The sequence below is a fragment of the Elephas maximus genome, chromosome 4 (genome assembly GCF_024166365.1).
Source record: "Elephas maximus indicus isolate mEleMax1 chromosome 4, mEleMax1 primary haplotype, whole genome shotgun sequence".
NCBI classification, from domain to species: Eukaryota; Metazoa; Chordata; class Mammalia; order Proboscidea; family Elephantidae; genus Elephas; species Elephas maximus.
The window spans coordinates 71426265-71498353 of NC_064822.1; the positions used below are offsets into that span (position 1 = coordinate 71426265).

At 42.1% G+C, this 72089-nt stretch overlaps 2 protein-coding genes across 2 annotated transcripts; one reads left to right on the forward strand and one right to left on the reverse strand.

Annotated features, from left to right (window-relative positions):
• Nucleotides 1-18027: 18027 nt before the first annotated feature.
• Nucleotides 18028-43093, forward strand: GPRC5A (G protein-coupled receptor class C group 5 member A). Its single transcript, XM_049882518.1, has 4 exons — nt 18028-18189; nt 35402-36330; nt 38603-38661; nt 38924-43093. Exons 2-4 carry the CDS (start codon nt 35409-35411, stop codon nt 39014-39016), a joined length of 1074 nt encoding a protein of 357 aa, XP_049738475.1. The 5' UTR covers nt 18028-18189; nt 35402-35408; the 3' UTR covers nt 39017-43093.
• A 17098-nt stretch (nt 43094-60191) lies between these two features.
• On the reverse strand, nt 60192-67017 carry GPRC5D (G protein-coupled receptor class C group 5 member D). Its single transcript, XM_049884839.1, has 3 exons — nt 66123-67017; nt 61355-61422; nt 60192-60263 (listed from the first exon to the last, which is right to left on the reverse strand). Exons 1-3 carry the CDS (start codon nt 67015-67017, stop codon nt 60192-60194), a joined length of 1035 nt encoding a protein of 344 aa, XP_049740796.1.
• Between the last annotated feature and the right edge of the window lie 5072 nt (nt 67018-72089).

Genomic DNA, 72089 nt, shown 5'->3' on the forward strand with positions numbered 1-72089 from the left:
AGTAAGCAGCTGCACTGTGAAGTGGAGGGAATGTCTTTGGACCTACTGGGCTGGGACCTCCCTCTGACCTTCCTCTGTGGCATGGAGATCTAGTCGAATCCACGGAAAGCCCTTAGAGAGACTGACCATCAACTTCAACCTACAGCAATGATGAAAAGCCCAGTTTCGACCCATAGAGACTTGGAGTTGGGTCCTGGCTCTGTCTTGGACCAGGTTTGTGACCTTGGATCATTTATCTAATTTTATGAAACTTCAGTTTCTTCTGTGTAAAGTGTCCACCTCATTGGGTTGTTGAGAGGGTTAAGTGAGAAAATATGTGCACGGCCCTTATCACAGTACTGTTTGGAAACAGAGTCTTCGAAGATGTTACTAAGTTGTCATGAGGTCATACTGAAGTAAGGCGGGTCCTAACCCAATCTGAGAGGCATCAGTGGTTCAGTGGTAGAATTCTTGCCTTCCATGTGGGAGGCCTGGGCTCCATTCCCAGTCAACGCACCTCAGTGTGGCTACCACCCATCTGTCAGAGAACACTTGTGTGTTGCTTTAATACTGAACAGATTTCAGTGGATCTTCCAGACTAGGATGGACTAGGAAGAAAGGCCTGGTGATCTACTTCCAAAAATCAGCCAGTGAAAACTCTGTGGGTTTTCCTATGGATCATAATGATCTGATCTGTCTAATCTGCAACTGATCATGGGAATGGTGCAGGACCAGGCAGTGTTTCGTTCCATTGCGCATGGGGTCTCCAATGAGTTGGAGGACTGGATGGCAGCTAACAACAATCCGATCTGAGTGGTGTCCTTATAAAAGTAAAGAGATACTGAGACAGACAGACGAAGAATGGTCATGTGATGATGCATCTAAAGCCAAGGAATGCCTGGGGCTACCAGAAGCTGGCAGAGATATGGAAGGATCTTCCCCTAGAGACTTTGAAGGGATTATGAACTGGCTGACTCATTGATTTAATTTATGCTGTTTAAAATTACCCACTTTGTGGTAGTTTGTTATGGCACCCTAGGTATACAATACAAACACCAAATGACAAGGCTCAACAAGAGAGTGATCATTTCCTGGGCCTTCCTGTTTAGCCAAATGTTTTAGAGGTGACTTAGGCAACCATTCTCTTCATTTGAGCCCAGGTGGATGCTACATGACCAGAGGAGAAAGTGAAAGTGAGCAGAGGGTCTTTTTGTTCAACACGCTCACAGCATGCCTCTGTGACAGAGAGAGGGGACTTCATTTTTTTGCATAAGTTTATGTATTAGGTCTATTTGTACATTTCATTCTTTTTACAGGTGTTATAATATCCGGAGGCCTGTCTTACAACTTCAACCTATAAAGCTGTTGCTCTTCAGCTTTAGTGAGTTGAAGAAGCCCTTGAAGATCTAAGAAAGATATGAAAAGTCTCCCCTGAAAAATGTCCAGGGACATTAACTTCTCACACATGTCCAGGGGCTCAGGAGCCTATTATATGTGACAGACGCACAGCATGTGGAGCACGGTTTCCCTTTCAGTTGGTGCTGATGAAAGCTTTCCCCTGCACATTCCCTCCTCCATGTGTTTGCTTTACTGTTCTTTCTGCACATTTCTGTCTGGACTGCCCCTCCACCCCTGATCTGCTCCAAACAGAATCCAACCCATCTTTTAAGTCCTAGACAAAATCTCACCCTCTCAAATCTCCCTTTTCTTGTTGGAAGGCAGCATTCCCCACTTCTGCTCCCCATAGTGGATTATCATCCAGTTAGAGTGTGAATTATAATCGGCCTGGTATGATTGAGTTAGCTTTGCTTCTGGATTGCAAAACATTTGATGCAAGGACCCAGATCTTTGTATTACAATATTAGTATTTTTTTTATGATGCCCTGCCCTGCACATAGTGGGTGCTTAATACATACCATTGCATTGAACTGTGCTGAGCAACAATACCTGCCAACAGTCTTGCAGAAAAATGGAACACGTGAACACCTGATAATATGATTCAAGATCTTAGGAAGAAGCCTCCAGTCAACCAAACAACCCATTTCCTTCCTTACCTGGCTTACTAATACTTTTATATTTACGGTCATAGACTCATACTTTGACTTCGGTGTTGAGTTTCCACTAAAGTGCTCCAGGGATAACCCGTTAAACCTTATCTCTTGTATATACCTTGCAATGAATATATTTATCAGCTTCCTCCTGGGAGAGGAAAATTGATTGAGATAATGAATACAAAGCAAGTAACACCATGCCTAGAATAAAGAAAGTGCTCAGCAGTTGTTAGTTTAAAAAATAAAAAGACAAAGAAGCAGAATAGAAGTGGGAAGATTTTCAGATGGAAGGGAAGAGAGGGTTAGAAACTGGCACAACGGTCATGAAAGGAGAGACTGGAAGGAGGGAGCGGGCTGACTCATTAGGGGGAGAGTAAATGGGAGTATGTAGTAAGGTGTGTATAAGCTTATACGTGACAGACTGACTTGATTTGTAAACTTTCATCTAAAGCACAATAAAAAGTATTTAAAAAAAAAAAGAAGTGGAAAGATTTTCAGAAGACAAATGAGATGTGGAGAAGAAGATGGAATTAATGGGTTGAGTAGGGAGAGGGGCAGGATACCTAGGGCTGAGAGCATCTCCTTTCTGGCTTGTTCTAGACTAGGGTGGTCTTGTGAGCTGGAACTCAAGAAATGAGGTAAAGTCTCTATTAACAAATAAATATACAGCCATCTGATAGTTCTGTTATATATCTTAGAATGTGTAGAAATATAATAATAGCACCAAAGATAAATTATGGAAAACAAACTGAATGGAAACATTTGCTAAGAGATGCCAGCCTGGCCCTATGAAGTCAAGTTGTTAGCTATTTTTTACTTGGGAAACTGAATTAAGGGAGGAGATGCAGCCCTGCCAAACCTAAATGTCTAAAACCAGACTGTTTAACTTAGTAAGGCCACAGGATAACACCAGCTGCAAATGAGTTCAGCAGGGTGAGGCCCACAGAGAGGCATGGCAGAGCTCTCTGGGGAAAACATGGGAGAGGGCACAGCAAATATCCCTGCAAAGTCAGCCATATGCAGGGCCTGTTGTGGGCAGGGCAGAGGGACGCAAGGAAAGAAAGGCTTGGCTCTGGAGTTAGGGACTGGGCTGTATGAGTGCTGTGCCACCTTCTAAAGTTTGAACCAAGTGTAAGTCACTTACCTCTCTGATGCTCAGTTTTCTCATCTGGAAAATGAGGATAATAACATCAACTTTGAAGATTTTTTTGTAAAGATAAAAAACGAGAGAGAGTCCAGAAACAAACCCATATGTCTGTGGTCACTTGATTTTTGACAAGAATGCCAAGACAATTCAATGAGAAAAGAATAGTCTTTTCAATAAATGGCGCTAGGACAACTGGATATCCACATATGAAAAGATTCAGTTGGGTCCCTACCTCACACCATATACAAAAATTAATTCAAAAGTGAATCAGAGACCTAAATGCAAAAGCTAAAACTATAAAACTATTAGAAGAAAATAGGGCAAATCTATATGAACTTGGATTTGGCAATGGATTCTTAAGATACAACACTGTTATGGATTGAATTATGTCCCCCCAAAATAAGTGTTGTAAATCCTACACTTGGTGGCACAGTGGTTAAGCACTTGGATACTAACAAAAAGATTGATGATTCGAACCCACTAGCTGTTCTGCAGCATAAAGATGTGGCAGTCTGCTTCCGTAAAGATTTACAGTCCTGGAAATCCTATGGGGCAGTTCTATTCTGTCCTATAGGGTCACTGAGAGTCAGAATCTGATGGGTTAGTAGTTTATACCTGTGATTATAATTGTATCTCTGATAAGGATCTGGTATCCAGAATATATAAAGAACTCTTACAACTCAACTGCAAAGAAGACAAACAACCCAATTAAAAAATGGGCAAGTGACTTGAGTAGACATTTCTTCAAGGAAGACATACAAATGGCCAACCAGAAAAGATGCTCAATACCATTAGGCATTAGGCATTAGGGAAGTGCAAATCAAAACCACAATGAGATACCACTTCCCCCCGCCCCCCCCACCCCCCCACTAAGATGACTATGATCAGAAAAACAGAAAACAACCATGTTGATGAGGATGTGGAAAAATTGGAACCCTTATCCACTGCTGGTGGAATTGTAAAATGGTACAGCTACTGTGGAAGTCGGTTTGGTAGTTCCTCAAAAAGGTAAACATAGAATTACCACATGACCCAGACATTCTACTGCCTAGTTATATACCCCAAAAGAGCTGAAAATAGGTACTAAAACAAATAGGAGTCCTGGTGATGCAGTGGTTAAGTGCTTGGTTGTTATCTGAAAGGTCGGTGGTTCAAACCCATCAGCCGCTCTCAGGAGAAAGGTGTGGCAGTCTGCTTCCATAAAGATTTACAGCCTTGAAAACCCTATGGAGCAGTTCTATTCTGTCCTGTAGGGTTGCTAGGAGTCCTAATCAACTTGATGGCAATGGGTTTGGGTTTTTTTGGTTTTATTCAAACAAATAGGAGCCCTGGTAACTCAATGGTTAAGCATTCAGCTGCTAACTGAAAGGTCAGTAGTTCAAATCCACCAAATGGCTCTGCAGACAAAAAGACCTGGCAATCTGCTCCCATAAAGATTATAGCCTAGAAAACCCTATGCGGCAGCTCTACTCTGTTATATAGGGTCACTATGAGTTGGAATCAACTCAACGGCACACAACAACAACTTTCAAATAAATACTTGTACATGAATGTTCATAGCAGCACTATTCTCAATAGCCAAAAAGTAGAAACAAACCGAATGTCCATCAGTGGATTAATGGATGAACAAAATGTCCATACAATGGTATATTATTCAGTCATAAAAAGAAATGAACTATTGATATATGCTACAATGTGGGTGAACCTCGAAAACATTATGCCAGACACAAAAGGTCACATATCATATGGTTCCATTTACATGAAATATCTGTTGTTAGCTGCTGTCAAGTCCTTTCTTACTCATGGTGACCCAATGTGTGCAGAGTAGAACTGCTCCACAGGGTTTTTAAAGCTGTGATCTCTTGGAAATAGATCACCAGGCCTGTCTCCCAAGGTGCCTCTGGGTAGGTTTGAACTGCCAACGTTTTGGCTAATAGTTGAATGCTTACCCATTTGTGCTACCCAGGGCCTCCTATGAAATACCTAGAATATGTAACTACATAGAGACAGAAAGCAGATTAGTGAGTACCAGGGGTTGGCAGGGCAGGGAGGAGCGGGGATGGGGGTGCAACTGCTGAATGGGTATGGGGCTTCATTTGGGGCTGATGGAAATATTTTGAAACCAGATGAAGGTGATGGTTGCACAACATTATGAATGTACTAAATGCCACTGAATTGCACACTTTAAAATGGTTAATTTTATGCTATGTGAATTTCACTGCAATTAAAAAAAATAAAATGAGGCAAAGGAAGTACAAGTGCTTTGGAAACTATAAAAACCCTGGGTGTCAGTTGTCATTACCATGACACAAAAACTAAAGTGGTTAAAAAGAAAGTGTTCCTTCTGGTGACAATTCCATGGTGTATGTTAAGGAGAGAAAAACCCTACCATCTGTAGATACAGATTTGCTTTCGGTAGTAGGCGAGCAGGCAGTAGGTACACTGCCAAGTGCAAATGTGAAGGGAGGTGGGCTAACTGTGGTTCTAACCTTTTTCCCTCCATGGATTCCTTTGAGAATGTGATAAAAAGCTACAGATATTTTTCCAAGGAGAATGCCCACACATTTCTGACAACAATGTAGAGGGGTTCTCACTTGAAGCTCATCTCTGGATCCTTAGTGTGTACGTGTATATGGTGCATGGGCCACCAGGTGATGAACCCCCGCACTACAGAAAATAGGGAATATTAAGTAAGTTTCTTCCATTTTTTTGTGGGTGGGTTTTTTTTTTTTTTAGAGACAAGTGAGCCACTGACTTTCGTTTAGCAGCCAAGTACTCAACCATTGTGTCACCAGGGCTCCTTTTCCAAGGTTATATATAGCTGGGAAAAGAACGAGCTGCAATTGGCATTCAGGCCTAGCCAGCTCTGGGCTTTCACTGTATGTGATTCTATTGACATGATAGTTATGCTGTGAGAATTGCACATGACAAAATGTAGGAAAGTCCTTTGAAAACTATGAAATGTTCTCACACATGCAGAATATTGTTATTATTTGTGGAAAAGAGAGCCATAATTCTCTGCAATAGGAAAATAAAATTCTCATAGGTCTCAATTCAGAAGTTCTTTCTCAGGGGATCTAGGACACACCTTGGTTCTGTGAAAGCAAGTAACCGTACCTGAAATATCTGAGGCCTTCATCTTAAGAAGAAGGTGTCTTGATCTTACCCCACTTTCCCTTAAAATAGTCCTTTCAATACGGGGCCCTGGTGGCACAGTGGTTAAGTGCTACAGTGCTAACCAAAAGATTGGCAGTTGAAATCCACCAGCTGCTCGTTGGAAACCCTGTGGGGGGCAGTTCTATTCTGTCCTATAGTGTTGTTATGAGTCAGAATCGGAATCTACTCCACGGTAGTGGGCTGGGTTCTTCTCGGTACTCACCTTTGTCTGTACCTGTTTACCCAGTTCCCTCCCAAGGCCACACTCATCAGTTTCTTGAAAGGATGTTTCCAGCAGTCATGGTTTGGGGTAGTACGAGAGAAACGAGGAAATGACTGGCATGCAAGTAGCAAGCCCAATAGCACCCTTGTTCTCTGCCCACTTGCCTTAGGCTAGGGTGGTTTAGGAGCTACCAGGGTGGTGTGTCCCCGGTGGTAGAGAGCCCCGGGGTGTTTCCCAAGCACTCACCCAGAGTCTTTCACAGTGGTTTCACCCAGGGTTTGAGTTTGTGTTGTTCTTGAAATTAGCCAGTTAATCAGACAATACCCTGTGTCCACTGGTCCCACTGGCCCAGATGTCCATCTCTGGGATTAGGCCAGAACAAGGCTCAGAGGTGGCCTAGGGACTGGAAGGCAAACTGGAGACCCCTTTCATTTATCCTCCGTGGGATGCTACCTCTCATTCCTTTGGCTGTGTTACTGGGATGCCCCACAAACACGCAGAGTAAACATAGCCACCAAAGGAACAGGCAACACAAGGTTATTATCTGCTGATTTTCTAATCTGAGACAGGAGACTAAGGACACTTTGATGCAAAAGCGATTTGGTGATTTGGATGAGACCCTTTATTCATTACTTTACTTTCACCCGGAACACTACACATGTCTGACACATAACTTACTCATTGCTGTTGAGTCAATTCTGACTCATAGCCTGACACATAGTTGGTGTTTTATACAAGTTTGCAGAAAGAATGCACAAATAGTTCTACTTAGTCCTTCTGCATTAAAAAGGGAGCTGGCACATAATAGGTCTTCAATCAATATTTGGTTCTTACCGCTTTCTTCCCCTGGTGCTTCATTCTGACATCTACCAATAGCTCAGGAAATCATGACTGAAGCTGTATAAAAGAACATTTAAAAACCTCAGGCCAGTCTGTATTGGAAATCAAATGTTTCCACTGCCTTCAGGGGAGAATTGGCTTCATTTTCTGACCTTTTCTTTGCAGGAGTATTTCTGGGTTCCACTGTCTCATCAAGCCAATTTTGGACAGGCCACTTTCCTTCTATGGGTCTTAGCCCAGCAGACCCCTTTGGGGACATAGGGAGACTTGAGGATTTGGGAAGTATGTTTATTTGAAAGCAGTTTCAGAAGCGAAGGTCTTCCATGCCTCCCTAAGTTGAAACTCTGGTGTCTACCAGTCAATGAGAATAGAAAGGTTTTCACTCCTCTTGCCTGATTCTTTTTGCTGGGGAGATAAATGTTGTGGTTTGAAGGGAGAGGATGAAATTTGTGGCTCTATATTGGAAACGTAAATGAATCATCAGCTGTGAACAATTGTGAAAAAAACTTATGATTTTGAACTTGTGGAAGATGGCAGCACAGGGGAGGAAAAAGATGGAAAAGAGTTATCATTTATGCTCCTGTGATATTTTCCCTTCAGGATAAATGATGATCAATTTATTCTAAATCACTGTAGGGATTGACAAACTTTATACTAATTTCTAGATCTTAATAACTGATTGTGTCATCAAACTCCTGCTTCACCATGAAAGCATTCCAACCCATCCAAATCAGCCATATAGTGGAAGTGACTAGGCCAGAAAATAAGAAAGAAAATCAATAAGAAAGCATTTCTATAACTCTGTTGGGAAAGTAGGGGGTTATAGGATATTCTTGGATCATTCCAGTTTCAAGTATTTATCTCACAACTGACCCCATAACCCTTTCAAATGTCCCAGTAGTTTAAATATTTAAGCCTCTAGGCACTGGGTTTTTTTTTTTTTTTTATATATGTATCTTGGAAAAGGAGCCCTGGTGGCACAATGGTTAAGTGCTTGGCTGCTAACCAAATGGTTGGTGGTTCCAACCAGCCAGCAGTTCCGTAGCAGAAATACCTGGCAATCTGCTTCTGTAAAGGTTACAGCCAAAAAAATCTTATGAGGCACTTCTACTCTGTAGAATGGGGTTGGAATTGACTCAAGAGCGCCAAACAACATTATCTTTGAAACTGTCTCTTGCACTTTGTCTGTGTCATCAAAACTCTTTGATAGTCCATATTGTTTCATTTTTCACTTTTAAAATATGGTCAGTTAACTTAAAGGAGAATTTGGTACTAAGGGCCCTGGTTGTTTCTTGATAACAAATACAACAATTTTTTTCAATTTTATCTAAAATTCCAAATCTTATCCTTGACACATTTTCTTTCTTTCATATGCCACATTCAATCCATTAACAAATTCTGTTGGCTTTATCTTCAAAATGTATCTTGAGATGACCAGAAGTATTTGTATACTTCTTACTATCTCCAGTACTACCATCTGCTTCAAATGGCCTTCAACCTTAGCAATGGGCTCCCAACTGGTTGCCTCGCTTTCAGAATTCACCAGTCCTGTGTCACTATGAGTCGGAATCGACTTGTCGGCAGTGGGTTTGGTCCTCCCCGTAACCTCAGGTCTATTCTCAAGACAGGAAGTGTGAGCTTTGTAAAATATAAGTCAGATCATGTCACTCCTCGCCCTCCAGTGGAAGCACAGCCCTCAATGATTTACAAGGCCCCAATTGATCTGTGGAGTTCCTGGTAGTTCAAAGAGTCAATGCATTCAGCTGCTAATTGAAAGGTTGGAGGTTCAAGCCCACCCAGAGGCACTTTGGAAGAAACACCTGGTGATCTACTTTTGAAGAATCAGCCATTGAAAAACCTATGGAGCACGGTTCTACTTTGACACACACGGGGTTGCCATGAGTTGAAGTTACCTAAGTGGCAACTGCTAACTTGATCTGCACCCCTTCCCTTGCCCCCTTCCTCTCTGGCCTCATCTTCCTCCACTCTCTCTCTTCACATCCCTCCCCGGTCACATGGGTTTTGTTGCTGTTTCACGAATATGCCAAGCACAGGACCCTGAACTACTGCTTCCTTTGCCTGGGATGCCTTTCCCTAGATGTCCATAAGCTTCACTCCCTTACTGCTTCCACATCTCTGCCTAAATGTCAGTTTGTCACAAAGGGCTTCCCGGCCACCCTGTGTGAGATAGCAGCCTTTCCTCCCAACACCAGCACTCTCTATCTCCCCTTACTCTGCATAATGTATTTACCTGATTATTGTTTTCCTCTCACCACTGAAACATGAGCTCCATGAGGACAGAGATGTGGTCTTGTTCATTGTGGAATCCCTCCTCCTGCAAGGGTGCCTGGCATGTAGAGATATTTAATACATGTTTGTTGAATGAATAAATATCCTAGTCTCACACCAGGAAGTAAAAAACAAACAGGCAGGAGTGTGGACAATCACAGACTCCTAAATATTAAGGAGTCTAAACTACATTCCCCAAATAGCTTCTTATGCCTGAAAAGGACACCAAATCATTTTGTCAGACCCGAGTGGATGGTTTTGCTCTGCTCTCTTGATCATCCTTCAGCTTTCTTCGAATTCTACTTTTAGAGATTCATTTCTTAGTACCAAGCATAACCCAAAAAAACCAAACCCATTGCTGTAGAGTCAGTTCCAACTCAGAGCGACCCTATAGGACAGAGTAGAACTTCCCTGTAGGGTTCCTAAGGCTGTAGTCTTTATGGAAACAGATGGCCACATCGTTCTCCCTCGGAGTGGCTGGTGGGTTTGAACCGCCGACATTTCAGTTAACAGCTGAGTGCTTGACTACGGTGCCTCCAGGGCTCCTTGTACTAAGCATAAACCTCTTTAATTGTTGTTGTTAGTTGCCGTGAAGTCAGTGCCAACTCATAGTGACCCCATGCACAACAAGAATGAAGTGTTGCCTGGTCTTTCACCATCGTTGGTATGCTTGTGTCCACGTTGAGGCCACTGTGTATTTGGAGTGACTTCCGGTGTAGGGGACTCATTTTCCAGCACTACACCAGACAATGTTCTGTTCTGATGCATAAGGTTTTCATTGGCTAAATTGTCTTAGTCTGGAGGCTTCACCAAAACCTATCCACTGTGGTTGACCCTGCTGGCATTTGGAATACTGGTGACATAGCTTCCAACATCACAGCAACATGCAAGCCACCACAGTACAACAAACTGATGGATGGGTGATAAAAATTAATAGGCCCCCTTTTTAAAATCACCTTTATCGATATATAATATATAAAAAATATACATACTATAAAATGCACTCATTTTAAGGGTACCTTTTGTGGAGCTTTGATAAATGCATACAGCTGTGTAACAACCACCACAATGAAGATACAGAACATTTTCATCATTCTGAAAATGATCCCCTGTGCCTGTTTGCAGGAAATCCTCAGCCCCTACCTCTGGACAACCACTGATTGCTCTTTGTCTTTCATAGATTAATTTCGCCTGTTGTAGAATTTTGTAAGTGGAATCATACAGTATGTTCTCTTTTATGCTCTTGATTGGCGTAATGTTTTCGAAATTCATCCATGTTGTTGTGTATCAATAGTTTCTTTTTATGGCTAAATAGGATTAATAGACCCTTCTTTTAATAGAAAATTCTCCTGGGAGGGGCAAAAGGCAATTCTTCCAATCTTTTAACACTTTAGTAGAAATAAATTTTCCTGTTTGAGCAACATATGAAAATATAGGTGTGTTTGGGTAACTGGGAAAAGCTTGGTGATCTGCTTCCATAAACGTTATAGACAAGAAAATCCCATCGGTTGAGGATTTCTACTCTGTACACACATGGGGTAGAAATTCACTCGACAGCAATGGGTTTGGTTTTGGTCGGGTAATTGAAAGTGAGAAAGAATCTTGTTAAAGTTTAGATGTTGAAAGCTAATTTTCCAGCTTTAGGGTTTTGCCTGTCTGTCACATATAGACTCAAGAAGCTGCCTTCCTGTCTTCAGTGCCAGCAATCTAAGAGTGAGTGGATGAACATGACTGCATATTTCCTTCGTGCTTGATGTAATTGTATTTCATGCTTGCCACAACCCTGTGAATAAAGCGTTATGAATGCCCTTGTGTCAGATAAGGAAATAGACCATGTAGCTGTTAAGTAGGGTTCAGGCCAGGTCTCCTAACTCAAGGTTCAAATCTAGCTCAGGCAAAGGCTGGTAAGCAACATGAATCAGGAGAACTGGTCCGTGGGGCCTGAACAAGAGTGGGGCTGAGATGAGAGATGGGCATACCAAGGCCTTCTGGGCCACTGACTTCCCATGAGAATGGCTTTACAGAGAGAAGTCAGGGCAGATCCTTGGACGCCTTGTTTTGTCCTGAAGAGCGGAAAGAGGAGAATCCACAGCTGCATTGGGTTTCATGTCACAGAACCAGTCTGGGCACTTAATGGGAGCCTATAACCCAGCCTTGGGGTTACTGGCAGCACCTATCTGGTTTCAGCATGGAGGTTTCAGTTCATAACTCTCCTCAGAGTCAAGACCCTGGGAGTGAGCACAATCTTGAAGTCAATCCCAGAAAAGGCAGGGGACGTCTGAGCTGTAACCATAGCATTTTGAAAATAGCCTGATAACGAGAGACATAAGACAGGCTGAGTTGGTTGTTGGCCAGCGTGTTGACCACAAGCACTGGTTCCCTACTGACTGCATTCTGGGGCTTCAAGTGTCATCTCTCCTGCTCCACATGTTTACCCTTCTGCACACTCCACTCCTCTTTCAACCTAGTAAGGTGGGAAGACGAAACCAAGGCCACTTGGAGATTAAACCCTTGAGATGCCTCCTGTGTTAGGCAGGCTCTAACATTTCAGGTAACCTGCTGGCATACACAAAATGGTCTGTTTCAGAGGTGTATTGGTTTCCTACGGCTGCTGTGACAAGGAACCACAAACTGGGTGGCTAAACACAGCAGAAATTTTTTTTCTCACAGTTCTGGAGGCTAGAAGTCAAGGTGTCGGAGGACTGGTTCCTTCTGGAGGCTTTTAGGGAGAAACTGTACCATGGCTGTCTCCTAGCTCTGGTGATTCCTGGCAATCCTTGTGTTCCTTGGTTTGTGGCAGCAGAACTCCAATCTCTGTTTCTGTCTTCACATGGCCTTCTTCTCTGAGTGTCTGTGTCTCTCTGCGATCTCTCCTCTTCTAATAAGGACACCAACCACAGGATTTAGGGCCCACCTAATTCCAGGATGATTTCACCCTGAGACCCTTAACCTATTACATCTGCAAAGATCCTGTTCCCAAATAAGGTCACATTCTGAGGTTCTGGGTAGACATGAACTTTTAGGGAACACCATTCAACACATTACAAGAGAGTTAAAGCCTGACTCACAGACAAGTCTATAAGCTAATCAACAAGAATACACAAGCACTTGTGGGTCCAGAATTTTGTATGGTTCTGTGGAAAATGTGAGAGGAGAAAGAGAAATCCATAAAACGATATACCAGGAGCTATCAAACTGACCGCTCTTCCTTACTCAGCCTCTGGGCCGATCTCTCTACCCTTGGCTTTGGTTCTCCATCTCACACATCACATCATTGTGGTCACCTACTTCATGCCTTCAGTGCTCTTTTGTCTCCAAGAGGAAGTCTGGAGACAAAAATCTGGCACTGCCTACTTGTCCAGTTTCGTCTCCCTCTGTCCACACTTTATGCTCACACTTCATTAATGGGTAGAACTGTTACATGTCTCCGTGCCTTTGCAGTTTCTGTCCCCTCTACCTGGAATGCTTTTCCACACCTCTCCCCTTGTCTTAGTCTCCTAGTGCTGCTGTAACAGAAATGCCTCAAGTTGGTGGCTTTAAAGAACAGAAATTTGTTTTCTGGGGGCTAAAAGTACAAATTAGAGTCATGGCTGTGTCAATTCTTTCCTTACTGGTAGCTCTGGGCATTCCTTGGTTCCCTGGTGATTCTCACGTGGCATCTGTCTTCTCCTGTGTATGCTCATGTGTCTCCGTGTCTTTGCTGCTGCTTACGTAACTCAGAAGTGATTAGGTTTAGGATCCATCCTACAGTGGTATAACCTCAATGGATAGATTGACAACACTATATTAGATTGCGTTACGGGAGGTGATTATATTACTTTAGATTACACAGGTATAGGGGTTAGGATAGGATTCCAACACATATTTTGGAAGGACACAATTCATTCCATAACACCTCTCTTCCCTTCTCCATCTGAAAAAACTCTTACTCATCCTTTAGCTTTCTCTCCTCTGTGAGGTCTATCTAGAACTCTGTGGGGAGTGTTGACTATGACCATTTGTGCCCAGCTATGGTCCTGTACGTTCCCCTGGTATAATATATAAAACAGTGTATTGCTTCTGTTTAATTACCATCCATCCCTCCACCAGACTGAGCTCTTTAAAGGCAATCTTCTTTTGATTTCCCAGCACAATTACATAGATGATAACCATAGCTGCTAATTGACTGAATAAGGATAGAGGATAGAGGCTGTAGGATCTTCCTTAATAATTTTATTGCATTTGCTACAATGCTTGGTTTATAGTTGGTTCTAAAAATCTCCCTGTATTGTTTAGTCCTTGAATGGGAAAGTCGCTGTCATGGATTCAATTGTGTCCACCAAAAATATGTGTCAACTTAGTTAGGCCATGATTCCCATTATTGTGTGGCTGTCCTCCATTTTGTCATTTGATGAGATTTTTCTATGTATTGTAAACCCTATCACTATGATGTTAATAGGATGGATTAGGGGCAGTTATACTGATGAGATCTATAAGATTAGTGTCTTAACCAATCCCTTTTGAGATATAAAAAAGAAGCGAGCAGAGAGACGTGGGGACCTGATACCACCAAGAAAACAGTGCCAGGAGCAAAGCTCCTGAGGTTCCTGCACTGAGATGCTCCCAGGCCAAGGGAAGACTGATGACAGAGACATTCCTTCAGAACTGACAGAGAAAGAAAGCCTTCCGCTGGAGCCAGCGCCCTGAATTCAGACTTCTAGCCTACTGGTCTGTGAGAGAATAAACTTCTCTTTGCTAAAGCCGTCTACTTATGGTATTTCTATTATAGCAGCACTAGATGACCAAGACAGACACTATCAGCAGAAAACTGGCTGGAGCTGTGGTTCACTGAAACAATTACCCAAGGAAATAAACTTCACCTGTGCTTTTCTCCTATGGTCTCAGGTGCTTCTTAAATGTGATTTAACTGAGGTCAGAGAGGTGGACAGGTAGTATCTTCCTCCATCTTGCTAGGGAGAGAAAGGGGGAGGCCCTAGTATGAAGTTCTACGGCCCTGAATTCCAAGGTAGCATTGGTGAAGTGATCAGGACCAGGACACTGGTAGAGCTGTCTGGGTTCTTGGTTCATTGCTGCAATCAAGAGTAGAGACCACGTATTGAGGATAGTTATATAACATGATCCATGTAATTGGTGTCACTAAATTGTATACTTGAAAAACATTGAATTGGCAAATATTGTGTTCTACATATTTTTACAAAAAAAAAAAAAGAGTAGAGGTCATGGTGGCGATGGTTGGGAAAGGTGTCTGCGTGGACTAGTTTCTGAGACTCCCAGATTGAGACTGTCAGGTCTGTCCTCATGGAAAACAGACCTCTTGCTGACTTTGCAGCTGAATGAAGGTCCTGTCCAGCCTCGGACCAGCCTCTCTTTGTTGGGGGATGAAGGCACCATTATTGTGGGGCTCTCTCCTCTTCTTCTCCTCATTTCTAGTCAAGTAAGCTTCCCTTCAGTGTCACTCTACAATGCCATCTGTCACTTTAAACCAGCTAGCACTCAAAGGAGGGCAACTAGAGTTGGGAGTTAAACCCAGGTTTCTAGACCCCCTTCATATTATTTTGGAAACCTTAGTGGCGTAGTTGTTAAGAGCTATGGCTGCTAACCAAAATTTGGGCAGTTCAGATCCACCAGGCACTCCTTGGAAACTCTATGGGGCAGTTCTACTCTGTCCTATAAGGTCTCCATGAGTTGGAATCGATCCGACGATAACGAGTTTAACAAGTTTTCATATTATTTCTTTTATTTATTTCCAAGGGCCCTCAACCTTGTTTAGTCTTCAGACTATTTTAGCAGAGAGAGAGAGACCCAGGAAATTATTCCACCTTCTAGTCCCCTCCCTTTCCCCCTCAGGAACAGTTCACAATCACTCAGTTACTCCACCCTCTCAGTCTTCCCCCACCCCCCAGACAACCAGACCCCACAGGGACTCTGGTGCAGAGCTAGGAGTAGGATGAGGCAAGCAAGGTGCCCAGGGCACAAACTTTGAGGTTCTCACTCTTAGGTGCCTACTTAAAGTCCTGACTTGGTGCTGGGCTGGTGAATCAAAGGGTGGAAGAACAAGAAGATAAAAGGAGGGTAAAAGAGAGGGTGCTAAGAGGACAAAGGAAGAAATCCAAAGTCAATGGCAAAGGGAAGAATAGCAGGCTCAGATGACCAAGGACAGCGCTTCAGAAAAAGCATCCCCACATACGTTCTCTCACACACCCTAAGACCTGCACAGACATTCACCACTTTCTCATTAGGCTTTCCTAAGTTCGTGGTTCTGCCTGTGGGATGGGGGCATGGGGGTCATGGCCTATTTGTTGTTACTTCCTCCTCAGACTTGACGTCTTTTGCTCGGTGTCATGAACCTCACCGTAGTCACAGTGATTCAGAGTTATATAATGCTGGAATTGGAAGAGCTCTTAGAGACAATAGTCCAAGACAGTAGCTACTCTTCAGGTGGCTTTTGAGCACTTGAAATGTGGCTAGTTCAAACTGAGATGTGCTATGTGTTAAAATGCACACCAGATTTTTTAGGACATAGTTTGAAAAAGAGCATGTACATTAACTCATCGATATTTTTAAATATTGATTACATGTTGAAGTGATATTTGGGATAAAAAAATTGGGTTAAATAAAATGTATTATTAAAATTAATTTCCTTGTTACTTTTAATGTGGCTATTAGAAAATTTAACATTATGTTTGGGGCTTGAATTACATTTCTTTTGAACAACAGTGGTCTGGTCCAGCCTCCTCCTTTTACAGATGAGGAAACTGAGGTCCAGAGAGAAGACCTGACTTAGTGGTCTTTCCAGTCCCCACCAGCCCCTTTTCTCTATCTCCCTCTCTCTCTCACACTCACACACAAAGCACCTAGGAGCCCTGCAAATGGAGGAGGAGGCTTGCAGACCCTTGGCCTGGAGGCCTTGAGGGAGGTGTTCCAACACTCAAAGCATTGACTGTGGTTTCTTGGAAGTGAAATAAAAACCTAAAATGTGGGGCATCATCTCCAGAACATCGCAGCACACCAGACTTGGGAAACTCGGGGTGTGGGGAGAAGTAAGGAGAAAGCTGAGGAGCCCTAGGCCTCCCACATTAATTCATATGCACAATAACACCTGTTACTTTACCAGACATGCTAATCCTCACCTTAAAAACACAGAGCCCCTCCCCCCCAGGAGGTGAGGTAGAGCCTTGCCTGAGGCCTGACACGGAAGGGTCAGCCACTCAAGGGCTATTTGACAAGTAAACAGAGGCAAGTTTCAGTAGAACTGGCTTGATAATGGAAGAGGAGTGGGCAGCTAAGGGAGAGGGAAGCAGACATCAAAGGTGAGTTCCATTATTTCATAATTTTATCTGGAGTCCCCTTTTCTATCAGTCTGCATTGTCAAGGCTTCAGGAGAGGTAGTTAAGAAAGCAGAGAGAGAATGATCTCCCAGGCCCTGGGCACACTAATAGTGCTTATCTGACCCACAGTACTGACGAGTGCAGTGGCTGAGCTAACTGTGAACTGGGGAGGAAGTTTTCCCTGGCCATTACCTTGCTTTGGCTGGGGATCCCTGAGAGGGTGGCCACCTCCTTCTCAAGCCAGACTTCCCATCCTGCACTGGTGGGGTGAGAGGGAGGAAGAGAAAGGCTAAGAGGAGAAGTGCTGGCTTTTCCACTGCTGGGGAGGAAGGGTAGCTTGGGGTCAGCTCTCCATCATATTTACTGGAATATCGTTGTTAGTTGCACTCTAGTCAATTCTGACTCATGGTGACCCCATGTGTTACTGGAGTAGAATTGCTCCATAAGGTTTTCTTGACTGTAATTTTAAGGGAAGCACATTGCCAGGCCTTTTGTTGGAGGTATGTCTAGGTGGGTTCAAACTGCCAACTTTTAAGTTAGCAGACCAGTGCAAATCAAACACAGTAAACACCCCTTTCTCTCTCACACACAAGCTGTGGGGCCCAGTGATCAACACAGAAGGGGCTACACCCAACCTCTAGACGCCTTTCCTTGGGCGGACAGGAGTGCTCCGCTGCGGGGAGGGCGGGTGTGGCTCCCTCTCCAGGTGACAGTCTTCAGGGCTAATAGGAGCGGGTCCACTCTCTTTTACCTTGTGCCCTGGGACCAGCCTTGTGCACTGTCTCGGAGGAGCCGGATGTGCAGGGCCGGGCCGGGCCGGGCCAAGGTGGGTCTTCCCGCCCCCCCACCACCACCTCCTTCAAGGGTGACTGTGCCGCTGACGTCATAGGGCTTTTGGTTCATTCCCTGGCACGGGGAATTTATTTTCATAACAGCATAAAGTGTCGTGGAACTGGAATAGGCGTGTCCTCTCCCCCTGGTCCTCCCCCGCCCCGTGTCCCTCTGCTCACCCCCTTTCTCGTTCCCTCCCTCCGGCGACAGAGCCTTTATAACTAACTGCTCGGTGAGGAGAGGGCGGAATCGCTGCCCGAGGGCTCTCCCAGCACCAAGGGTTTCACCTGTGTCCTCTTGCGCGGGAAGCGGGACAAGTCATCTGCCAGAGACCAGGCGTTAAGGGTAAGTGAGACTTCAGGACCCAAGAGCGCGCCCGGGCCTTCAGATTGAGATTATGTGGGGGGAGTGGGGCTTTGTGAGTGGTGGGGTAGAAGAGGAGAGAAATCTCGCTAATGGAATACAGCTGGTTAGGAGGAAAAAAACAAAAAACAAAAAACAACTATCCCAAGGAAGGAATTCCTCTAGTTTAACTCAACTCAGAATTTTTCTTTCTTTCTGGATTTCCCAGGCTAAGATGCAATGAGCAAAAAGGTAATGAGGGTAATAGTTTCCACCAAACTCTGAGCAGGAGGGATCCTGGCCAGGCAGTAGGTGGGCAGTTCTGAGATCACTTTAAAGCCCCAAACCAAACCCGTAGCCGTCGAATTCGAATTCATGGTGACCCTGTAGGACAAGGTAGAATTGCCCCATTGGATTTTGAAGGAACAGCTGGTGGATTTGAACTACCGACCTTTGGTTTGCAGCTAAATGCTTAACCACTGCACCACAGTCACTCTGGGGGAAGAGAAAAGAGGGAGGAAGATCTTAGAGTAAGGGAAGGGAAGATTTTAGGGTAAGAAGTAGTGGGAAGCAAAGGTGGTGGTGGGAGGGAGGGTTGTGAAGGAAGATATAGATGGTGACAACTGCTGCTTTATCCAGGTACTGAAAATTTCCCATTTATTTTGTCCTTTCACAACAAGAGCGACCTTCTGAGTTTTGGGAAATACTTTTTAGAAGCCACCCTTTCTTTTGAAGTGCGTATAGGATGGTGAGCCCCACAGCATCCCCTCTGGTGGAAGTTGAACGCCCAGTAACAGCTCACATTCCAGCAACAAGTATATGTTGCCGTCCTCTTCGGGTAACTTACTGTAGATTTTTGACTCGTTTTGACCCTAGGTGACAGAGTAGAATTGCCCCATGGGGTTTTTTAGGCTGTAATCTTTAGAGGAGCGGCAGGGTGAGTTCTAACCTCCAACCTTTTGTTTAGCAGCCAAGCACTTAACTCTTGAGACACCAGGAGAAAATCAGCTTAGTAAAGCCAGGAATGGAAATTCCTTCAAATTTCTTGATCATCGCCTGTTTGCTAGTCTTTCCTTTCCCCCATATCTCAATGGATGTTTAAGGCATCATCTTGAATAGTTTTGGCCTGAAAGCTGTTCAAGATAATTGCTTAAACATGCATTGAGGGTTGAGGGGAGAGGAAGGGCCAGCAAATACGTGACGCCTGGTCAGGATCAAGGAATTTGAGGGAGTGTCCACTCCTGACTTCTTATCAGGCTGATTTTCTTCTTAGAGGATTTTGTAAACACCACACCTATTGAAGGGTCCAGCTGAATTAGCCATACCTGTGGTCTCATTTCTGCAGGGGAATACTTTAGCCACTTCAGGTACAATGGGTTGAGGACCAGGGAAAGGGGTGAGGATGGAGATCAGCACTCCATCCTCCTGGTCTGTGTACTGGCTACTACTAGGAGAGGGAAGGAATGAAGGCAGACAGGCAAGAGTGAGGAGAGGTGCTGCCTGGGAAACAGAAATGGCTTCTCCAAGGGTATGAAGAGGTGTGCTCCAAGGGGAGAATGGAAAGAGCAGGATGGTGTTGTTTCTAGGGAAGTGCTCTCAACCTTGAATCAGGAAGCCTGGTTTCTTGTCCTGGCTCTGTAGGATCCTGTAACTGTGATGAGGAAAGGGTCTGGCTTGGATTTCTTATGAGGGGGATCAGGAGACCTCTGAGACTGCCTTCCCAATGTTAAGATTCTAGGCCCTTTGTATCTGAACATCTCCCCTTGGATGCTTTATTTAGAGTCTCGTTAGTGGTAATTGGAAAAACAGTGTGTAAAGAAGCATTTTGCCTGTGATTTTATTCTTCTTGTTCTGGAAATTTGGCCTTAGGTGCACTACTATTTAAGAATTCACAAATTGAGCTATGAAAATAGGCAGGGAATGATATGGTGGCATAGTGAAACCCAAAAAACCAAACTCATTGCTGTTCAGTCAATTCCAACTCATGACCCTATAGGACAGAGTAGAACTGCCCCATAGAGTTTCCAAAGAGCACCTGGTGGATTTGAACTGCCAACCTTTTGGTTAGCGCTGTAGCACTTAACCACTACACCACCAGAGTTTCTGGTGGAATAGTAGGGCTTTTAAAAATAATGACTTGAATAGTACTCTTGCTAGAAGGGTCTTTGATTTTCTGAGTTTTTTTTTTTAAACTTTTATTTTTATGGCATTGTGATCAGTGTATGTGATCTGTACGTTTCTTATTTTAGAATTTGAGATTTTTCTCTGCAGTCTAAAACATGCTCAATTTTTGTAAATGTTCTATAACCACTTAAACAGAAGTACGCATAGTCCCTGATTTAGGACAAGGTTCTGTTCCAACAACTCTGTTGTAAATTGGTTCTGACCTAACTCGAATATGTCATTTTCTTTCTTTTTCTGAGTTTTCATTATTATCTTTATAAATCCGATCTTGATTTGTCTTTGGGGGTTGGCATGAGAATAACATCAGCAAACTACATGCTGCAACACTGTATGTCGTACGTATTACTAACAATAAGATGTCAAAAAAAAGAAAACACCAAAAATGGACAGTCATAAGTGTGGTTTGTTGTAACTCAAAAATGTCGTAAATTGGGGACTACCTGTAATCATATAGAACAGGGATTAGCAAACTACGGTCCATGGGTCAAATTAAGCTCATAGCCCCTTTTTGTAAATAAATTTTTTATGGGAACACAGTGGCATTCCTTTGTTTATGTATTGCTATGGCTGCTTTCACACTGCAGACGTATGGCCTGCAAAATCTAAAATATTTATTATTTTATGGAAATTTTTTGGTAATCCCCAATATAGAAGATATGAATTATATGATTAATAACAAAGATCTAATAAGACATTAACAGTAGAGAATATTTCCTTTCAAAGTATCCATAGAATACTTGTAAAAATTTATCATATTATTATTCATTTTGTCTAGTTCATCTGCCAAGAACTGATAAATATTAAAATCTCCTAAGGTCAGCAGTTTGAATCCACTAGCTGCTCCTTAGATACCCTAATGGGGCAGTTCTACTCTGTCCTATAGGGTTGCTATGAGTCAGAATCGACTTGATGGCAACGGGTTTATAGGGATAGTGTGTCTTTTATTTCTCCTTATGTAGTTTTTGTTTTAGATGTAATTTTGTTTTATGTATTTGGGTGCTATATTGTTTGGTGGAGGAGCCCTGTTGGCTCAGTTGTTTAATGCTTGGCTGCTAGCCATAAGGTCAGCGGTTTGAACCCACAAGCCACTCCACGGAAGAAAGATGTCTGCTCTGTAAAGACTACAGCCTTGGAAACCCTACAGGGCAGTTCTACTCTGTCTTACAGGGCCGTTATGAATCTGAGTTGACTCCACAACAATGGGTATATTATTTGATACATAAAAGTTTATGATGCTTGTATCTTCATTTTTGCTTTGAGTACAACTTTGTGTGATGTTGATCCATTAATTCTTGCTTAATTTTCTTACCTTGAGAAAGCTACTTAACTTTGTGCCTAACACACAATACTTGTTAAATAAATAGCTATTATTATTTTTTTATTATTGTTTCTTTTTAAATTTATTTTCGCTTTTTCTCCCTTTTATTTTTAACCTTTCTGAGTCCCTTTGTTTTAGGTGAGGTTCTTATAGGCATAATTGTTTAATTTAGTCTTTTTCAAAATTAAGAAAAAAATTACCACTTATATTTATTGTAATAATAGTTGCTTGTTGTGGTCATCTTATTTTAGGTCATATGGTCTGCTTCTCCTAATCTCCTCTTATTAGACAACATATATAATCCATTTTTAGATCTACTTGTGTTTACTTTTATATATTGAGATTAAATGCTTAAAAGAAGGGGTCTTTGAAAGCTTTGAGTTGGTATACCACAGTAAGTTAGTATACCAGTATAGAACTTCACTTTACCCACTGATTCTTGGCAATTTGATCTCTTGGAAATATTGGGCCATTTAAGGTGATTTGAAAGCGTCACCCCAAATTTAAGTTATTTTTAAAGACGGTTTCCAGTATTCTATTTTATATTCACATTAACCTGAAATCCACATGCTTTGTTTAGAATAAGAGAAAGATGATAATAACTCCAGGAGAGTACCTGAAAGTAAAGAAATTGGGATGAATACTGTTGTTACACTTGTTTAGCTCTGCGTATGGTACTGTTTTTATTTCCTCAAAGTTGCTAGATAGAAACTCAATTTAGTGGTGCCATTCAGATGTTATTCATAAGTTGTTGCCATTATGCATCACTGTTATGTCATCAGAATAAGGATGGCTACCCAGAACAGTACATTCTGGGGATTTCTCTATAGACACTTTCCATTTATAACTAATGCTTCATCAAGGGCAGAGGAATTTCTGTGGGACTCCTCCCTTGTCTTAGAACTCAGCCTGGATAAAAATGTGAGGATTGGCATCAGCGCATATTCATCTTCTAAAATTCTTCCTCCCCATTACTCACATTTGCTAATAAATAGCTTGCTTTGACTAAATATTCAATGGTAGGTCAGCCTTAGTCCAAAGCATTTGCTTCAACCACTGCGTAAAGCAATATGTCTCACTTAGTGAGGGGGATACCAACAAATAGAGTATTTGCTCTGTTTCCTTAAGAAGCTTGTTATCTAATGATACTGATAATATATTAATGTATAATATATAGCACATATATAGAAATACTTGAGTGCCAAGAAGTACTTAATTGTAAAAACTATGAACTTGACAAACCCATTGCCTTTGAGTCAATTTTGACTCATAGTGACTCTGGAGGACAGAGCAGAACTGCCCCATAGGGTTTCTAAGGAGTTGCTGGCGGATTTGAACTATCAGTCTTTTGATTACAAGCTGAGCTCTTAACCACTGTGCTACCAGGGCTCTAAAAATTAAAAAGGGATCTATAAGTTTAGAATGAAATGGGATTAATAGGGGGAGGGGAGGACACCAAAAACAAACAAACAAAAATATCCAGCCTCACAATGGAGGTAAGTTTTGAGCCAAGTTTTAAAGAAAAATGGTAAATGGATCATGAACAGGAGAAGGGTCTTTCTGGCAAGGAGAATAATGCATGTGTTGAGAAGCATGTATTAGAAGACCTTTGATGGCTCCAAATTTCCTTCTAGATAGAAAATACTATACGAAGATTTGCTTATCTTGCGTAGAAGTAGAAAGGAGTGACAGGAAGGAAGGTGGGACAGATAGGAGGACCAACAGGAGAAAATCCTTGAAGCTGAAATTGAACCTGAATCTATTGGAAAGGACAAGATTTTAACAGCTAAATCCAAAGAGCCCTTCCCTGGCCTTCTCTCTCTCTTTTTAAAAAATTTTGTCGTTGTTGAGAATATACACAATAAAACGTACACCAGTTTAACCATTCCTATAGGTACAATTCAGTGACATTGATTACGTTCTTTGAGTTGTGGAACCCTCCTTTTCTGAGTTGTTCCTTCCCCATTAATATAAACTCATTGTCCTCTAAGATTTCTATCTAATCTTTTGAGTTGCTGTTGCCAATTTGATCTCATATAGGTAGTTCTTGAAAGAGTGTAATGCTTAAGGCAGACAATTTTTACTAGTTAAACTGTTGTTTGTTTTTCAGAAGACTTCAGGGGATATTTTTGGTTTAAGGATTATCACAGGGCAATAGTTTCAGGGGCTCACCCAGCCTCCATGGCTCCAGCAAGTCTGGAGTCCGTGAGAATTTGAATTCTGTTCTGCATTTTCCTGCTCTCGATTGGGATTCTGAATCTTTGGTCTTTGATTCGGTAATGGTAGCTGAGCACCATCCAATTCTTCTGGTCTCATGGCAAAGGAGGCAGTTGTTCAGGGAGGCAATTAGCTACACATTCCATATGCTTACATTCCTGACTCTCCTTCTGTTGCTCCAGGCAAATGGAGACCAACTGTCCTGACTTGGCTGGCCACTAGCAAGCTTTTAAGAGCCCAGGTACCGTGCAAGGAACTAGGACATAGAACAGAAGCACTAAACATATTATTAGGACAATCAACGGGTTGTTCCATGAAGCCATAATTCCTAAACCTCCAAAGCAAGGAACCAAATCTCATGAGGTTCTTGGTATCTTGGTAGTACATAAGCAGCCTCAGCAGCTACTCTGAGGTCATAAGATATTTGTCCTTTTGTGATTGACTTATTTCGCTCAGCATAACATCTTCAGGCTCCATCCATATTGTAGCATGTATCAATGCTTCATTTCTCCTACTGGCTGAGCAGTATTTCATTATATGTATGTATCACATTTTGTTTATCCATTCATCTGCTGAGGGACATTTAGGTTGTTTCCACCTTTTGGCCATTGTGAATAGTGCTGCAATGAACATTGGTATATAAGTCTCTGCTTTCAAGTTTTTTTGGGTATATACTTAGGAGTAGAATTATTGGATCATATAATAGTAGTTCTATTTTTAGTTTTTTGAGGAACTGCCACACTGTTTTCCACAATAGCTGTACCATTTTGCCTTCCCACCAGCAATGGGTAAGGGTTCCAATTGCCCTACATCCTTGTCAACATTTGTGATTTTTTTTTTTCTTCAAATCTTAGCCATCCCAGTGGGAGTGAAACGGTATCTCATTGTGGTTTTGATTTGCATTTCTCTGATGGCTAATGATGCTGAGCATCTTTTCATGTGTTTGGTGGCCATTTGAATGTCCTCTTTGGCGAAATGGAAGCCCTGGTAGTGTAGTGGTTAAGTGCTATGGCTGCTAACCAAAAGGTTTGAATCCACCACGTGCTCCTTGGAAACTCTATTGGGCAGTTCCACTCTGTCCTATAGGGTCGCTATGAGTCAGAATTGACTCGACAGCAACGGGTTTGGTTCTTTTTTTTGTTCGGCAAAATGTCTATTCAAGTCCTTGCCCATTTTATGATTGGGTTATTAGTCTATTTGTTGTTAAGTTGTCAAAGTTTTATATATATTTTGGTTATTAGATTCTTATCAGATATGTGGTTTCTGAAGATATTCTCCCAGTCAATAGCTTGTCTTTTTACTTTTTTTTTTGGAAAGTCTTTTGATGAACAAAAGTTTTAATTTTTATGAGGTCCCATTTATTTATTTTGTTTTTTGCTGTTTGTACTTTTGTTATTATTTTAGATAATCCATTGTTAAGAGCTAGGCCTGACTGTATTGCCCCTACATTTTCTTCTAAGAATTTTATGGTTTTAGTTTATACCCCAGGTCGTTTCTTTTTACTCCTCCTGTAGTGTATGACTCCATTGACCAGTCTCTTCATGAAACTGCTCCTTAGCTTTTGGGAAACCACATGACTTATTTCTTTTACTATCCCCTTGACAGTTTTTGTTTGTTTATTTGTTTGTTTCAGCGTCCTTTGCTGATTCCTACTTGGGTGAGATGATGGTTCTGTCCTTGGCCTTCTTGCTCATTGTACATGCTCCCTGCGTGATCTTGTCTCCTCTTAAGGCTTCAGATACCATCTAAAGGTTGCTGACTCTCAATCTATGTCTATAGCCGCAACCTCTCCTCAGCGCCAGACCCATAAGGCCAACTGCAGAGAGTCAGCACAGCCTGGTGTCTAGAGCTTGGCCTATGAGCCATGTGATCTTGGGCAAGTTATTTAATTTCTCTGTGCCTTGGTTTCCTCAACTGTTAAAAAGAGGAATAATAACAATATGGTTGTTGTGAGGATTAAGTGAAACAGTGTATGGCTTAGAGTAAACTCAGGAGGATTTAGTTCTTATTTTTTCTGGATGCCTCCGATGTCATATCCCATATTCATGTTAGATCCAACAAAGCTAAGCTTATCTCTCCTCATAAGCCTGTATTTCTGAATTCTGAGAATGGCACTACTATCTGTTCAGTTGCCCAAGCCAGATGTCTGAGGATTAGCCTGGACTCCTTCATTTCCCAAGCTCTCTCTCTTCTGCCTTTGTAATAATCTCCCACCATTCTCTGTTCATTTTTCATACCTCATCTCTTGGGCCTCCTTTCTAAACTCTTTTTCACCCCATTAGGTAGAATGGGTCACTATTTTCCATGTGCCCTCAGCATTCCTAGCTCATGCTGTAACTCCTTGTTCGTATGTCAGCGTGCCTCTGTTGGTCCTCCCAAGGGTGGTGGCCTTTCTGTCTGTGTAACTTGTACACTTAGCACAATGCTGGACATTAAGTTGGCACTGAGCATTTGTTGATTGACAGGAAGATTGACTGAATGCAGGATTATTTGTTTCAGAGACTTCTTGGCAAGTCAGTGCTTGACTGTATGGGGATTTAAATGAAGAGAGGCTGGAGTCAGGGAGAACAGTGTCAGAGATCAGTACAGTAATTCAGAGATGAAATGAAGAAGAACAGTTATAATTAAGACTACTTATAAAGAGATATTCCTTCTAGCTCTGTGACCGTGGACAAATAACTTCATCCCTCTATGAGTTAGTCTTCTTACCTATAACATGGAGATATTCGTATTTACTCCATGGGTTATATGAACATTAAATGAGATAATAGATGTAAAAACATGAAATAATACATGTAGAACCAGAGTAAACACTTAGCAGTATACCTGGCTCATAATAGGATTCTGTATTTGTCAGTAGTTGTCATTATTTTTATTCATAATTATATTGTGACCATTGTCATTGCTATGGATTGAATTTAACAATTCAAAAATAGAAGACTAAAATGCCGGAAAATCACAAATTTGTAGGGCTGGGATAGTGTGAAGGCTCAGCTTCAACAAACACATGTTATTTGATATCATCCCCAGGGCAGGACTAAGAGGTAGGTATTGTCATCTCATTTTTAGATGACAGATGAGATGAATCTCATAAGGAAGAAGATCACATCAGCTTTTGGCAAGGTTTAGGGCCCTGGGTAGTTCATGCTCAGATACTCTGGGGAAGGCTGCATGGTGCCAGCTTGGGCAACCTTCTAGACTTGCCTGCCCTCCCTCCCTCTTTCTCTCTTTTATTTCCTTCTTTTAACTTTTATTTCCTGCCCTGAATCATTCCAAAAGGATTTAAGACAGCACTGAGTGATTTCAGGGTCTCAGTAGTAGGTATCATTGTATTGGACAGTGGTCGGTTAGCTCAGTTAGCAGCAGTAATAAGTAAAGGAGATCTCCTCCTTATGACTCAAAGTTATTTCTCATGTCCAAGGCCAGAGGCTACACACCGTAAAAGCTCATCATGTTTCTCCAAAGTGCAGGGCTTAGTCATCAGGGTATTGGGTGGGAGTGCATGAGTGGATTCCAGTAAATTCCTTTCTGATTACTAGGAAAATCTCAGGAGACACCCAAGGTACTTAGACAGGAACAGGTTTCCAGACACGGCCCAGAGCTTCTATCCTCAGACATAAGGGATTTTAGACAGACCACATGAGAAGGAGGAAGGGAGGTTAGAACTAAGGACAGCAGTCAAAGAGCTTGAGAGGAAACCAGGTACAACCCACCTCACCCCAACTCATGAGCACCCCTGACCCCCCACCTGCCTCCACTTCTACCCATCAAACACTGTTTGCTTGCTCATTTACCCATTCAACATTTTGTTATTAGGCACCAACCATGTACCAGATGCTTGGCTAGAGGCGGGAAAGAAAATGTTTAACAACTCAGTCCCCACCTTCACAGAGCCTTTGAGTCTAGAGGGAGATAGAGACACACCAACAGGCATTTCCAGTGCTGCTTGACAAGTGCTATGATGGGAAGAGCGGAGGTTCTGGGAATTCACGGGATGTGTGTCTCACTAGACTTGGGTATTAAGGAAACATTCTGGAAGAAGGACCTCGAAGTCAAGTGCAGCGGGTAGGTAATGGGGAAGTAGGAGAGAATGTGCCATGCAGATGGGATAGCAGGTTTGAAGTGAGATGTTGGGGTAGGTTTGGAGGAGTAACAAGAAGTTCACATTGTTTAGGTGGAGGAGAAGGCAGGGGCTGATGATGCAGAGCCTTATACTTTGGGTGCACGTTTATGGCTGCAAGTAGAGAGTAGCTCAGAGAAGACAAGACTGGAGGCAGAGAAGCTGTTTCTGAAATGGTCCAGGTAGAGATAAGGTGGCCCGACCCAGGGCTGGGTTGAAGTGGACATATTCAAGAGCTATTGCAGAGACAGAATTGATAGGACTTGGATGTTGGGTTTGTTAACATAGGGTAGAGATTTTTCTTTGGCCATTTCCCAACTCAATGCAAGTTTTTTTTTTTTTTTTTTGGTGGTGAAAATACATGTAACAAAGCATTTGCCAATTCAACATTTTCACATGTACAATTCACTGACATTGACTATATTCATTACGTTGTGCAACCGTAACCACTGTCCATTTCCAAATTATTCCACCACCATTTCCAGAAACTCAATGCTCCCTAAGCTAAGACCCCCTCTTTCCCCCTTCCTCCCATGCCTGGTATCACTAATAAACTTTGGTCTCTGTGAATTTTGCTGATTTCATTTAAGTGAGATCATACAGTATTTGTCCTTTTGTGACTGATTTATTTCACTCAGCATACTGTTTTCAAGATTCATCCATGTTGGAGCATGTATCAGGACTTCATTTCTCTTTATGGCAGAGTAGTAGTTCATCGTATGTATATACCACATTTTGTTATATCCATTCATCTGTTGTTGGGCATTTAGGATGCTTCCATCTTTTGGCCATTGTGAACAGTGTTACAATGAATGTTGGTGTACAAGTCCATGCAAGATCTTAAGTTAGTTTTTAACGCCACTGTCTTAGGTTCACAAATGGGTGGACCATTGGGATACTACTTGCTTGCACTTCCTTATCTTCTCTTGCAGAGTCTCTTTTCTCACTCTGTCTACGGTAGTAATACACACACAGTTAATCGGAGCCTACAACCATTTCTTTACCGGGTGTGTAGAAATTTGAGGGTATAACCCACAAAGGCAGGCTTGCGTGCCTCGGCAGATTTAACCCATGCTCAAAGCCTTAAAGCACCACCTGTGTGCTGATATAGTTGCCACATCTCTAACTGGCAGCCTCTCCTGGCTTTAAAGTTCTCACCATATTAAGAAGCCATCTAGAGTTTGTGTTAAAACCTGTGATTTTGAAGTTAGAATCCTGGCCCCTCCACTTCTTAGCTGTGTTACTGTGGGTACATTAATTAACGTGTGCCTCAGTTGCTGCGATTGTAGAATAGGGATAATAATGATGTTTATTATCTCATAATGTTGTTGTGAGGGTTAAGTGAGGAAACATAGTAAAGTGGTTAAAACTGGGCCTGACCCAGGGTGCAAATTAGTTATGAGACCATCCCACCCTTTCAGTGCAGTCCAAAGGTAAGCTGTTTCTATTAGCCCCGCTCGGTCTTTGTACAAGCAAATCCGTTCTTGGTCCCACCCTAGTCTCTCCTTGACTTTGGGTACAAATGATGTCCAAATAACCACTGCTGTTGTTGGGTGCGATCGAGTCAATTCTGACTCATAGTGACCCCATTTAACAGTGTAGAATTGCCCCATAGGGTTTTCCAGGCTGTAATCTTTACGGGAGCAGATAGCCTCGTCTTTTCTCCTGTGGAGCCTCTGGGTGGGTTTTAACTGCCAACCTTTTGGTTAGCAGCTGAGTGCTTAACTGTTGTACCACGAGGGTTCCAGCTCCCCTTAACCACTATCCTGACTCTATTTTTCTTTTCTGCTGTAGCCCTTAGTTTCTTCTAGGCCGTTTCTCTAGCTCCTTATAGTTTATAGTCCCAAAATGCCTATTGTTTTTCTTTTCCTCTTTAAATCCCGCTTTCTGGAAATTCTTTCAGCTGCTCAGATCCCTGTCCTTCTCCCCCAGCCACCTTCCTGGTGTCTTTCCCTCATCTGGGCCATTTCCCCGGCAACACAACACCTTTTCAGTACAGATTTGCTTGTTTATGACACTGGTACCTTTTATTGTCTGTTGACGGAATTCAAGGTATTTATGATATTTTAGATCTGTTGAGCAATCCCTATTACACTGGTGAAGGGCTGGAGGAAGATCAGTAGAGGTGAACTAAGAATGATAATTCCAAAAATATTAGTCACCCAGGGAAGAATACTAGGAAGTTTTTTTTTTTTTCTTTTTCTCCTAAAGATTTGTGAGAGGATAAGGAAATATGAATCTTGTCTGTATTTGATATTAAAGGATTATTTTTAATTTTTAAAGTGTGGTTAAATCAAAAAGGAGTTTTTATCTTTTAGATATACATACAGAAGTATTTATGGATAAAATTATATGATGTCTGGGATATGCTTAAAAGTAATCTAGTGCGGAGTTATTGCTTAATGGGTACAGAGTTTCTGTTTTAGGTGATGAGAAAGTTCTGGGAATAATGGTGAATTTTGTACAACATTGTGACTGTAACTAATGCCACTGAATTGTACACTTAAAAGTGTTTAAAATGGAAAATTTTGTTTTATATATATTTTACCATGATAATAATAAAGAAAAAAAGAAGCCAGACATTGAAGAGTACGAAAAAAAAAAAAAAAAGTAATGTAGTAATAGATACGTGGGCCTTAGTTATACTGTTCTCTTTTTTATTTTTGAGTATGTTTGAAAATTTCTACACTAAAAACTTAAATTTTTAGTATAGAAATTAAAAACAATGTTTTAAAGGCACTTCAGGGACTTTCTTCACCCCTCTTGCATGATTGGGGTGAGAGGTGGAGGTAAAATTGAGGGACATTGGTTTTCTCCCCTATTTGCTCCTACTGCCCCTTGCTGTTATCAGGCCCTGGTCTGTTTGTGGGTACAGGAGGCTCCAGACAAAGCACCCTCCTGCACAGCTCCACAAGAAAGGAGGGTCCTGTAGGTCCAAATTTGAGCAGAAGCTCTCTGTCCAGGACTCGAACTGTCCCTTAGGCAAAACCTCATCAATCTTGGTCTGGATTCAGAGTCCTTAGGTTCAGAGTCCTTCATAACTAGCAGGTGATTATGATGACAACTATCATCAACAAAGAAAAATACCTTGAGGGGTGGGGAAGAAGCAATTGGCAGGAAGGGGTAGGGAGGGTGAGAACAGAAAAGAGAAAAGGGAAATACTTTCCTGCAGGACACCACCCTTATGATTAATCTGAGAGGGACAGAAGTGGAGAGGTGAAGAAGGTTCAAGTGAAGATGAAATGCCCAGGGCCCAGGCCCTTTCACTTGTGTACTCTGCCGTTGAATGAGACAGGGCTTTTCCTCTTCCTTGCTGATGGTGTAGATCCATTTTCCCATTCCCACCCTCACCAAAGAGTACGCATTTGTAGGCAAGGCATCTCAGACTTTGGGTACTTATATTTCAGGTGTTAAGGAGCCCTGGTGGTGCAATGGTTAAGCGCTCAGCTGCTAGCCAAAAGGTCAGCGGTTTGGACCCACCATTGGCTCCTTGGGAGAAAAGACCTGGAGATCTGCTCCAGTAAAGTTTACAGCCTAGGAAACCCTATGTGGCAGTTCTACTCTCATTTGCCTTTCTCTTTCCTCCTGTTTCTCATCCTACACCACCCTGGAGAGGTAGAACATAACCTATTCATTTTTCTGTGTTTTTCATGCAGCAAGGATGTGTTAATCACGGACTGTGGCGTAATTTCCAGTGGGGTAAAGATTGTGCTTGCTTCCCTAGGTGGTGCAAATTGTTAAGGAGCTGGGCTGCTAACTGAAAGGTTAGAGGTTCGAGTCCACTCAGGGGTGTCTCTGGCAATCTAGTTCTGAAAACTCAGCCACTGAAAGCCCGATGGAGCTCAGTTCTACTCTGACACACATTGGGCCACCATGAGTCAGAGTCGACTCTACAGAATCTGATTTAAAGAGTTTTCAGGGGACAGACCCACAGTGAGGGAAGATCGTGAAAAACTTTTGGGGAATTAGCAGATTGTCTCTCTGTCTTTTCTACCGTGGCAGGGCACATGTCTGTTTTCCCCTTTCACCACTGAATTCCCAATACCTAGAAGAGTGATTGGTACACAGTGGTGTTAAATTTACTAATATTTGCTGAGTGAAAGACTATATAATACAAAGTTAAACTTGGAGAGTCAAAATTTCATTAAAAAGTCAGGAAGATAGATTTCAACTATTTGGGATTATTATATTCTAATACACATAGATATATGCATATATAATATTCTAACACATACTAATATTCATTCATATATATGAAAACCTGCTGCTGTCAAGTCAATTCCGACTCATAGAGACCCTATAGGACAGAGCAGAGCTGCTTCAAAGGGTTTCCAAGGAGCGCCTGATGGGTTTGAACTGCCGGCCTTTTGATTAGCAGCCGCAGTTCTTAACCACTACACCACCAGGGTTTCCTCATATATATATATATATATATATATATATATATATATATATATATATATATATATATATATATATATATATATATATATACACATATATATATATACATATATGTATGTATATATATATATGTATATATACCTACATATATATAATATGTAGGTATACTTAGACAGTGTCCCTAGATGGCACAAACAGTTAAGCACTTGACTACTAGCTGAAAGGTTGGCAGTTTGAACCCACCTAGAGGTGCCTCAGAAGGTAGGCACCGGTGGTCTGCTTTAGAAAGGTCACGGCCTTGAAAATCCTGTGGAGCAGCTCTACTCTGCACACATGGGGTTGCCATGAGTCAGAATTGACTGAATGGTAACTAGTAACAACAATACATATATATGCACAAATATTTATCATTTTTTTTCTAATTGCTTTGTCAATAAAATATTTCTGGCACAACTATTTCATCTAATTGAAAAGACAATTTGCATCTTTAAGGGAGGTGAGTGGTTGAATTCCCTGTCTACATTAAGGAGGACACTCCTTTGCCTTCTGTAGTGAATGATGGCTCATTTCTATCCTCCTGCACCATTCTCTGCCTTGTGATTGCTCTTGAAGAGACAGAATGGAAGGCGAAGAGTTCACTTTCTTGGCTCAATCACAGGACCCCACAGTGGCTGGTATAACTTCTTAGGAAGTGCCAGTGAAATGCTTTATAAGCGCTTATGGGTGTGTGGTGCAGAAACTATTTCTGAGTTGCTTTTATCTGCTATCAGGAAAGAAGAAGGATGCAGTTGACGCTTCTTAATCCCAGCCCTTCCCTTTCTTTCTGCACATCGTCTGCTTCTATTTGGGCACTGGCGAAGGCTGGATTGTTCACTGCTGTGTTTCTATGGAGGTGGCCTCAATAACCCTTTCCTTCCTCTATTAAAAAAAAAGAAAAAACCCAGTGCCATTGAGTCGATTCCAACTCATAGCGACCCTATAGAACAGAGTAGAACTCCCCCCATAGAGTTTCCAAAAAGTGCCTGACGGAGTGCTAACCCTTTGGTTAGCAGCCGTAGCACTTGACTACTATCTGGTCCATACATTCAGTCAGTTTCTGATTATTCCTGAGCAGGTGAGTGCTTTGTGGATCACCTAGCACCTGGGAGCTCCTATCCCCAGGTGCCATATGGAACCGGGACCATAAACAGAGCTGGACTTTATAGGCATCTGATGAGAAAGCATGTGTGTGTATTTCAGATTGCAGTTAAAGCCAATTAGATCTCATCTGAAAGGTAGCAGCTGTAGTAGTTAAGAGTGTGGATCCTGGAGCCAGGAAATCTGGATTCAGACCTTGGTACTGCCATTTCCTGGCTGTATGACGTTGGGCAACTGACTTAACTTCTCCCTGCTTCAGTTTCATCATCTATAAAACACAGATAATTTTACCTCATAGAGTTGTTATGAAATTAAATAGAGTTTATCTCATAGAGTTGTTATGAAATTAAATTAATACATATGAAGGAGCCCTGGTGGTAGAGTGGTTAAGAGCTCGGCTGCTAACCAAAAGTTGGTGGTACAAACCCACCAGAGAAAGATGTGGCAGTCTGCTTCTGTAAAGTTTTACAGCCTTGGAAACCCTATGGGGGCAATTCTACTCTGTCCTACAGGGTCTCTAGGCTTTGAAATCAACTGGATGGCAATGGGTTTGGGTTTTTTCGGAATACATATGAAAGGTGATTAGAAGAGCAAAAAAAAATTTTTTTTTTTTGTTGTTTGATTTTCCATGGTTTTCGTTTTATCCAGGACTTCCCTCTTGACAGGTACCTAATTTAGAGCTAGTTATAAAAAAAAAAAAAAAATTTTTTTTTTTTTTTTTATAGGGCAGTTATGGTTCTGTAGGAGAATTCTTGCCTTCAATGCCAGTGACCCAGGTTCGATTCCTGGCCCAGGTACCTCAAGTGCAGTGACCACTTGTCTGGCAGTGGAGCCTTGTGTGTTGCCATGATGCTGAACAGTTTTAGCAGAGTTTGCAGACTACGATAAACTAGGAAGAAAGGTCTGGCAATCTACTTTGAAAAATCAGCATAGCTCTACTCTGACACACATGGGTTGCCATGAATTGGAGTTGACTCGATGGCATATATACTCAGTGGTATATAATATTTAATGTACAATTAAATATTAATAATTATGTTAAATATTTACCTGCCTGTCTCCTCTATAATCAGACTATTATCTTTTCTAAAGGTAAGGGACTCATGGCAACTGGTATACATTTCAAAAAGAGGTAGCTCCCAGGTCATTGAAGAAACACCTTAGATTTACAATTGTAAATTATATGAAGTGAATTCTAAAGGAACAGAGGAGGAGGGAGCCTCTTCCCTTATTTTCAACTAAGAGAATTAAAGCCTCTTATTTTCAGTTTGCATTTATCCTTCCAAGGCTCAAAAGTGAATGTTTGGCTCTCTATAGAAAAACCTACAGTTCAGATAAGGAAAACACCTCTCTCAGCCACGAAAGAATGGGATGCTTACAAAATATGTGAAACGGCCAAACGTGGAAAAAACACTTGAGACTGATAAATTGTGATTAAAGCATTGACTTCAACCTTGGCTATTTCCATGTTCACTAATTCCCAAGAAAACACTAAAAATATCAGAAATCCTGATACGGTATTTATGAGATTATATGTATATATACATATATAATTTAAGTGAGGGTCTGAAACCATTTCATAAGAGTATTGGGTCCTTTGGCTTCAGGGTAAACATTAATATAGTTAAATTGGAGGGGAGGGAGTATGAGATTTGTTCCTTTGCTTCATCGGCCCTTAGAATTTGTCATAAGAGGTAAGGAAACATTAGTAGCTTTATCTAATGTAATAAATCCAGGGGCAAAACTCCAGCTAAACATACAAATTTTGTTCTTAATCCTTTCGCCAGTCCTTTGTTAAGACATTACTCCCATGCCTCTACTTTGCTTTTATACAGGACCAGAATGGCTACACCTCCTCCTGGCTGCTTCTTCAGGGACCTGGGATCCAAATACTATAGACTTTGTGATAAAAAGGAAGCCTGGGGCATTGTCCTAGAAACATTGGCAGCGTTTGGAGCCGTGGTCTCCGTCATCTTCATGATCACTCTCCTGATCCTCATTTCCAGGGTGCAGGACTCCAACAAGCGAAAAGTTCTCCCGACCCAGTTTCTCTTCCTCTTGGGGGTGTTGGGGGTCTTCGGCCTCACCTTTGCCTTCATCATCAAACTGGACAAGGAGACGGGGCCCACACGCTTCTTCCTCTTTGGCATCCTCTTTGCCCTCTGCTTCTCCTGCCTCCTGGTGCATGCCTTCAACTTGACGAAGCTGGTCCGTGGGAGGAAGCCCCTCTCCTTGCTGATGATGCTGGGCCTGGCCGTGGGCTTCAGCCTGGTACAGGATGTCATCGCTGTTGAATACCTTGTCCTCACCATGAACAGGACCAATACCAATATCTTTTTCGAGCTTTCTCCTTTTCGTCGCAACGAGGACTTTGTCATGCTGCTCATCTACGTCCTCATCTTGATGGTGCTGACCCTTCTCACGTCCTCCTTCACCTTCTGCGGACCCTTCAGTGGCTGGAAGAGACATGGGATGCACATCTACCTCACCACACTCCTCTCTATCGTCATCTGGGTGGCATGGATTACCCTGCTTTTGATTCCTGAACCTGGCTCCCAGTGGGATGATACCATCCTGAGCTCAGCCTTGGTTGCCAATGGCTGGGTTTTCCTGTTGGTTTATATTGTGCCTGAGTTCCTGCTGCTCGGCAAACAACAGGACCCCAGGAATTACCCTGTGGAGGGTGATTTTTGTAAGCCTCGACACATGAAGCAGAGCACTGGTGTGGAGAACAGAGCCTACTCTCAAGAGCAAATCACTCAAGGTACAGAGCCTGACTGGGTGGAGAATTCCTCGTAGGAAGATGGGGAGAGTCATAGGATATTATAACAGTAAGAAACATGTGAGATTTTCTAGATCATTTATCTCTTATAGAATAAATAAGGTGCTCAAGGCTCAGATATTGCCTAAAACCCATCCAGTCAGAGACAAGCAGAACCAGGAGCCGGTCTCTGGAGTCTTATTCTAGTACTTGCTGTACAATACCATGTAATTTTTTCTGAGTCATGTTAAGATGGAGCGAAGGAATGGAAAAGAAATGACTAGAAAAATTCCAAGAGGCAAGTAGACGAGATTGGGTATAAAAGATAATTAGGCATTCTTTTCAGAATTGTAAAAGGAAAGGTAAATAGCTTGCATTTATAGATATAAACACGTAAAAACCCATGATATCCTGCAACAGAGCAGAGGAGAAAGCAAGCACTTTTATCATAAGCCAGCAGAAATCTCCATAAAGTTGCAGAGGATCTCCATTTAGCCTGGAGATCCACATTTTATTGCATGTTTCTAGACTTACGGAAGGGACAAGATCTTATCTGACATAAAAGAATCAAATGATTTTTTTCTTGCTTGGAGTTGCGAGAGTCAGGTGTTCTGTTGCTCATAAGAAAAAGAGGCTAAACTGATAGCCAGAAACCGTCCTTATCAATAGGAGATCTCTTCACTGATCTCCAGTGTCTACTTTGATCTTTGGGTGAGGGGCCTCTGAGGCCAGGCTCTTGGTTGCAGCTAACAGTAGGTCTTCTCCCTGCTCTTGAAGCCATAGGTACAAAGCTTCCTGGTGCCTTCACACTGCAGCTGTGGCCCCACTCCTGGATACTTGGGAGCCTGAAGAGAGGGGGGAGGGCAGGAGGGGACGTTTTTCCCACCCAAACCCTCCCATTCTTTCCCATGGCTTCACTCTGTCACTTTACTCCTGGGCTCCCTACAATCCTTAACTGCTTGTCCTTCCTTTAATTCTTTCAACTCTGCAGGGGCACCATTGGGTTCTCAACCTAAAATGCTTCTCTGACCCCCACACTTTCCTGCTCACATATTTCACTGACTCCCCATTATCCACAACGTCATATCAAATCCTTAGCGAGGTACTTCAGCAGCCACTGAAGCTTTGCTCTCAGTCCAAACAAACCAAGTAGCTGCACTTTCCTGCCTCAGGGTCTGGGCTCAGGGTGCTTCTGTCCTGAGCCTGACTTGTCCTTCTCTCCTATTCTTGCTCTTTTCCAGAGCCAAGCATTCCCCAGTCTCCCTCTGTAATCACCCCGCCCCTGCTTTGAGTGTCTGAGGAACTTTGAAATGCTCTTATCAGAGCCTCTTTCAAGTTATTTGTGTACCTGTCTTATGTTCCTTACTCTGTAGTATCAGCTTCAGGGCAGCAAGATCATTTCTGGTTAATCCTTATAATTCTTGTACATCTTACATATCAACTCAAAAAACCCATTGCCATTGAGTTGATTCCGACTCCTAGCAACCCTAAACGACAGAGTAGAGCTGCCTTATAGGGTTTCCAAGGCTGTAAGAAGCAGACTGCCACATCTTTCTCCCAAAGAGTGGCTGGTGGATTTGAACCACCGACCTTTTAGTTAGCAGCCGAGTGCTTTAACCACTCTGTCACCACGGTTCCTTATCTTACATATAGAAGATATTTAAGTGTTTTTTGAGTCAATTAAGCAAAAAGTTTGGTGGGAAATAAATGAATGGTTTTAAATTGTATTTATGATAATTGCACGTGCTAACCCTTCTGTTTCCAAGTTTAAAGCCCTTTGGTTTTCCCAAAATATATAGAAAACAATTGCTCATAAATTCTGTGTCCTCACCAAAGAAAATTAATAAAACTTTTTTTTTTCCTTGTCAGGCAGTCAAGGTAGTGGGTAAAGCCCCAGCGAGACTCTCTCTAGATTCCCATTTGGCCAGATTCTTATCTGAAAAGACTAGTTTTTATGACTTTTCAAATGTGCTTTTGAAGTGGTCCTTGGGTGAGGTGGATCTTAGGACAGGCTTTGGAAGTGGAATGGCTTAGTGACCACATACCGATATTCATTTATTTAATCAGTATTGTGCCTATTCTGTGTCTGGTCCTGGGCTTGGCATTGGGTGAACATGACATGGTTCTGCTCCTCAAAAACCTTGCAGTCTACTGGGGAGACAGACAATTGAATGACCAATATGTCACGTTGTCACCTGATACAATTGTGTGGGTCTAGGTGGGAGCACAAAGTGGGGCACCTGATGCTTTAATTTCTCCTCTCCATCTGTTCCAGGCCTTGAAGAGGGAGGCGACACACTCTATGTCCCTTATTCCACCCATTTTCAGCTGCAGGTAAATGATCTCTTTCTCCTTCTTCCTCTGGGGGGTCAGCACCCCAGGGACCCCATTCTGGTGGCTTTCTAGGCTGCTACCTTGAAAGGATAATGTGGCTATTGTCATGTAATCTGCCTCAAGAGGTTGGGATAGCAAGAACTGCATGCTGGGCACAGGGAGGGCTTCGGGGGAGGGTTTGGGAAAAGGAGGAGGAAATTAGATTTCTGTTGAAATGGCCAGGAACTGGGGTGTCTTAACAATATGATTGCTTCCTTTTCAGAATCGGATGCCCCAAAAGGATTTCTCCATTCCAAGGGCCCAGGCTTGGGCTAGCCCTTACAACGATTATGAAGGAAGGAAAGAGGGCAGCTAACCCTGTTCTGAAGAGTTGGACAACCACAGCAAACAGCAGAACCAGTGGGGAGTCCAAAGGGACGGGGGCTAAATCCAGAGTCTTCTAAGGAAACTGTATGGAACATTATAGGAAGAGCTTGCCTCCCTCCCAGCCTCACCCACTCCTATTCCGCACTGAGGCGGTGGGGGTTGATAAGACTCCAGTTCTTAGTAGCATTGTAGTAGGTTTCCTTTGACACATACTTAGGATACTTCTTTTAAGTGGGAGTCTGGCAACTCAGGATTGTAATCTTGCTATTCCCTGTCATTTTACATGACTAACGGCCTGGTCATCTGATCCACACATTGACTCATTCAGCTTCAGGCACCAATTCATCTAACTCAAGGCAGGTTTGGGGAGGATTGCTTGGCCCAGAGCAGGACTGCAAATCTGAGCACAAACAGCAAAGGCCTGTCTCAGCCCCATCCCACCTAAATCTACACTGGAAGCCAATTTCCTGGCACCCTCCCTTCTTGCTAAGGCAGGAGAGGCTAAAGGTCACCCTAATTTTGCTCATCTCTATGGCACTGCCTAGCACAGGGCCTTTGTGGCTTCCCAGCGGCAGTTCACAGGCCACCATTCTCTAGTACCTTTCCTAAATTTGCTGTTAATCCCCAGACCTAGTCTTCCCCATATGCTTTACCAAGAGTTCTCCCGGACCTCATTATCGTTTTGCAAACCCACTTTAGCTTTGCCAGAATTTGTGCCCTGTTCTTGCTGTAAATTCCTGGCACTGGATCCTTCTCCCATCCCTTGATCCTCAGCCTCTGTAAATAGATTTACACTGTATTCCCCTCTGCAGTCTGTAAGTGGGCATTGTCCACTAATGGGGTATTGTTCATTGTGTAATAAGTTATTTGCTGTTCCTCACCTGGAATACCCAATAAAGATGTGGTGACAACTCTCCCACTGTGGCAACAGCTGTGCAGGTGGTGGGCATTAGGCACTGAGGTGAGAAACAGCTGGTTCCCCTGGTGGGCTTCCTGTTAGAGCTGAAGTTCTAAGTTCAATTCCACTGGGCTTGTCCCTTCTCCACGTGTCTCTCCTTCTCCTTGTTACATCTAACACAAATGTGTTTTCCCCAACTTTAGAGGCTGGCAAGGGTGAGAAGGGCAGCCAGGCAGGGCTATGGATCCTGGGGTTTTGCCCTAGGAAGGCAGAGGAGTGGCAACCTTGGAATGGGGTTTGGCAGCCCAGGAAAGACAGGAAGGAGACCTCAAAACCAGTTTCATATTTCACCCAAGGTTTAATTGTAGGAGGGGACAAATCCAGATCCCTTATTTGACAGAATTGGTTCACAATTTCTCTCAGCAAAAACCTGACACCTCACAATTATTAATAATTCAAGAAGCAGCTCTGTGGGGGTAGGACAATAGCAAATCTCTCTTTGCAGAAGGAGCAACAGCAATACACAAGATCCCCATACAAATTGAATGACATTTAAAAATTTGTAAGCTGAGTCAGGGAGTCACCTCCATACAGCCTGACACTCTGCTTTCCATCAAAAGGAAAAACCAGTGTGGGACAGAGGCGAGGTGAGGTGAGGTTGGAGGTGAATTAATAACGTGCTGAGTTAGGACCACTTTCATTCCACAAATGTTAGGTTGATTGTTTCTCCACATGGCTTTACACTAACATTAGCCTACTATTGAAAAGCGGAATTAACAAGTAATGATTTGGATCCTTCTCACTATTCTAGTGAGGTTTGTGGTGAGGAGGAAACCATGTGGTTTCACACGTTACCCATCATAGTGTAGGTACTCAAGAAATACTTGTTCCCTCCCCTGCTCTTTCCTTTTCCAGTCTCTACCTTATCAACCAAGCAACAGTGAATGAAAACCACTTGCCGTCAAGTGCACTCCAACTCATGGTGACCCCATGTGTGTCAGAGTTGAACTGTGCTCCACACGGTTTTCAGTGGCTAATTTTCAAAATAGATCTCCAGGCCTTTCTTTAGAGGTGCCTCCGGGTGGACTTGAACTGCCAATCTTTTGGTAGCAGCTGAGCTCGTTAACCATTTACACCACCCACGGACTCCAAAGGGGGTATGGGGAGTGAGTGGAACATAAAGCCGCAAAATGGTCTGGGTTCACACTCTCACTTGGGAAGAAAATGGCTGCCCCTCTCACATTAATCTCTTCAAAACCTGCAGAGGACCTGGAAATATTACACACCTGCAGCAATTTGTTTCTCTTCTAAGAAATAAAGTGGTCCCCACAGTCTTTGGACAAGTAGGTCATCACCTCACTGAATTCTTGTCCTTGCCAGGCTATAGAAGAATGCCCCCCACTTGACCAGCACTTGTCACCCCCCATGGCTGTGAACCCTTCTTCAAGTCTCATGTCTTTTATGCACATAAATAAGCTCTTCTGTTAAAATAGGAAAATCTCAGGGGCTGGAGGTTTTGGCACCTGAGAATCCTTATGATATTGGAGAAGAGGGTTTCAAATCCCTCCCTATAGATCTTCATCTCTAAAAAAAATACCTAGGCTGAAATACAATGTATGAACTTAGCCCAGCCTGGTCCTTGGGTGATGTCAATTGATTGATGGCTGGGAACCAACATGGCATCTCCTTTGAACTAAATAGGTGATAATGCAGTAAAGCTCAACAGCCTCTCTCCCATCTATTATTGTCAGATGAGAAATAGACTGTTTTATCTCTGCATCTCACTTTAGGCTGAGGGCTGTCCAAAGCTGCTATACCCAATGGTACCACTTGATGGTGGTGAAAGCTCGAGCATCTACCCTCAGGGACTCAGCATCTCTCTAAAAAAAAAAGCAGTCATTTTTTAAAGCCCTTTTCTTATGAAGGGCATGAGGCTGAACTGCAGATATTCAGTAGGCTCCAGGCAAATACATCCCATTTTAAAAGACTTGTATCTATGAGCTGTTTGCTTCCTCCTTCCCGCCATCTTTGAAGAATTTGCTCTTGATATCCTTCGGCAGAATTTCATTGTCTTTGTCTTATTTTTGTGATACTTTCCAAGGTATTTCCAGTCCATTTGCTTGCAATCTGGCATCTTTACAGGTAGGGCCGGATATGCTGGTTGTTATTAGTCTCGACTAGTATGGACTTGACAGCACTGGGTACTGGGAGTATTTATGTGGTGAGAATACTGGCTTTTTATCAGGAACAAATATGCCAAAACAAAGAGTACAGCCTGGCCCTGGAAATGCAGCAGCAGGAAACCCACTTTGCCCATGCATTCTGGGTTTCCTTCATTTTCAGACTTGACTACTGAGAACTGAACTAGGCCCAAGTGACCTTTTCCTTCCTTACCCATTTTCTTTTGCTTCTACCAGAGATTTCAGGTTTGCCATTGTCCAACTCTAGTGGGGTAGTGGTTAAGTGCTGTGGCTGATAACCAAAAGGCTGGCGGTTCAAATCCACCAGGTGCTCCTTGGAAACCCAATGGGGCAGTTCTACTCTGTCCTATAGGGTTACTATGAGTCAGAATTGACTCGACAGCAATGGGTTTATCATCCAGCTCCAATCTAAAACATGGGATTATTTCAGAATTGGAAGTGGCAGCTTCAGAAAAATCTAGCTTTCTCAAGTGTTGACTGCTGTGATCCAGGACCTGGGAAATTAGCCTCCAGTTTGTCAATGGTTCTCTTTAGAAATTTCTGCCTTGCGGTCATTTCCTGGAATTTCTTCTGTCCAGAGCAGCCAGTGCTTTGGCCTCCTGGCTACAGGATGTTCCAGATGTACAGATAGGTCTGAGGGGTCACAGTAATGGTACCTAACCATGGTTTCTGCAACCTCCAGAGTCCTACAATCTTCTTGACCCTTCAGAGTGGAATATTCCAGAGCTGTGAATTTCAGAGTTTGAAGAGGTCACAGAGATCCTCTAATTGGTGCCTCCACAGCCCTTATTTTATAGAGGAGGAAACTTGGGCCTAATGGAGCTCATACAAACAGGACCAGAACTCTGTTCTGTCTCTTTCTGCTATCAACACTAGTGTGGCCGATTATAGACACTTTGTTTCGCCAGTGGGGTGTCTGAGTAAAGAATCAAATAAAATTATCATGTTTACCATATATTTTGAGCATTCCTCTCATTTTCCTGCCTCCCTGATTGCCTTTCCTTCTATTGATTTCTCTTCCCCTCATCTCTCCCCTTTGTGGGGAGAGGGGTTGGGTGAAGATCAAGCTAGAACATTCTCTGGTTAATGACAGGTCACTCTTCTGCAACCCCCAAGCCAAATGAACATTTCCGTCTTGGGAAAATTGGCTGTTAAAGAAGCGATTGCAAAGCAAGGCAAACAATTCTTTATTTTCCCAGCCAGCATGATAATCCTTCAATTTCCCTGAGCCCTGTATTGTGTCAAAAACCCATACCCAGCACCTCTTCTCTCCTTTTGCTATGGAGTCATAGCTCCCCTCAGGGATCATGTGTGGTAGCCTTCAGCATTCACTTTCTCCCTGTGCAGTCTATAGTAGTGGGTTTCAGAGGCAGTCCTTGGAAAATCATTGCAAGTAACTGTTGTGTGTGTGATGACATAGCCTGAGGTGTCTGCCCTGAGCCACATGTCTCGGGCACCAAATCTAAGCACAGCTTCAACAGAAAAGAAGACATTTCGATGGAATTTGGTTGTCATACGTGAAATACCAAACTGCCTGGCCCAAGTTGCTTCTAGTTCAGGTTCTTTCTCATATTACGGTTTATCGATCCCTCTGCATTTTTTTTTTTTTTTTATTAACTTAATTCAAACAACTCCCCTTGACTTTTGGAAGCAAAGGGCTGACATCACTTCACATTGGGTCAGGGATCTTCTTGGCAGCTCCAGTAAATATCTGACACAAGCCCATGTACTTACGCCCTGAGCTCTGCAGCAGGGTGGGAGGCTCTAGCACCATACCCTGTGATTACGTGAAGCTACTACCTTTCTAGCTCTAAGAAGAAATAATTCCAGATCAACTAATTTTCCCCCACAAGGAATTTCAATAGAAAAATTGTATATTGATTTCAGCATGATGTCTTTATGAACAAGACAGGGAAATGCAGGGATGATGACAGTGGCATTAGGTGAAGTCGTAAGTCAAACATTCAAGAAGAGATCATTTATTAGAAGGAGGTCTCTAGGGGTACCCCCTAGGGCTGTCTTAGGATCTGTTTGGATAATTTTTTTTTATTAATCACTTGAATGAAAGAAAAGCATATTTATCAAGTGCTGCACATGACACAATATTAGGGAAGACCGAATACAAATGTATTGCCATAGGCTGGAATGAAGTTCCCCAACCAAGAATTTTATTTAATAGACGTAAATGTATTCATGTCCCCCCAAATATATTACCTAAGTACAGGTTGGAAAGACTTGGCTTGACAGAGGTTTGTATGAAAAAGACCTGGTAGTTGCAGATGTTTACAAAACTGATAAGGCCTAGTGATGTTTGGTTCAGCTGCCAAAAGCAATTGTAGGCAGCACTGACACAATTATGAAGTCTAGGTCAAGGTATATGCTGTTCCCACTGAATTGGGGGCAAGTTACACCACACCAGGATATTAAATCCATTTCTTTGTATCTAACTTGAATGGAGGTGCTTCTATCAGAGGAGCTATTTTTAGAACTACATGATACACAGAATGGTTGGTGAAAGTGGAGATATTTAATCTAGAAAGAAGATGACTTTGGAGGGTACGTATTATCATCATAGCTAACATTTGTCATGTGCTTGTTCTGTACCAGGCTTTTTCTACTTGTATTTAGTACTCATAAATACCTTATGAGTTATTATTATTATCATTCTCCTTTTATTTAACACCTACAGAAACTGAAGCAGAAAGAGGTTAAGTAACGCCCGATGTGACATAGCTGGCAAGTGATAGTGCTGGAGTCAAAGCCAGGTGGCCTGCCTCTGGGTCTCTCATCCATAACTCCATGCTGCCTCTCAAACTTATTTAATAACGACAGCACAACAGGTGGGTCAGTGGATACAGATTTCAGGGAGGCAGATTCCAGAAGAACTTCCTGCAGAATACTGAGTTATCTGTTGCTGCGGTTGTCCAAGGCTGTGGCACTGCTGGGGATGATATGGGAATGCAGTGTTAGGAGTGAGGCTGGACTGTTAGCTGTGGTCGGTTGATGCATGGCAAACCCATGAGCAATGGTTTTGGACTGTTGTGATCCACAGGGTTTTCACTGACTGATTTTTGAAAGAAAATTTCCAGGCCTTTCTTTCTAGTCTGTCTTAACCTGGAAGCTCTGCTGAAACCTGTTTAGCATCTCAGCAACACACAAGCGTCCACTGATAGATGGGTGGTGACCATGTTTGGGGAGGAACCTAACCCAGGGCTCCCACATGGAAAGCCAAAAATTCTACCACTGGCCCACCACGCCCTGTGGTGAACAACATAACTCTTCCCTTTTGGACTTTCAGTTGTTGGGTTGTCATTCTTAGTGTTTGAATCTAATAACTATGGAAGAGTTATCAGTTTTACTGCAAAGTTTTCTGCCTCTATCCTTCCAACCCGAACACTTCTTTGCCGCTCAGGTGAAAATGAAAATTCTCTTCATTGTTTGGATGTGTCCTCACCTTTTATAAGAGTTGTTAATGGACATCATAATCCAGCCCTGGGCTGGTAGTTGTATTCTACACGACAATTCTTTTCTTCATACCCTTGCTTTAGAATGGAAAATACCATGTGAATAGAGTATATTCTATGACTTTATTGTGGGCACGGTGGTAACGTAGAATCCTTCTTTGCAAGGATACTTGAACTTTATGTAAACCGGTAGGTCCCACCTCTCAGACACATGTGGTTGATGACCAAGATATTGGCCTATTTAGTTCTTTAGTCAAAAACTACCATATTCTTTAAGGACAAAAAAACTAGTCCATGTTGTTCTTTGAGGTGATTAATTACAAAAAGAAGAATCCTATAATTTGTATTACTCAGCAAAATCAAAAAGCTTTGTGGGTTGAACTGGCATAGCACAAGTTTAGTCATCTGAGTCATAAGCCCATGAGCTCTGCGAATACTTGGGAACCAGGACGAGGATCAGAGGAAGCATCTGGCTGCACTTAGCTAGCAGGGAGAGTCAGAGAGAGGAGGGAAACAAGGCTGAATGCAGAAAAAGGTGGGAGTGGGGGTGGGAGGATGCGGGGAGAAGACGGACAACTAGATCTCTGTGAAAGCAGAGAACTGGAAAAAAAAAAAACAACAAAAAAGAGCATGTTAAGGTAAAATTTAAGTTAAGCACTTAAGGACAAGGAATTCTAGAAAACATTAAGTTACAATTTCCAGAGTGTCGTGAACTGCCTGCAAAATTGGGCAGATGAGTTCGACATTGTCATAGACCCTCCTTCCAGGAAGAGTGCCTACACTTTCCTCTCAGTTCCCGGAAGGGTGTCCTGAGAGGAGCTTCTAGAAAGAGGGGGCCGAGGTGAGGAGGAGCAGCCTATTTAAGGCACAGAACTGGGATGCCCAGAAGATGATTCTTTGATTACCTTGGCTGTTCCACACTTCAGGCCCCTTGAAAGGCACTGCTGGGTTCTCTCTTTTTTCCTTTTTCTAACACATAGAATTGGCATCTTTATATTTTTCACAGGTCACTGGGATTAATGTGTGTGTTTTATATTTATTTTTAAAATTTTATTTAGTTTGTTGTTGAGAATATACACAGCAAGACATACAGCAATTCAACAGTTTCTATGTGTAAAATTCGGTGACATTGATTACATTCTTCCAGTTGTGCAATCATTCTCACCCTCCTTTTCTGAGTTGTTTCTCCCCCATTAACATAAACTCACTGCCCCCTAAGGTATTCCTATCTTATCTTTTGAGTTGCTGTTAATTTGATCCCAGATAGTCAGTTCTTAAAGAGCATAATGCTCAAGGCAGACTTTTTTTTTTACTAGTTAAGCTTTTTTTTTTATTGTTGGTTTTTAGGAAGATTTCAGGGGATATTTTTGGTTTAAGGTTTAAAGATTATCTCAGGGATGTATTTTTAGTGGTTCATCAGCTTCCAAAAAGTCTGGATTCCATGAGAATTGGAAACTGTTCTACATTTTCCCTCTTTTTTGTATTTAACACTAGAGGGTAGAGTGAAAAATGATTATCAATTCTGCATAAGGCATAAATGGGGAGATTTTCTTGGTCTGCAAATATCTTTTTTGTTGACCGTCAGTCTCATGGACAGCAACATGCACACACATGTACACCTACTCGTGTATACACAGTTCAGATGCAATTGTCAGAGACGGAAAGTAATTTCTACAAGTGACATGAAACCACTATCCTTATCTCCTATTCATTATATGCATGCATGCATATTCTTTTGCCAAGTAAAAAACATTTCCATTCAAATCAGTAGCACAAAAGAAGGGTGTCAACTGAATGCAAGTCATCAGCTATCCCTGACTTAAAAGCACATGACCCATCCCGTGACCCTGTTTTCCATGATCTTTCTCATGTACTCTTAGGGTTGTGTTATAATCAAATGGTATTACTGCCCTCTTTCCACAGTTTCCCAGATCCCTGCTTTTTCTTGAGTCATGTATATAACGTATATACACAAAAGGAGCCCTGATGGTGCAGTGGTTAAGAGCTCGGCTGCTAACCAATAAATAAATAAACAAAAGGTTGGCAGTTCGAATCCACCAGCTACTCCTTGGAAACTGTATAGGGCAGTACTCTGTCCTATGGGGTCGCTATGAGATGGAATCAACTCCATGGCAACGGGTTTGGGTTTTTTTGGTTTATATACATAAAGGAATCCTGATAGCACAATGGTTAAATGCTTAGCTGCTAACTGAAAGGTTGGCGGTTCAAACCCACCTTGCTTCTCCACAGGAGAAAGGCCTGGTGATCTGCTTCTGTAAAGATTACAGCTAAGAAAACCGTGTGGGTCAGTTCTACTCTATCATTTGGGGTCATTATGAGTCGGAGTCGACTCGACAGCAACTAACAACAACAATAATATTCATAGTCGAAGTTAATCCCAAGTAGATTTTCACAAGACTCCGTTTGGTTTGGGCCTAAAGGCTTAAGTGGGGTCTTCAATCATTTTCACTGTATGAGACACTCAGAAAATGTAAAATTATTTTAAGGCATACGAGGATAAATATGGCAAGGGGTTTGGTTTGGATTTGGTTTTGGAGTAAATGGAGGTCCCTAGGTGGTGCAATGGTTTGTGCTCAACTTCTAACCTGAATGTTGGCAGTTTTTAACCACCCAGCAGTACTACAAAAGAAAGTCTTGGCCAAGAGAACCCTATAGAGCAGAGTTCTAGTCTGTAACACATCAGGTCACTGTGAGTCAGAATTAACTTGATGGCAACAAGTTTGGTTTGGGTTTGGCTTTGGGCAAATGAGTGCTGCTGTGCTTATTGCAAGACAAGGCTCACCTGGGGCCTCCTGCCCTCCTGCCCTAGGGCCAAAGGAATCAACTTTCCACCACCCTTGTAACCCATCACTCATTGCTTCTCTATCTTGTTTGCCTATCCTAGGTTCCTATCCTTCAAGTTAGAGTCCTTAATGATCCATGCTTTCCCCCATTCACTTCAGAGCCAAGGTTTCTCATAAGTCCTGCCCTAGAGAGGCTCCAGCTCTTCTGGAATCTTCCCCTAACTCTTTCCACAGCCGGTTCCTTCACTACCTTCACATCTCAATTCAAAGGTCCCTTCCTTAGTGAGGCCTCTCATGACCAATGAATTTAATGCTGGTTTCCGTACTCTTCTTCAGAGTACCAGCCTTTTTCTCCAAGGTACTTATCATTTGAAATTACTTTGCTGGTTAACTTGGTTTTCTCCCACTATTCTTTAAGTTTCAAGAAGACAGAAAATTCTTTTGTTTCCCACTGTATTCCTTGGGCCTAGCACAGTGCCTGGACACATGGGAGCATTTGTTAAATGAATAAATAAAACTTTTTGGGAGAAAGTTGCTTTGTTTTGTTTTGGTCACAGGCTAATTAGTCAGGATTATGGCTTCTGGCTCAGAGAAAACAACTGTCAAATTTCCCTCTTGTCTGTTTGGGTGTCTACATGAGGAGTCTCAGCTGATTAACTACCAGATTTTTTGGTTTCCATGCAAGAATACTTAAAATCCAACGTGATAAAAGCCACTCAAGGCTGAGGCTTGGAGGAAAGAAAGGAAATTCTTTACTTCTTGGGCTAAGTACATTTCATCACTTTCACGTTTTATTTCCCCAAGGCTTTTCTTTGTCGAGCTTGGGAAAGTGCTGTTCCCTAGGAAAACTACCCAAGAACAAACTTTAAGTATGAAAAAAGAGAAAAACAACCCCCAAAGCAAAAAGCAAAGAAGTATTTTAGATTGATCCCCCAAAAGATCAGCTGAATATCTTTTTTTTTCCCAAGAACATTACTTTTCTAAATTGACTTGAACCAAAATGCATGAACAAAGACCCTTCAGATTATATAAACCAAAGTGGAAATAGATGGAAATGCCAACAATTGTTCAAAAAGGGCTTATCTTCCTGAATTTCAAAGCAGTAAGCTGCTTCCAGGAGTCCCTGGGTGGCTCAAATGATTAGTTACTCATCCAAAGGTTGGTGGTTTGAACCCACCCAGAGACACCTCAGAAGAAAGGCCTAGCCATCTGCTTCTAAAACGTCACAGCCTTAAAAACCGCATGGAGCACAGTTCTGCTCAGACATGCATGACGTCAGCATGAATCGGAATTGATGTCGATGGGTTTTTGGTTTTAAGTGGCTTCTGGCAACATTTTCTTTTAGAAAAACTGGGCAAGTTTCTCCTGGGTTGTGGCTGGGTGGGAGAGGGTGAGGGTTAGTCTAGATGAGGCAGACATTGGGGTAGGAGTGGGCTGAGTATTACAGGGGGCGAGGCGAGATGAAGATAGAAGTTGGAAGCGGAATGTTCCCAGGAGCAGGACAGACTCAAAATCTTTCCATTAATTTGCCATTTCGAGCCAATCACTTTCCACCTTCCTTGGCCAAATTGGAAAAGTCTGGACAGTCTTTGCTACAAACCAGACCAGAGATGAAGTCTTTCCTTGTTAACAAAGCAGCATATCCCAGACCCACCAGCTTAAGAATCAATCACATGGGACCTAGTTAAAAATGCGGAGTCCCAGGGCCCCCTTCTGGAGATTCTGCCTTGGTAGGTGTGGCTCAGGGCCCAAGAATTTATATTTGCCACAAGTATCTTAGCTGATAGGTCTGATTAGGCAGGCTTGGAAAATGGCACTGGACAGTCAGCCACGTTTGTCCTTGTGGGGATTTTGTTGATCGACCAATCTTCCAGGCAAGCCCCAGCCAAGCTGCCTTCCCAACTTTTAAACCGAAATCCGTAGGAAGAATCTCAGATGTTCTCTTGGTTTGGAGAAATGAATGAACATTCAGAGCTATAGTGTGGGCTCTGCACTCTGTAGGAGTCTGGGAGAAGACTCACAGTGACTCTAAAGGACAGAGTAGAACTGCCCCACGGGGTTTCCAAGGCTGTAAATCTTTACGGAAGCAGGCTGCCACATTGTTCTCCCACAGAGAGGCTAGTGGGTTCCTACAGATACTACAAACTCGACTTGTTCAAAACTACTCATTTGCTGTCCTTTCCTAAATCTGTCCAAATCTGTCTCTCCTAAGCCCTTTTCCTGGGTTATCTCTTTCAGAAAGTGGAATCATCATCCACCTAGTTATGCAAGCCAGGATCCTGACTTCTCCGCCCTCCTTATTCCTTACATCTAATCCCACGTACCTCTTTAATACAGTGGTTTGCAACCCTGACTGCAAAATAGAATCACCTGAAGACTTTTTTTTTTTTTTTAATCACATGACCATGGCTGGGCTCTGCTCGCAGACATTCTGATTTAACTGGTCTGCAGTAAGGCCAGGCAATGGATAAAACTTCCCAGGTGGTTCTAATGTGGAGCCAGGGTTCCCTCGCCACCCTAAGTTACAGCCTTTCACACAAGGCACATCTGAGGAATAGGATGGGAACTTAGATGAGGAGAGTGAGGCACTCGTTTCCAGCACAAAACTTAAGAGGGCACCAACAGACTCAGTAATCAAGATAAATAATATATTTCTTTCTAGTGTTATCATTAAAATCTCTATTTTATTTGGATAGCAATTTTTAAAAATTAATTTAGAGAGATCCACATAATTACACTTAAGTCACTTTATCAAAGCACAAAAAAACAAGGCAGGTATTAATATTTAGTTAAACATTCTTCTTATGACCCGTTTGAACTTTGTTTTAATCAGATTTATTGAAGTACAATTGACACACAATAAGTTCACCCTTATTAGTTTATAGGTCTATGAGATAAATATTCAATGCAATATTTAAAAAAATCAAAATTAATGCAAGAGTCCATGATAAACAAAATTTAAATAAACACAGGCCATTCTCGTTTGTTTTGTGACCCTGTATTAGTGTGTAACAGGAACAATTGTTTCTAATCAAGCCTTAATTCCCCCGCTGTCACGTCCTTCCCGTGGTCTTCTACGGTTGACAATGGTGTGTGAACAGATTGGGTAATAACAGGCTTTATATTTTCTGACTGGAGAGTTTTTCCTTAACTTTTTCCACTTAGTTCAAAGAGTGGAAGAACATCTTGATAAGTCTACCTAGGGCCGTACATTTTTCCTTTTGTGCTTGCGCTGCAGTGTGGCTCAGGACAGCACGGATGATCAGATCATGTCTTTCAGTGCTTTTCAGCCCAGAGACAAACATCCAGGTTCCTTCCATTGGGGTATGTCAGGGGACAGCCCCAGCAAGGGAAGGCCCTCACCGTGCATCCTGGCAGATAATGCGACGAACTGACACATAGCCCTTTCCAGATTCATACGTTCAGGGAAACTTACTGACACGGGCAGACAGCTGCTCTCCAGTGGTGGCCGACTGGAGTATTTTCTGCAACCACCTAGCAAGGGACCCAAGCTTACACACCATTCCAGCTGGGGCCAAGGCTCATGGTTTTTCTCCCATGTCCTGGGGCAGTCAGTGTTCCCAGGGACTTCACATCCAGGCCCAGATGTTTTCCTTCTTGTTGCTAAGGCATTCCTCAGCCTTGGCTGTTGGCCCAGTCATGCCACTTCCGGCCTTGTACCGTAGCCTGAGTCCATCCCAAATTCATTCCCAGCATGCTTTGGGAAAGAGCAAAGCTGACTCCATTAGGGAGGGGATGCATACAGCTGAACAGCATTACCCTACAGGATATAAGGCCCTTCGTGAGAGACCCCTGCTCTCTTAGTTATCCAGTGCAACTATAACAGAAGTACCATAAGTGGGTGGCTTTAACAGACAGACATTTATTTTCTCACAGTTTAGGAGGCAAGAAGTCCGAAATCAGGGTGACTACTCTAGGAGAAGCTTTCCTCTCTCTGTGTGCTCTGGGGAAAGGTCCTTGTCTCTTTTTTAGCTTCTGTTCCTTGGTTCCTTGGTGATGGTCATGTGACTGTGGCATCTATATTTCCCCATCTTGCTTGCTTCTCTGTGCCTAATCTGCTTATCTTATAACTCAAAAGTTTAAAACACACGCTACACTGATATGGCCTCATGAACATAACAAAGAAAATCCTATTTCCAAATGGTATTACATCCACAAGTATTAAAAAAACAAACCAAACCCACTGAGTTGATTGCGAGTCATAGTGACCCTACAGGACAGAGTAGAACTGCTCATAAAGTTTCCAGGGAGCGGCTGGTGGAGTTGAACTGCCAACTTTCAGTTAGCAGCCATAGCTTACTGTAGCTCTTAACCACTGTGCCACCAGGGCTCCAATCACTGTTATAGGGGTTAGAATTTACAACACATATTTTTTGGGGACACAATTCAATCTGTAACACCTGCCTAGCTCTCCAGCCTCATCTCCTACTGCTTCTCCCCTCGTGCATTTGTGCTCTAGCAACAATGCACCCCCTGCCCTCTCCAAATGTGCCTTGCTTTTCCTGGCACTGCACTTTTCTTTACACAGGCACTTTTTCTGCCCTGTATATCTGGGCCGTTGCATTTGTTTGCAGAGGTTTTGCACTGCACAAAGACACCTGGCTGAGACGGTGAGGTGGGGTTGGAATACAGCTTCACTCTACTTGCCAAGCCCTGTGCCCTGTTGAGGGGCTGCATCATTCAGGGTGGGGGCTCATTTTCTAACTATCTGCCCAGCGGAGGCACAGTTTTCTAACTCGCACAAAGACTTCCTGTTAGCGGCTGCTTTGAGTAGCATTTCCCACATCATTTGCCCGGTGAATTCCTATCCATCATATAAGAGAGCTCGAGGTTTTGACCTCCTTTGAAAAGTCTTTCTTGCTCTCTTTCTCCCAGACAGAGTAACTCTTTGTTCTACATTACACTTCACCTTCCACAATCTTTTATGAGAGCAACTATCTCACTGTATTGTAATTATGTGAACAACTGTGGAGCCACATAACTGGCAGATCATTCTGGAAAATATCAATCAAAACAGGTGGCTTTCCTATAATCCAAGGATTTCTTTGAAGAACATTAGAATAACAGGTGGTAAAGTAAAATATCCAGACAAGTAACTCCTTGTTTTATGTCAGGATAACAAACAACTGGTTCAGTGACTGTGCCAGTCAGGATGGGCTGGGCTAGCTGAGGTACCAGCAACCCCAAATCTCCATGACTTAAAACAATAAGATTTTATTTCTTGCTCACACTATATGTCCATTATGGGTTGTCTGGGCTGCCCTCAGTCTGGAACCCAGATTGATGGAGCAACCACTATTTGGAACTTTGCTTGCCACCATGGCAGAGAGGGAAAAAAAAAAAAAAAAAGCTCTTGAGGGTCTCATACACTAACAATGATTGCTTCAGCCTGGAAGTGACTTTGGAAATGACATCATTTCTGCTCACAACTTTTTGGCCAGAGTTAGTGTCCTGGTCCCACCCAACCACAAAAGGGCCAAATAAGGCAACCCTGCCATGTCCCTGGAAGGCGGGAGAATTTGGAAATACTGAGCAAAAAACACTTATGACCACCACAGTGGCTCCATAAAATTGGCTGATTTATCATATTTTGTAAATAACTACTTCCACCAGTTGTTTGGTATTTAGAAAAATGGTTATCAACAGCAGGACATGGCAATAACAACTGTAGCTACAAATAAAAAGCACGGTCTGTTTTTGGACCTCTTTCAGTAAAATCTCTCCATAAAGATGGACCCTCCAGGGATATGTGTCTATTTTATTTTATAGAGGTAATATAGATTATGCTGTGAAAAATAGCAGAGTGATAGTGGTCCAAATGTGGTTTATTAGATGAGATTCTTAGTATCTGAGTAAGATATATACACGTGTATATCTATCAATACACGCACATGCACACTTAGAATTTTCTAATTCTTAGATAGCAGGTAGTGTTTGAGAATAAATACTAAGAGTCATGCCAGAATATACCTTAAATTATGCATTGAAGGAATTTTTATTACTGTTTATTTGTTTTTCCACCATTGAAAAATCATTGCCTAACCCAGTCAATGGATTAAATGAGATAGTGGATGTAAAAATCATTTGTAAATTGTAAAGTGCTATTTAAAATCTATTGTTATTATTAGCCTATATAGGGGTATCTTTTCACTGTAGAATTTCATTTGCTTTTAAGACAAAATCCTAATAGTAACACAGATAAAGGAAACATTCTTTTAATCTGAATCAGCTATATATTCATAACAAAATTGAAAAGCCCAGTTTTTTTCCATAATAAATTGCCTTGGCAATAATGCCACTGAATTAAACACTAAGGGACTTAAAAATGAATGCAGATGAAGTCTACACAACTTTCTTCCACATGCAAATAAAGTCCAGATGGAAACTAAAATAAAACATTCCATTTGTGGTATATATTTTAAAAAACCCATCCCCCTCAGTACATTCAGTGGGTCTTGAAACAGAATAAGGGGTGGATTTCACATTAAAATTTTTACATTAAAAAGGAATTTTAAAAGCACAGTGTACTCCCTTAGTGGATTTATATCATATAAAGGACTCGATAATGAGTTAAAGAATGTCAGTTTTATAAATTGAAATATGTATGCAACACTATAATCCATGTTTTCTTTACCTGTGTTTTGACCTTTTTTTCTTGGCTAGCTCCGTCTGTATCTGCTTTACTGCATATACTTCATTATCCTACAGTTAGTGTACAGTAAAAAATGCAACTGAGATTTCTACCATTTTAGTTCATCCTGAATCCTATGATGACACCTGAAGAACCATACTATTTGGGTCTTCATATTCGATTTGACTAGATACTGAATATGGTTCACGTTCTAATAGTTTCACTATCTTTAGAAAACTCCAGAAGGATATCCACTGGTTTTTCCAAAATGCACTTGGTAGATCTTAGAGTAGTGGATCAGCTCAATATAAAAATTCATAATGAACTCACCTCCCTGGTCCAGAAAACACAGTTTGACTGTCACAGAAGTCCAGCCACACTGATTTTCTTCAGATATTCTTGAATGCAGCTCCAGGAAAGGCATTCTAATAATGCTTATTTTTAACTCTTTAAAAAAAAATTATGGTAAACACATATGTAACAAAACATTTACCATTTCAATAATCTTCACATGTACAGTTCAGTGACATTAATTGTGTTCATTGTGTTCTTTAGCCATCACCCTTATCTGTTCCCAAATTTTCCCATCACCGTTAACAGAAACTCACTGTCCCCTAAGCACTGAGTCCTTCTTTAATAACGTTTTGAGCAATGGCAGCATTTTGTGCCTTCTGAGGTAACCACTTTGAAGTCCTTTGGATAAATATGTCCTGGTATATGTTAAAATTCACACTTCATTCTAAACAATCTCTGTCTTTGAAGAGAGGCAAAAATGATCTCTCACAAGAAACCAGTAGCTTAGAATTGGCCTGAGCCACAAAGACATTTTTAACAACTCCAAGAAAACATCTTTCTTTATTCAGATGTCAAGCTTGTCTCCTCAGAAGTCAATGCCTTCATGATCACCAGCATTTAACATTCAGGAAGAAGTGCCTCTCACAAGTGAAAAACAGAGGCCTTTGTACCAAGTAGCAAAACACATCTTTTCTAGCTTATTCCTCACTAATTGTGGCTTTTAAAATAGATGATTGGGCTAATTCTGAGAGGATACTGCAGAAATATCTTCTTTAACATCTTAGTTGCAAGAAAAAAAGGAAACTTCATTCTGCCACAACTTAGTTGGGTTTGGTGTGTGACAAGTTTGTGTCCCCACACCATCAATGAATGTTCTTGGAAAATGTGGAAGGAGAAAAAGAAGGACAAGAAGACACGAATCTGGCCAACACAGGAGAGCTTATTTAAAAGAAGAAGGAAGAATAGATAAATGGGAAGTTTAGCTTGGCCACAGGTTGAAATATAGCATGATAAGTAGAAAGCCTTTGAAGCTTATGGGGGAGACTGAAATTTAGTGTGGAGGGAAACAAATCTTTGATGGTCTTTGAATCAGGTACATCAAGATGAAGCATACATTAATTCTACACAGGCAGGTACTTTAAAATGAAGTTTTCATGGGTACCCCTTCTTTTGGATAAAATAATAAAATCAGATAAGTAAGGAAAATCAGAAGGGGACTATCTAAAATATTTAAGAGAATAGATATCTTTCAAATGATGTAATCCATTATGTATAAGTGAGTTTAGATCTTCAAATAATAATTGAATTGAGTACAATATGCTAATCATAGCTTAATCTATTTTTTAAAGTGGGTTCTTCATAGATCTCTACTTAGAAGACTATTTTTTAAGCTTTATGTGAACTGCTGCATAAACTCAAAGGGAATTAAAATGTATTTTCATGAAAATATTCTGTAATTGCATAAAATCATATTTTTCTGGATTAAAGTATCCTGTGTTGGTCACTCAAGGTTCATGCTATGCCTCTCCCTGCTATCCAGAGAAAATTTCCCTCCGCACAGCTTCCCACAGAGAGAGCAGACAGATGTGACTAAGTTCTGTGCCACACGACCAAGGCAGCAACAGCAGACTGAACCAATGGTGGGCACCTGACTCAAGAGCAGCCAATCCACAGGCTGGTTGTAACTTAACAGGAGGTCTGATGGGAAAGAATTCCCAATCAAGGACATGATGATCAGCTGGACCAACCAGAATGTCTCTCAGGAATCTGAGCTATGACATATGGGGAGAGAGCCAGTCAGCTGGTGGTGGGCGGATAAGTGAAAATACCCCTAAAAGGAAGCAGAGACAGTGTGGAAAGCAGCAAAGCTGCTGAGAGAGTCTGTCGAGGGGTGGTGGTGGTCTTCCCAGTGCCTGCCAGCATTCAGTCTCCATGAGGCCAGCTGAATGACTGTGCTGGTCTTTCTGAGAGAGCTTTGTCTCCCTTATTGGTGTGCGTAAACGTACAATAAAGTTCCATTCCAGAAACCACCTCAACAAGACACTCTTCCTCGCAACCCCCAAAGCCCCAAAGCTAACTAATAAAAAAAAAAAAAACTAATACATAATCCAAAATTCGGTAAAATAGTACTGTAAACTTCAAAGGCAATTTGGTACAAAGAGGTTCAACTTTACCTTTTTACTGATTTTAGGAAAGACATTTTGTGAAACAAAATTAGCCATCGTGTATGGCTTCAATGCGTTTAATACAGTTTGCTAGAAGACTCTACAGAAATATCTCCTTCCTGCAAAACCAGGCAAAAGAAAACAAAATTATGCTGAGAGTGTCATTTCTGGGATAAAAACTAGAAGGGTCATTGATACTGGTCTTCCAGAGCAGATGCCAGTTGTATGGCTTGCTTCCGACTCCCAGATTCAGGCTTTCATGCGGTTTGTTAAATAGCGTGCCCCCTCTTCTAGAGGTCAGAGTCTTTCTTGAGTATTTAAACATTCTTCTCTCAGGTTTTCATTGCCAATAAAGACAAAAGGTCAAATTCTTTGGTCATTTACTAAGGTACTTGTTAGTGCTGATAAAAGGGCACAGATTTTTAAAAAGCAGCTATATTTTTTTAGTGGAGCAGAAAACTATAAAGGAGCCCAGTGGTGCAGAGGTGAAGCATTCAGTTGTTAACTGAAAGGTCAGCGGTTTGAACCCACCAGTGGCTCCCCGGGAGGAAGATGTGGCAGTCCGCTTCCACAAAGATTATGACTTTGGAAATCTTATAGGGCCATTCTGCTCGGCCCTTTTTTTAGGTTGCTCTGAGTCAGAATTGACTCGACAGCAGTAGGTTTTATGGGTAGAAAACTATATGAAAATGTTGGAACATTGGGTAGAGGATGAGTCCTTGAACAGGAGTTGGGGACCTGGATTCTAGTCTTGGTTCTGTCACTTTCCAGATGTGTTATCCTTGGTGAGTCTCTTTTCCTCATCTGTAAAACGAGGGAGTTATGTTTCCAAAATTCTCTGCATTGTGTTACATCCCCCCATTGAGATGTAAGCTCCCCCAAAGCAATGTTGTCTGCCTTGTCTAGTGCTAGATACTAGTGTGGTTCCTGGTACCTTGTTATGTGCTCAGGGCGTATTTGTTGCTACGGAACAATCTGTGCACATTATCTGTTACAGACACTCTTATGCGTACAGAGGTTTTGCTTTTTTTCAACACGCTTTCACATAGCAGGCACTCAACACTCACTGGTCTGAAATACCTCACTGGGTTCTCAAGGGGAACATGCTTGAATGCTAATACAGAAATGTAAGATAGAAAACCCTAAGAAAACCCGAACCAAACCCGTTGCCATCAAATCGATTCTGACTCAGGGACCCTATAGGACAGAGTAGAACTGCCTATAGGGTTTTCAAGGAGCAGCTGGGGGAGTCAAACTGCTAACTTTTCTGTTAGCAGCCGAACTCTTAACCACTGCATCACCAGGTCTCCTAGGAGAAGCCTAGTGGACTATAAAAAGACTGGCTTAGGAGTCAGAGGACTTGGTCCACCACTAACCCTGTGTGACTTTGGGCAAGCCATTCCATTCTTCTAGGCTCTGTTTTCTCATCTGCAAGGTAAGAGGGCTGAATTAGACCCTAAGGTCCCTTCTGACAGCATGCCTCTGACTCTGGTCCACTTATATATAACAAATGGATATGAAGGAAGGAGCCCTGGTGGCTCAGCCGCTAACAAAATGTCAGCGACTGATCTCACCACTTGCTCCGTGGGAGAAAGATGTGGCAGTCTGCTTCCGTAAACATTACAGGCTTGGAAATCCTATGGGGTACTTCTACTCTGTCCTATAGGGCTGCTATGAGCCAGAATTGACTCCACGGCAATGGGTTTGGTTTTGGTGGGTTTGGACACAAATGACAGACGACTCCATTGAGAAGGATGTGGGGCTGCATGAGGAATGATAGCAAGGTCATTGGTGCAGAGGTAAAGGCTCATTAGGAACAAGACAGACAGGCTGGGCTTTTTATGTTCACCACGTAAAATCCTTTATGAGTATCAGCTGGGGTGGCTCTTTCTTTGCTGTTACTGGTTCATCAAAGCCGGTTATTGACCTCACCACATCTGCTGCCATACTAGTATGTCATGGTAACACCATGGTAGAAAACCTGCCGGCCTGCAAGTCCATGAAAATGTCTATGTTATTTAAATTGCCCAATTGTGGGGATTTATCACAAGTTCTAAGTCAATTGTTATTTGCTGTCAGTCGATTCCGAGTCATGGTGACCAAATGCCTTATAGAACAGAACGGCTCCATAGGATTTTCTTGGCTGTAATCTTAACGGAAGCAGATCGACAGGCTTTTTCCCCCCCCACCATGGTACCTCAGGGAGGGTTTGAACTTCCAACCTTTAGGTTAACAGTTGAGTGCAAACTGTTTGCGCCACCCAGGGACCTTCAATCATACTTAGGGGCCCTTTATAGAAAATGTGTAGAGGAGTAATCCAGTAGTAAGTTGCCACTAATCTTTTTCACATTAGCATGACCCTAATTTCTTCAGACCAGGGTCTTTGGGGCCTGTTAGTAAGAGGCACCAATTCTTCCCTGCATTGCTAAGGAAAGGAATTTTTCAGTTACGTGAATGAAGAAAAAGACACACAGTCCAGGTAGGGTGGCCAACAAGACTGTAATTACACTTGAAAGAGCAGTTTTGTGATGAAGAGTCCAGACAGATGGAGAAGCTAGTTAACAGGAAAAAAGACAAGTCGATGCTCTGTTGGTAACAGGACTTTGTGGGCTCCGCGGGGGCTCATCAGGGCTCTGTTAACCAGGATCATCTCCTGGGTTTTCGCTACTCATATTTCTTGTGGACTTTATAATCCTGCATCTTGCTGGGGGCTTAGTTTAGCCCGTGGGATTAAATACTCTTGTGTGGGATCAACAGGCTGGAAAGGAAGAAACGCCTCATCAACTTTCTGAGCCAACATAAGAGGTGATACTCCCCAGAACTATCTCTGAAATATTATCATTTCACCATCATCTAATCCTTTGTTAATAAACAAAAAGAAGAAAACATTGAGTCTACCCACATCAGAACTTCTTTACCTACCATCTCTCCTCTTAGTTGTTAACAGGAATCTTTTGGCAAGGTTCTGGAATAGCTAGCAGGTCCCTGGAAATTGAAACAAATCCAAGAACTTCTTGGAGGGGCCAGGAAAGATTTTTTCATTGTGTAAATGCCCTCTCGTGGGTTAATTATAACAAATGATATAGCTATACATGTGTTTGTGTGTCATTCCAGGAAAAGGCTAAATTCCAGATAATGTACCAGAGGGATTTGCCTAGTTAGGATTGCCTAATAAAGTTCTTAGAACAAATGGTCTGAGCGTGACTCTCACTCTTGGATTGTAGTTACTTTTGGTCCCCATAATACAAGAGCTGCACAAATATGAGTTGCCTCCGGTTCAGTTCAGCAGCACTCCCTCTGTTTTTGCCTGAAAGGATTGTAACTGGTACACCCATCTGGGCATCCAGATGATGATGACAGACCTAACCCAGTTCTTGGGTCAGCCTGGGCTGCTGGAGCGAGACAGTGACTCAGAGAGGCAGCCAGGGGGGCTCAGGGGATACATTTAGACCACTGATTCTAAAAACAGATCCCGTGCTCACACATATTAACAATTCCCTGTTGTTCCCAAGGCAAAAAAGCCTGAGCCTGCTGCTCCTCTTCACACTCAGACAAATCTGTCAAGCTGCCTTTTCTTTCCTTGGACATTCTACCTGCTTTAAAATATGTTGTTGATGGCGGTGGTGGAGAGGACTGAAAAGGGCTTGGCAGAGGCAAAAGGCGTGACTTGTCCTTGTTACACTGTTCTGGTATGGCTCAAATCTGGATGGCTCAAGCGCCACACACCTTTAGAGATGTTCTTGCCCTGCCTCTCCTCTCTCAGGTTGGTAAACACCATTGGAAATGAACCCTGAAGGCTCTTCTGAGTAAGGAGTGCTTGCTCTGGTGAAAGTAGACGAGCACATTTACCTGCAGCTGAATGGGGGTACCACAGGAAGATAATGCTACATCCTCCTCAGCGCCATCACTGTCTCGGGCTGAAAGCCAAAGGAGGGCTGAGTTAATGTCAGAGGTTTATGTAGAAACAGCACATGAGGACAAGGGAAGACTCAATGGCTTGCCAAGAGGCTCCTGACCCTCTAAAGCAAGAAAATGCTATATAAAAAAAACTCAGTTTAAGCTGTTTTTTTTTTAAAAAAAAATCCGTGATGAAAAAAATGTTTCTAAAGTTGATTAGGAAGGTTGTAGATGGATAGTTATTCTGCGTTCAGGAGAAGAACATCTGTGTTTAATGATTGAAGAGGCTGAAGAGTCATCACTTTCTAGAGAAAGAACACTAGTGCTGGGTCAGTCCTTGTTCTCTCAGAATAACCTGTGTGACCTTGGACATCTCACGCTCTTCAACGGTAAAATAAATAAAACTAGATTATCTCTAAGGTCTCTTTAGGCTCAATACTATACAAGCTTTGATTCAAATTTTAAACTGGACATAATAAAAAAAATTCCTAGAGATAATTCTATACTGTCACAGAATAATCACATGTACACACAGTTATTTGTTTAATGTCTGTCTCCTCAACCAGGCTGTAAGCTCCATGAAGACAGGAACTGTATCTGCTTTTTGGCTGCTTCCTCTCTAAGGTCAGGCACTTGGTCAGTATGTATTCGTTATTTGACGAGGCTCTAACTTAGAGGCTCTAACATTGAGCTCATGAACCTGGAGCAGGACTGCGTGGCTCTTTCACTTGTTAGCTTTGCTATCGGGGGCCAAGTTCCTTAACCTTTCATTGCCTTTGTTTCCTGAGGGGAATAAGAGAAGGATGATGGTCACCGTAATAGTAAATCTATTTCGTAGGGTTATTTGAGGATTAAACCAATTAATATATGTAAAGCCCTTAGAATAATGCATGCTATATAGAAAACCTGGAGCCCTGGTGGTGCAGTGGTTAAGAGCTTGGCTGCTAACCAAAAGGTTGGCAGTTTGCATCCATCAACCGCTCCTTGGAAACTCAGTTCTGCTCTGTTTTATAGGGTCACAATGAGTCAGAACCAACTCAACCACACAAAACAACAACATATAGAAAACCTCATATGTGCTGTCTCCTGTATATTATTGTTATTGGTGTTGGTGTAGTTACTACTGATGTTCCGTCATACTGCTCCTACTGGGACTTTTTAGAGGGTTTGATTCTGTGACATATGACGTGCCCGTCTTTGCTATGTGGCAGAACGAACTAATCCTTGGTTAAACTTTGTTCTTTGTGGCATGAAAGCCTCCTTCACGCTCAGTCCCTTGGCAACAAACTTTCATCCAACATCTTGTCTCATCAGGTCAGGTCATAAATGAAAGCAGCCCAATTCGTACAGCTCTAGTTACTGGTCATGGCTTTATCAAAAGGCTGAGTCTTTCTGTGTGTTAAACCTGCAACCACCTCATGATGTGAAATCTTGATAGGATAAGTAAGATCTAGCATTTATATGTAGAGGAGGCAGGGACATTGTAATCATTTTTTAAAGACAAAGAGTTTGAGGCTCCCAGAAGTTGAGGACCTTGGTATGGTCTCAAAGTTGGTAAGAGGCAGAGCGAGTCTCAAAGCCAGGATGTGCGGGGCCAGATTCTGCTCTTTCTGATGCCCCATGCTGCCTGCTTATGCTGATGCTTCCTCAGGCTTTATTAATGTTACTGTCCTTGCTTTCTCTTTCCTCAGACCAAGCAAACAAATCCTGCCCATGGCTCACTGTCTCTTTCCCTGCTTTATCTCAGTTCTCTCTTTCTGACCTGTGGGCTCTTCAGGGTGGCAAAAAAACAAAAAAGCTTCCCACAGACGAACAAACAAAAATTATACTGCTCGGGACCATTCAAATTGGGTTTCCCCTGGTAAGGTAGGTGCTTGAAGAAAAAAAGAAGTTGCGAATTGTCAAAAAGGGCTATGTTCAGCAAAATTTGGTGTTTGCTAAAGAAAACAATCTGAATGACTTAGGTTTGCAGGAATTCTTTTCTCTTGCTTCACCTCATTGATCCATTTTATGTTATGTGGACTCATTGCTTATACTTGTCCTAGTACCTTAAAAAAGAAACATACGAGTTTGTCCAAACTCAAACAGTAGATACAAAAGTGCAGTCGGTAATGTGATACTTTCAAAGGTAGATGGATCTTGCTTTTAGCAAACTTGATATAACAAAATTGTAATCAATCTGAAACAGATAAAACAGGCAATCATTAAAAGATTTCCTTTCATAAAAAAGATTCCTGAATGATTTTCTTCTATATTTAAGATCTCTGCAAATTATATCACATTTTAGAGGCTTAGTTAAGACAGCAACTGATTTTAAAAGTTCAATTACTATTTACAGCTTTCCAGGAACACACTCATAACACAGGGCAAGGAATATTTAGGCCCATTTGTTTGAGGTCCTGTAGCAACATGCTTGATTGCATTTTAACTCTCCATCCAGATGTTTTTGTATCTTGGAATTAAGTCCTTAAGCCACTTCAGAGAGATAAAGCCTAATCTTTTTAAAAACTTCCAGGGAAATGGAGTCCTTAATCCTCTTTGCTGAGCTGTTTCAGTACTCATCAACTCTTATTTTCATCTTTAATCTAAATCTCTCATGCTTCAGTTTGAATGCATTTCCATTTTTAGTTGGAGTTGGAAGACACAGGACAACAGCCTCTTAGGGAGAGGTCTTCATATTTGTGGAATTCCCTGCTAATCACCCCTCGTCCTACTCTTCCCTCAACTGAATAATTCTGGGTCCCATAGCCCAGTGGTAATCGAATAATTATATGACTGGAGTCACATTGTGCTTGTTTCTTGAGCAAATAAAACAAGGACAGTGGTAAGCTGCTTTTCCACCTCAGTTCATGATCTAGGATAACACTTAGGGTTTTTCAAGTTATTGCTTATACTTTCCTGACTCTTACTATTCTGTATCTATTTGTTTTTCCTAGCCAGGCATACTCCTGCACGTTTTATTGAGTTTTATTCATTCCTCTAATTTTTGATTTACTTTTCCCAGGTTACCTAAATTCTGATTCTATTTTCTGAGCTTAAGTTTCTGGTTATTCTGTTTAATCTCAGAGCAATCTCTGTGTTCTTTACTATACTATTGGTAAATATATATATATATATATATATATATATATATATATATATATATATATTTTACCAAATGATATGTTACACTGGCATTGACTACCATTTGCAGAATAATTTTCTAATCATGCTTGGATAATAAGTATAGTCCTGACTAAACCAGGTACCTTGTACCTCCTCAAGCCCTTGCTCTTCAACTCAGACACTCCTTAGAATGCTTTAAAAACTTACCTAATATTTTGGGGGCATGGAGTATTGGTTACTACAAGTCCCAGTGTGTACTGGGTTATTGTGAACCTCCAAGAATTTCTGTCTCTCTCTGGCTTTTGTTTCTTGGAAACATACTTAAAACAAAACAAACACAAGCAGTTTTATCCAATCTTCTGCTGAGCACTATGAAATGTAGTTTCAAGAAAGGTTGACTCTGCAATTCTACCACACACCTCAGGGATCTGATTGGGCATCACCAACAAGCAGTTAAAAACTTTTATAGGAAGCATGTATGGTGTCAATTTCCGACTTGGTCAACTGAGCTGAAAAGAATTAATGGATGCATCTATCTGAACAGGATTTAATTTGAGTATGTAATTACCCATAGATTACAGCTCAAAAAAGTGTATGTACTTAAAAGGAAATCTTCCATTAATTTTCTAGTCTAGTGAACATTATATGTGCCATACAATATATGAAATAACATCATTTTTGTGCATTAGAAATAAATTGTGAGAAATCAGATGCCTATTAAGACACAAAATTAATGTAAAACTATGATATGGGGTTATGAATAATAGGCCAGATGTTTCATAAAGGAACTCATGAGTTTTGACATATTTCCAGAGAACTAAAATTAGCTAATATTTCCTCCAGGTTTGTTGGGGTTCAAGCATCCTTGTTGTCGTGGATAATATATCTTATTCCTTAACAAAGTATAGTCAGCTACCCTGGTCTTATATAAGGATAAAAAATTATTACGAAAATGTCACATAAGCAAGTTGCTTTATTCTAACTAAAGACTATATATCTGAGCCTTTACCCAGGATTCAGATTTAATGGCTCTTCCTGTGGCTTTTTGTAAACCTTGAACAGTCTTGAGCAATGAAGGGTTTGAAAAGTAAAAATCCAGAAGCTGTTGGGCATTGTGACTTTAATGAGGTGATAAGCCCTACAAACCAGTTTAGTGTTATATTTGGGTAAATTAGCTTGGGGACTTAAATTTTAAAAGTGTCAATCACTGATGCCAGGATTGACTTCTGTATTTGATGGCTAAAGCAGCTGGACTTATTATATGTCATGCAATTACATAGTCCCAGCCTAGTTTGTGGCTGGTTAACTCATTTTATAGTGGGTGCCTTTACCCAGCCTGAGTACTCAGAGCCACACCCTCATCATTTGAAGCCTTTGATTTCATGCCTCTTTTGGTCTCTCCCCATAAATCTCCATATTTTGGAAGAACTGATTTTTCATAAAAGTTTATTCTTGTTTCTGGGTGTCTTCATCTCCATGCCTCAGCTATTAAGACACCTACCTACAATCTGACCCACTCCCTTTTTGTTACTTTTTGGCCCATTCTGGCACCCCACTTCTCTCCTGTTTCTTCCACTGGGGAGCCTCCCTGTTCCCTGAAACCCTCGGAAAGTACCTCTTGAGAGCTCTTGGTTCTCCACTCTGAAGCTGTGTTGGTAGCCTGGCACTGGGCCGGTGTTGCCCTGTAAAGGGCAATCCTGCTTACGTGACCTGTACAGAATGCAGAGCTCAGGTATGATGTACAGAAGCAGGAAAACCCACGCGTTGGTGACCAGAGCAATGCAGATGACGGGGTCGTCCCACTGGGGCTGCCGCTGGAGCTGTGGGTTGCCTCTCATAAGCATGGAGATCCATATGACCCAGATAATGATAGAGATGAACACAGTAACAAAGATGAGCCTTCCATGCTGCTTCCAGTTCTCACATGGGCCACAGAAGGTGGCTTTGGAGACGAAGAATGTGAGGGCCATCAGGAAGAGGACATAGACCAGGAGTACGACAAAGTCCACGTTGAGATCACAGGGTGTCATGTGCACAAACATCATACCTCTGGTCATCATGAGAGTCACATACTCAATGGCAATTATTATCTGCAACAGGCTGCAACCAATAGCAATGCACAGAATTGTTGTCCAAGTGAAGGAGACTCTACCCCGGACCAGCTTCACCAGGTTGGAGGCATGAGCCAAGAGACATGAGAAACAGAGAGCAAAGAGTACCCCAAAAAGAAAGTAACGTACAGGGGCAGTTTGCTGATTGAGCTGGATGATGAAGGCAAAAGCAAGGCCAAAGAGCCCTAGCACACCCAGGAGAAAGAGGAGCTGGGTGGGAAGGACATTCCATTGGCTGCAGTCTTGAACCTTTCGCATGAAGAAGAGAAATGCCAAGAGCAGTATAATTGTAACCACTATGCCAATTGCTGCCACAGACTCCAGAACAATGCCCCATGCCCCCTCAGTGTCACAGAGGAAATAATAATCCCCATTGGACTCAATGCAGTCATCATACATGGTGACTTATAGGTGGCCCTCACGAGAACGGTCTTCTGATCCTCTGTAGAAAAAAGGTAAGACAAACTTAGCACTTTATATTCATCCACATGAGCACCTTTGCATAGTCCTGGGCCAAACAGGACACTATAAATGTGTCTCATTCTAAAATGAAGACCCCTGGGCATACTAAATAAAATGGCTTGCCTCAAATTGTCACTAGATGCTGGAGAGAGCCGAGTTACATTTTGTTTGACTCTTGGTACTTATCTAAATGTTATGCTTCCCTAGGGGAAAAAAAAATCAAAAGCATATTTATAAACGGTCCAAAGGGACAGGAAATACTGCCACATATATTACCTCAAAATTTATAGCCCTTGTGTATGGGGTGTCAGTAAAAGAAATGAGGAAAACAACGCCAAACCTTCAAAACTAGCTGAGCTCCATCCTTCTGCTGGGAAAAGCAGAACAGACTCCACTTGGGGGCCCTAAATTATTCATCCATCTCTATGTCACAATCTCCACCAAGGCTCTTTAAAGGCTAATGTAGAATCTTTTTCATAAAATGAGTGTGACAAGGTTTTGCATGATGGATGGAAATTCAGTTATATCAGGCTCCAGAATAAGAGTTGCCAACATTAATGGATCATTGAGTCATTTTAGGCACTGATCCACTGCTTGAAAAAGTCAGTAATTCCCAGTAATTTTGGCGACTGTTTCCTCGTTTCATTCAATTCAAGTCAACCCAATGCAAGAGGTTATTATTAAACACCTACCATTTATTTATCAAACAATTATACAAAATAGTGCCAGCTTTCAAATAACTTTTTGGACAGTTTAACACCAAAGTCTGCATCCCGCATACTCACTTGGAAAAATTACTTCACTAGCTTTACGCCCCTTCAGTTATTCCCAAGCCTGATGGCTGGAGTGATCCAGGTTTATAGCTGTGGGCACGGCCCCTTACCTCCGACTTACCTTCTCTGTGTCCCCTCTGGCAGCTGAGGCTGTAGTGGAGGCAAGGTTGTAACTGCCAATGAGTAAGAAGGAGACAACCTCAGCTTCTTTAATCTCTTCCAAAATGGGCGGAAGAACTGTATGCCCTCATTCACGTTCCTGCAGCATCTATAAAAAGAGCCGGAAGGACAGAAAGACACACCTACTCCAGTTTCACAGCAAATTTTCTACAGATATTTCTTTGCTGAGAACATTTTTCATTCTACTGCTGGCCAGAGGCACCTTAGCCTGAGGGTGGGTCTGAAGGGGTACGAATTTAGGAATTCTGTTTCCTCCCTGTATCCTCCACGTGTTCAGGAGCCTATGAGAGGTCCTCAGCTGGCCTCACACTTCATTCTTCTTGTGACACACTCTCTAGAAAAGCCATCTCCAGAGACTTTCACACATCTTGATTTTAATTGTAAGATCCAAAAGAGCCTCCAGTTCAACAAAGGAATAAGAGTTTCACCTGCCCATAAGAATGGTTATTTGCATTAAAAGGCAGCGTTTGGCAGAATTGTAAATTTCCAAAAGAGGAAGTCCACTCTACTACTCCCTTTTGGAAATTCTTCTCCCGGTCCTGGCTGTCCATCCAGTGTGGGCCGCTAACTGGACCAATCATTTCTGGCATTGCCCAAGGCTTTGGCTATCATTTCCCTCTATCCTTGCCCTCCTCACCTCCATCAGAATGCTCTTGCCTGGGTCTCATTTTATCAGGACATTCCTAGGTCTCAGGACTAAAGAACTCAGAACTCAAGGTGATATTGGTATCACATATTAATTTTCTCCTGTGATGATATATAATAAAGTCCACAGGTCAGTGTCTGGCCTGTGCCATCTGTTCCCCAAAATTCACTCCTTGGTTCTTTTCCTGGATATTTACATTTTGACAGAGAACTTCTGAAGACCCCAAATCACTGCACATTAAACATGTTAGTCTGGTTTCAAGATGCTCCATGATCTGGCCTTACCTTTCCTATCCAACTTTTATTTCTTTCAGATCTTCAGGCCCTGTGGGTTAGCCAAGCGAATTTTCCCATTGCCCCACAAAGAAACAAGCTCATACCTGCTTGCCCTCTGCTGAAGTGTCTCTTGCTTTACTCCCATCCAAATACATTCCCAACCTCTAAGATATAGTTCTTCGTATCTCCTCTATGAAGCTTTCCCTAATCACTCTCTACCTCGCTGATCACCTCCCACCGTGAACTCAAGAACACTTACTGTCTGTCCTAATCAAATTTGTAAAAATTATATTTTCTGCCTTGTATCATTTGCTGCTGTTTTATTTGTACAGGAACCTTATTCCCCAATTAGATTTATAGCTGCCTGGGGGTAAGGTTCTACATTTTATGCTCTCATAGCACCTTGTCCAGTTGGGGCACTTCCTAGGTGATGGATAGATTGATGAATTGAATGATTCTAATGATAGAATTCCAGGCTTTCTTGGAAGGTACTTTTTAGTAGTGTGGTCTTTCACAGATGCTTCTCATGGAAACCACCTGCAAATAAGTCGGGAACTTAATAGACCCTTGATAAATTCATTCTGAAATGGGGTTCTATTTTAGAGACTCCTCAACTTTAAAAGGAGTCTCTAAAGATAGAACACCGCTTCGTTTTTGTTTTTTTTGTTAACTTTACAAAGCCATTTTGTCCTTTAAGAGAAGAAAATTCGAGGGACAAGAATTGTCCCCTTTACTAGCTTTGGGCATAATTGTGGTTTGTCTGAAGCTGTAAAGGCTAAAGAAAAGTTTAAGTTAAGGATAAAGGGATTTTCACGATGATGAAATGTGACCTCCAGGAGAATTCACTCAAAAAGCCCAGTGAGTGGTTAAGTTACTGCCAGTCCAACAATAGGAGGATTTTCCATTTAATTCTTCCACGAGAACTGCTTTGGTGACCCCAACCCCAAGAGGGATGAAAAGGACCCCCTTCAGGCTGTTTAGTCATGGTCATTCCTCATTGTTGTGTTGTTTTGTTTCTGGCATGCTAGTCTTCTAGGGAGATTCCTCCTGACTCTCCTGATGGCTTGAGGCTGGTGAATTAATGGGTTAATTACCCTTTGAGCACCTTAGATAAAAGGACCTGTCCCAGGTATTAATTACTGTGATTTTAAAATCTGGGGTTATAGAATGAATCCGTCTGTTGCTCAGCCTTAAGGAAATGCGGGCCCCTTTTGCAAATCCAAATTACTCACAGCCCATTTCTTTTGCCTTTTATGTAGCAACAGCATCAGACCAAACAGCTCAGTATGGCTTTGATGAATCAAAATATATTGATTACAATGAGCCCATTAAAAATGGAGATAAAAGAGTCAAGAGGCCAAAGGTCTTTTGCCAAATACCTTTTTGCAATGTTTTCTTCTTCTCACAGGACACAGCTGGAGGGGATGTTAGAGGTTAAAGGGTTAGGGAGCTTAACCCTTTCATTAATAATTAATAATAAGGAAGCCAGTATTATAATATGGGGAATTTAATAACCAGGAATCTGAGGCCCAGAGAAACGAAGGGATGTACCCAAGGTTATAGAGCGTTGGAGGAGACAGCTATGGCTGCTCGACTCTTGGCCAGTATTCTCGCTGCTATCCCAGGCTGTCTTTCCTGATGCTTCCCAGCTTAAAGGACAAACTCTTAGGGAAACACAAGGTATATAGAGGTTGGGCCCCCTTGGACCAGAGACAATTGCTTCTTGGTTAGTAAGATTCTAAAAAAACAAAGTTGTCCTTGAGTCAATTCTGACTCATGACAATGCCATGTATGTTGGAGCAGAATTGTGCTCAGTAGGGGTTTCTTCTTTTTTTATGGTTAGAGATTTTATTTATTTATTTTCAAGGCTGAATATCTTTTATTGTATCAACTTTTTGGGATAACTTTATTGATTTCCTTTAGCTTTTTTTTTTTTAAGTTTAATTTATTTTGTTGTTGTTTAGAGTATACACAGCAAAACGTACACCAGTTCAACAGTTTCTACATGTACCATTTAGTGATATTGATTACATTCTTTGAGTTGTATAACCATTCTTACCCTCCTTTTCTGAGTTGTTCCTTAACATAAATTCACTGCCCCCTAAAGTTCCTATCTAATCTTTGGAGTTGCCGTTGTCAATTTGATTCCATATACATAGTTCTTAGAAGAGCATAATGCTCAAGGTAGATATTTTTTTACAAGTTAAGCTAAAATATTGATTTTAAGAAGACTTCAGGGAATATTTTTTCTTCATTTTTTTTAAAACAATTTTTATTGTGCTTTAAGTGAAAGTTTACAAGATCAAGTCAGTCTGTCACATATAAGCATATATACACATTACTCCATACTGCCACTTACTCTCCCCCATATTCAGCCCGCTCCCTCCTTCTAGTCTCTCCTTTCGTGACGGTTTTGCCAGTTTCTAAACCTCTCTACCCTCCTATCTCCCATCCAGACAGGAGATGCCATCAGTCTCAGGTGTCCACCTGATACAAGTAGCTCACTCTTCATCAGCATCTCTCTCCAACCCGTTGTCCAGTCCCTTCCATGTCTGATGAGTTGTCTTCAGGAATGGTTCCTGTCCTGGGCCAACAGGTTTCGGGACCATGACCGCCGGGATTCTTCTAGTCTTAGTCAGACCATTAAGTCTGGTCTTTTTATGAGAATTTGGGGTCTGCACCCCACTGATCTCCTGCTCCCTCAGGGGTTCTCTGTTATGCTCCCTGTCAGGGCAGTCATCGGTTGTGGCCGGGCACCATCTAGTTCTTCTGGTCTCAGGATGATGTAAGTCTCTGGTACACATGGCCCTTTCTGTCTCTTGGGCTCATAGTTATCGTGTGACCTTGGTATTCTTCATTCTCCTTTGATCCAGGTGGGTTGAGACCAATTGATGCATCTTAGATGGCCTCTTGTTAGCATTTAAGACCCCAGACGCCACACTTCAAAGTGGGATGCAGAATGTTTTCATAATAGAATTATTTTGCCAATTGACTTAGAAGTCCCCTTAAGCCATAGTCCCCAAACCCCCACCCTTGCTCCGCTGACCTTTGAAGCATTCAGTTTATCCCAGAAACTTCTTTGTTTTTGGTCCAGTCCAGTTGAGCTGACCTTCTGTGTATTGAGAATTGTCCTTC

What these genes read in the sequence shown, in the direction of transcription:
- GPRC5A (XM_049882518.1), top strand. Translation starts at nt 35,409, where the DNA reads ATGGCTACACCTCCTCCTGGCTGCTTCTTCAGGGACCTGGGATCCAAA. An exon ending in TCAAGAGCAAATCACTCAAG is followed by an intron (nt 36,331 to 38,602) that starts GTACAGAGCCTG and finishes CATCTGTTCCAG; the next exon opens with GCCTTGAAGAGGGAGGCGAC. An exon ending in CCACCCATTTTCAGCTGCAG is followed by an intron (nt 38,662 to 38,923) that starts GTAAATGATCTC and finishes CTTCCTTTTCAG; the next exon opens with AATCGGATGCCCCAAAAGGA.
- GPRC5D (XM_049884839.1), bottom strand. Translation starts at nt 67,017, where the DNA reads ATGTATGATGACTGCATTGAGTCCAATGGGGATTATTATTTCCTCTGT. An exon ending in GAACCAAGAGCTCTCAAGAG is followed by an intron (nt 61,423 to 66,122) that starts GTACTTTCCGAG and finishes TTTGGCTTTCAG; the next exon opens with CCCGAGACAGTGATGGCGCT. An exon ending in GTACCCCCATTCAGCTGCAG is followed by an intron (nt 60,264 to 61,354) that starts GTAAATGTGCTC and finishes CTTCCTTTCCAG; the next exon opens with CCTGTTGATCCCACACAAGA.